The 72,089-nt window shown below is 40.6% G+C and overlaps 1 protein-coding gene across 2 annotated transcripts; it reads left to right on the top strand.

Moving 5' to 3' along the window:
- Window positions 1-20,139: 20,139 nt before the first annotated feature.
- EFCAB1 (EF-hand calcium binding domain 1) lies at window positions 20,140-30,188 on the top strand. Of its 2 annotated transcripts, XM_002930184.4 has the most exons (6): window positions 20,140-20,308; window positions 24,425-24,583; window positions 24,865-24,969; window positions 26,027-26,178; window positions 26,458-26,562; window positions 28,908-30,188. In XM_002930184.4, exons 1-6 carry the CDS (start codon window positions 20,251-20,253, stop codon window positions 28,965-28,967), a joined length of 639 nt encoding a protein of 212 aa, XP_002930230.1. In that variant the 5' UTR covers window positions 20,140-20,250; the 3' UTR covers window positions 28,968-30,188. The 2 variants fall into 2 exon arrangements, with proteins under 2 accessions (XP_002930230.1, XP_002930231.1); XM_002930185.4 differs by lacking the exon at window positions 24,425-24,583.
- The last annotated feature ends 41,901 nt before the right edge of the window (window positions 30,189-72,089 follow it).

Below are 72,089 nucleotides of genomic sequence, written 5' to 3'. Positions count from 1 at the left end.
AGTCACAGATACTCAGATCTGCTGAAAACACTCAGCAAAGAGGAGTGTGGAAACAACATTCTCTTTATCCAAAAAGCAGCATCCACATCCATCTTCCAAGGGAAATAACTTTCCAGGGACTGTGGGCTGATAAGAAATGGCAAGTGATAAATGAAGCACTAACGTCAAAGGACAAATGGCCCCTCAAGGATGGGAAAACCAGTTAAATTTTGACAGGAGTTATGCAGGCGAATGCATGCCTGCCAAAAACATCACACACACATGTGCACGCAAGTACACACATATGCATAGGCACGCGTACACACACATGCACATACATGAAGCATATAAACAATCAGTCCATTTGGAAAGGAAACTGAAACTCCTCTGAAATGGGACTCCACCCTTTGTCTTGCAAAATAAGCCACTTATTTAACCACTCTGAACCTCAGTTTCCTCAAGTGTAGACAGAGAAAATAATATTGCCTACTTCATAGGGTTCACACGAGGTTGGATGCTTTAATACATATAAAATACTAAGAACAATAGCATATAGTAAGCATTTAATAACTTAAACTCATTTTTATTTATTTATTTTTAAAGATTTTATTTATTTATTTGACAGAGATAGAGACAGCCAGCGAGAGAGGGAACACAAGCAGGGGGAGTGGGAGAGGAAGAAGCAGTCTCCCAGCAGAGGAGCCTGATGTGGGGCTCGATCCCAGAGACGGGGATCACACCCTGAGCCGAAGGCAGACGCTTAACGACTGCGCCACCCAGGCGCCCCCCTCAACTCATTTTTAAAAACAAGACATAGTTTTATTATTATTATTATTACGTTCAGTTAGCCAGCGTAGACTGCATCATTAGTTTTTGATGTAGTGTTCAATGATTCATCAGTTGCATATAACACCCAGTGCTCATCACCACACGTGCCCTCCTTAATGCCCATCACCGGGCTACCCCATCCCTCTAACCCCCCTCCCTTCCATAACGCTCAGTTTGGTTTCTGGAGTCCAGAGTCTCTCATGGTTTGTCTCTCTCTCTGATTTCTTCCCATTCAGTTTTCCCTCCCTTGCCCTGTGGTTCTCCATGCTAGTCCTTATGTTCCACGTATGAGTGAAACCATATGATAATTGTCTTTCCTTGCTTATTTTTTCATTGCAATTTTTCTGGTGTCCATCCTCTACCTCCAACTTTTTACCTGTTAAAACAAGAGTCCCTGATTATAAATGCTAATAAATTCCATCTAACCAAGCTTAAAATTTGTTCTTAGGATGAATCTTTATCCTTAACCAACTTGTCCAGTCATCTTGGCTGTGTTTTCAGATGCTTGCTCAACACTAACATTTCCAACTTAAGGAAATGAAGAGGGGGAAACCCTCCCTTCCTCTGGGCTCTTTGCCCCCCAGCCCCCTGGCATAAATATCTGGGCACCAGCAGGAATGAGGAAACCCAGTCCTGGCAATTCCGGAGGCCAGCAGGCCTCCTGCCTCCTGCAGGCTCTGGGACGGTGGCCTGCCACCCTCCCCGCCTTCAGGAGCAATGCTTCTTATGCATGAGGTGAATGGCTAAAAGCTCCAAGTCTCTTCTTGGAAAAGCACCAGCTATTTTTGAAACAAAGTACTTCCTCAAGACGAAGAAAGTCCATATTAGTAAAAACACTGGGGAGCTGCCTCTCTGGGTCTTCCTTTAGAATCTCTCTCTGGTTATTTTAAGTAGTTCCTTTCTCCCCAACCAAAAGTGAGGAAGTGGAGAGTATTCCCAGGGTGAAACCTCTGACTTCACATCTCCTGGTAGCTCTGGGCATGGCCAGGATCTCAGTGGCCACAAAGGGTCATAGGCAAAGTCTCAGTCTGAAAGGCATGGGTAGAAACCCCAGCTCTGGCACTTGTGCCATCTTGGGAAAGCCACTTAACCTCTCTGGGAATGGATGTCCTCACCTTGCAGTGCTGCTCTGAATTAAGTGATACATGGACCCCACCCAATGCTAGTAAGTGCGGGTTTTATATAGTAGTACTTAGTAGTAGTATTCTGCCTTGCTACTAGTTAGCTACATAATAATCACCCAGGCAATCTATTTCCAATAATTTTTGAAGATTTTCTAATATAGCTGGCCAAAACCTGAAGAAGTGTATCTTAACAAAGTCACTAGAACCTGCAAGAGCTGCATAATAGTACTTCTAACCTTGTCATCCTCATTTACTCTCAAAGTGGACAGTCTATAAAGATGTGAATCCTGTGATTCCTCCCACTCTACCAAAATGACCCTTGCAGTGTGACTTGGCCACTCCTCCCAATAAAAGGTGCAACCTACCTCTCCACCCCTTTGTCTGTGTTGACCTATAAGTTGTTTGGACACACAAAGTGGCAAACAGAGTCTGGGGACTTTGGAGGCATGCTCTCAGGGTGCTGGCAGCACCCATGCTAGCTCCTTCTGTCGCTGGTGATGTCTGTGTGAAGAAGTCTGAGCTAGCTTCCCCAAAGGTGTGAGATCATCTGGTGAAAGAGACACAGCCAACAGCCAACATCAGTACCAGAGCACCAATCCATTTCAGACCATCCCATTCTTGTTGAGCCATCACTTTCCATGAGACCAGCTGAGCTGAGCCCAGGTTGCCAACCCACAGAATTGAGAGCTAATAACCAATTGCGGTTTTGAGCCACTAAGATTTGGGGTGACTGGTTTCATGGAAACAAACAGCTGATACAACTCTGCTTTGGGCACAATGGCCTCCTTGCAGGTTTGCAAGCATGTCAGGCTTTGTTCTAACTCAGGGCCTTTGCACTGGCTGCTCCCTCCCTCTGGGGTGCTTTCCCCCAATGAGTCTTCTGTGTTGCTAGCTCTCTCATGTTTTTCAGTGGTCTACTCAAGTCTTTTTCCCAGTGAGACTTCCCCTGACCCCCTGTCCAGAATTACAACCCTTTCCCAGTGACACCTTTGTCTTCCTTCCTGGCCCCCATGACCCCTGTGGCACCTACCTTATCCAACACTGCAACATGTATTTAACTACTTCGGTTGTTTTCTCTCTGTCTCCTGCAGTAGGATGGGAGCCCCATGAGAGCAGTTCTCATTGGTTTGGTCCTAGAACACTGTCTAGCAGGGTGAACTATGTTAGCTTGGCCAAGCTTGCTTGTTGTAACAAAGAGATCCAATAACAATCTACTGGCTTAAAACAGATAAGTGATGGATTTTCTCAGATTGGAGGTGAGCTTTCCAGGCTGGCAGGTGGATCTGTTTCACCAGACCCTTCAGAGACTTGGGTTCCTCCACCTGAATGCTCTTCCATGTCCCCTGCATAGTTCAGGTTGGGTAGCAGAGATCCTCTCTGGGGGTGCCTGGGTGGCTCAGCCGTCAGGCATCTGCCTTCAGCTCAGGTCATGATCCCTGGGCCCTAGGATCGAGCCCCACATCGGGGTCCCTGCTCTGTGGGAGGCCTGCTTCTCCCTCTCACACTCCCCTTGCTTGTGTTCCCTCTCTCGCTGTCTCTGTCAAATAAATAAATAAATCTAAAAATTAAAAAAAAAAAAAGAAAGAAAAGAAATCTTCTCTGTCCCAACTCACAGGAAGCATAAAGTGAACCTGCTTGGATATCTTAAGTCACAGACCCCAAGGCAGTACAAATTTCATCTTCTCACAAGGTCATTCTTGTCACATGAAAGGCTGAGGCCAGGGTCTTTCTGGGCAGGCTTGTACCCAAGTACAAGCCCATTACATGGGGAGGTAAGGAAGAAACGTAGTACCAGCAATAGGTTTGGCCACCATTCGATCAGAGGTAGACAGTTTTCCCCAGAATTGTTCTTAAGAAACTTGCACCAAAATAACTAAAGTTGAAATTAACAGTTCAAAAGAAGAGATAAATTACATGCATGCACCAATTTTTTCTGAGGCTCCTCAGGCTGAGCTGAGAGACATAATAGAGGAGCTGGTGGGATCCACGGCCGTACACTGAACGCCAGACCAAAGTCAGCGGACAGAAAGCAAGCATCCCATCTCACACTGGTCAGGAAAGCAGAATGACAGAAAGCTATGATGCTGGGGAGCATGCAGTGGCTGTGGAGCCACCATTCCCGGTTCAAATCCAACCCTGCCTCTAATTGACTGGTCTGTTCACTAATCAGTGAACCATTCTGATATCGGCTTCTTCCCCTAGAAAATCAGGAAATGCTTTCCGAGGGTACTGTTGAGGATGAAAGCAGGCTAGAGACTAGAAGGCCATAGAAGCAGACCAGACAAAGCAACCAGCTTGGGGCAAGTTTGGTCTTTGGGAAATCCATGCTTCTCTGAATCTGATATGGCAGGTGTACGTCTTGCTACCTTGTGGTAAGGAGAAATATAAATGCGGGGCATTTCATGACTACCTTAAAGGCAAAATTTGCATTATTTTACAGAGTATTTTTTTTCTAATGCTGTTCTAAATGCAAACACAGACACTCCATTTTTTGTGATACACTCAAATAGGCCAGACATTCTTAGAAGTCTGTGAACCTCAGGGGAAAAAGGAACAGGAAATACCTGCAAGCAGTTTTGTTCAAAAGATGGCCCAATACACCAGAGGTGGCACAGGAAGGGGGCATACCAGCTATGCTCAACACATTGTCTACCTTGAACTAAACTTCACAGTCCTGGGATGCCTGGGTGGCACAGCGGTTAAGCGTCTGCCTTCGGCTCAGGGCGTGATCCCGGCGTTATGGGATCGAGCCCTGCATCAGGCTCCTCTGCTACGAGCCTGCTTCTTCCTCTCCCACTCCCCCTGCTTGTGTTCCCTCTCTCGCTGGCTGTCTCTATCTCTGTCAAATAAATAAATAAAATCTTTAAAAAAAAAAAAAAACTTCACAGTCCTGTTGTAAAAGAGAAATGTTGAAGGCCTCCCCAGAGCCAGCTAGAGTGGAGCCTCCCTTCGTAGAAGGTTAGATTGCCCTTTGAGGTTCTTATTTTTTTTAAAAGATTTTATTTATTTATTCGATAGAGATAGAGACAGCCAGTGAGAGAGGGAACACAAGCAGGGGGAGTGGGAGAGGAAGAAGCAGGCTCATAGCGGAGGAGCCTGATGTGGGGCTCGATCCCATAACCCTGGGATTGCTCTGAGCCAAAGGCAGACGCTTAACCGCTGTGCCACCCAGGTGCCCCCACCCTTTGAGGTTCTTATTAAATGATTATTTTTCAGCAACTGTTAAGAGAATAATCCCAACATATATTTGTTTACATGAAACACAATTCTACTACCAGAGCTGGCGTTTTTAAAGCAAAGCCTTACAGATGATGTTATGCAAAGCCCAAAGAATGGAATGGGAATACTTTTAACTGTATTGCCATTCCTGAAATCATAAAGAGCTTTTACAAGTTAGTTATTCTTTGTGTTGCATTTGTTCATTATCCAGAGCTTTGTTAGTAAAAGGGAAACATTGAAATGAACCACTTTTTAATCCAAATAAGAATGACTTGTTTATCTAGCTCCTGGTTATATTGGCATATATGCACACGCACAACGATAAAGTAAGTTTTAATAAGAGAGCAATAGACAACAACAATTCAAACAAAAGACTTTGAAACAGAGGCATTAAAAACTTGAAATCCAGAACAAGAAGAAACACTTTAGAATTTAATTATAAAAAAGGCTTTACTTATGATGAGCACTGGGTATTGTATGTAAGTGATGAATCATTGAATTCTACTCCAGAAACCAATATTGTATGTTAACTACCTAAAATTCAAATTTAAAAAATAATAACGATTTTTTAAAAAGTCTTTACAACGCTGGCCGAGTTTTTGCTTAAATGCAAGGTTCTCTGACCACTAAAAACTGACAATGTTTAAGTTCTTAGACTGAATTTGAAATTACAAGATTCCCAATGAATTTACTGCAGTACAGGCCAATCCCAGAGACCCTCTTAGACCTTGAATTGAATCACTGTCCTCCCACTGAGATCTACTGGTCTCCTCTAATACCCCAAGTACCTGCTGGTCCTATAAGACTTACAAAGCCGACCAACACCCACATTCCCAGCCACAATAGCCAGATTCTCAAACACATCGTTGCTACCTGCAGAAAACCCATCAGTTAATGCTGTGTGTGATTATAAAACAATGCTTAACCAGTGATTTGGCCCTTCTCTCCTAAGTCATCCATAGCAGTTGTCTTGTTAACCATGTCTTCTAAAAGCAGTGTTAGTTACACTTTGTTTCATCGATCTCCAGGTCTGAATTGAATGCTTCTGCTCCAGCAGAATCCAAAAGATGTTCATCATAACTGTGAAGTTTCACTGACACAGAGTCAGTTGATACAGTTTCCCACATGCTGGATACTTTGGGGAAAAACAGCAAAAACATCAGCCTTTGTACCTTGACCTCTTGCCTACTGTGACTCTTGAACAGTCATATGTACGCAATCAAAACTTGAATAAGAGACTCTTAGATTTGCCAAAGGAAAAATTTGACATCAGTCAGGAACTGATTTCACCAGGGATGAACAAAGAAGAAAAATGTACTTGATTCCTCCTAAACTCTCCCTTAAACAAAGTAAGGTCAAATGTGTAAAGCTGATTATTTTATTAAAGAATCTCTCAGCTCTAACTCTGGAAGTGTAGCTAAACTGCATTTATGGCTTAAGGAAAACAGAAGATTAGCAATGCTATTTCTCTTCATTGTTGAGCTTAGTGTGGAGTGTAAAAGAGAAAGTGAAGGTCTAGCTGATCTTCAGGCCTACGTGCCACCAAGACATGAGGAATAGAAGACAAACAGCCAGAAAATTGTAGGAAACTAACCATCTACAAATTCAAACCAAACTTTGACATGTCAAATGATGTCATTATAACTAAAGCTCTGTTTGGAATGTTTTATTGTTTAGCATGCTATCTCTTTAACACAGGACATGATATCACCTAACAGAATACAATACAGTTCAAGGTAGACAGATGCTCAAAGACAATAGAAATAAAAAAAAAAAGAAGAAGAAGAAGAAGAAAAGAAAACTAATTTTCAAAGTTTCAAGGACATCATTGAAAAGTATGCTTGAATGTAAGCTAAAAAACTAAAGGGCATTTGATGTGATTTTTGGAAAAATTATTAAGATTACTCTTCTTGTGGAGGAGAAAACACTTCTTCCCTAAGACAGGAAGGAAGGGTAGATGGAATTTTCCAGGGTAGGAGGAAAAGAGGTAACAATTTAGAAGCTTCTCATAGGATGCCCTCAATTCTCTGTTTGAAATAGGAAACAAGGATACATGCATAGCGGTGTGATACCTACAGAGTGTCGTGAACAAAGAAATGCAACAAAAAAGCTCAAAAATTACCAAGAAGACTTCCCCAGGATGAGTTATGAAATTAGAATTGGCTTTGTTGTAGTTGCTGTTGTTGTTATGAAGTATATCCTAAGGCAAGCTCTCAAAATAATATGTTCTCCCGATTGTAGGATAGTCATGTGAATATCCTAGAACAGGTATTCTGAGAAAGTAGGGGTGGTGATGATGGCCCCTTCAGTTCTTTATTTGCTTTCACAATGTCATGGGTATTGCAGTTCACATGTGCCTGGTTAAATAGGTTTATGGATTAAATTATCTGGTTTTACTAAACTAGCCCTGAAAAAAAAAAAAAGGCAAGTTAGGTTAAAATCATTCCTTCATGGAAACTCTGTGTTGAAGGTAATAGGGCGATGAGGAAGGCACACCTGTAACGAGGGAAAGGCGGAGCAGCTCCTGCCCCTTTAGCTAGTCAACAATATGATGAAGCACAGCCTGCAGTGATCTAGTCAGACCTGCAAGAAGCTGGCCAGGAAAAAAAATTGTTAGTTAGAAAGCTATTTGAATTATGAGATTACAAATGAATCATTGCAGAGAAAACTTGAATTTAGTGTGCACTGTGACTTAAAACATGAACTAAGAAAGGGGGGTAAACAGAAGGGGGAATGAACCATGAGAGACTATGGACTCTGGGAAACAAACTGAGGGCTTGGGGGGGGGATGGGATAGACTGGTGATGAGTATTAAGGAGGGCACGTATTGCATGGAGCACTGGGTGTTATACGCAAGTAATGAATCATGGAACTTTACTTCAAAAACTAGGGATGTACTGTATGGTGACTAAAATAATATAATAAAAAATATTATTATTAAAAAATAAATAAATAAAATATAAACTAATGATAGCATGATGAGTAAGATAATTAGAAATAAATATGTAAAATATGGAGAAAATATTTATGATTTTTAAAAGATGCTTAAATCTGTGAATATTCGACAAAGTCCTTTATAAATTTTTAAATGAACTTAGTGATAAATATTGTAGGTCTTTCTTGGTCTCTTGCTTACCAGTGAAAGGAAAAAAAAAGCCAAATGTCTTTGGGAAACACTTGTTTTTCCTTCTGCTGTAAAATATATTGAAATAATACATGGAAAAAAATAGGTCAACAATATAGAAATCTTCAGCAAAACTACTAGAAGATGCTTATAAAATAGTTATGTTTATTTAAAACGTTAAGAAAGAGTGAATCCTTGGGGCGCCTGGGTGACACAGCGGTTAAGAGCGTGATCCCGGCGTTACGGGATCGAGCCCCACATCAGGCTCTTCTGCTATGAGCCTGCTTCTTCCTCTCCCACTCCCCCTGCTTGTGTTCCCTCTCTCGCTGGCTGTCTCTATCTCTGTCAAATAAATAAATAAAATCTTTAAAAAAAAAAAAAAAGAAAGAGTGAATCCTTTTACTGAATTGGGAGATTTGTTACACTATTTTGCTATATACATTTATATTAGTCAGAATAGGTGATCTGTAGCATACAGTCCCCAAATTTCAACATTGTGGAGTGATGAGGATTGATTTCTTATTCATTCAATGTCCACTGAAGGTCTTCTTGACCAAGGATTAACTGTGGAGACCCAGACTGCTAACATCATGTGCCTCCCACCATGCAGTGAGTGCCCTTTGTTTCCAGCTGTACAGAGCAGGAACCAAGCAGATGAAGGGAGATGTTGTGTGGCCAGGCCTGAATGCAGCTCCTTCCAATTCTGTCTAAATTCCATTGACTAGGACCCAGCTATATTGTCCCACCTTGATGCAAAGGAGCTGAGAAGTAAGTTTACCCATGTGACTAATAGGAATATTAAAGGTATGTTTCAAATGATTATACTTCTAAAATGTCTAAGATTATATATTTCGCCAATTCTGCTTCCAGAAGGAAATTTAATGAGCTTCTAAAAAACAAATATAGGGGCGCCTGGGTGGCACAGCAGTTAAGCGTCTGCCTTCGGCTCAGGGCATGATCCTGGCATTATGGGATTGAGCCCCACATCAGGCTCTTCCTCTATGAGCCTGCTTCTTCCTCTCCCACTCCCCCTGCTTGTGTTCCCTAGCTCGCTGACTGTCTCTATATCTGTCGAATAAATAAAATCTTTTAAAAAATTTAAAAAAAAACAAATATGCCCCAGAACATGTATTCTAACACAGAAGGAAGTAGTAAATAAAAAAAATGTATTTTATTGGAAAACTGTGAAACTGACCAGAATGAAAAAAAAAAAAAAACCCACCAAGTAAAGCTATAGAGATGGCACCAGACATAAAATGGATCGATTGCATGGTTCATAGGCAAAGTACTTCAGTCAGGAAGTCAAATTCAAATTGAACAAGATCAGCAATATAGTCAATTCTATTAAAAAAACAAACAGAGCTTTAAAATATTATGAAATGCTGACAATAATTCACAATGAGAGAGGGAGTGGTTACAAACCCTTTTGTGCCACACTGATGTTTATTGATCAGAGTATGACAGTGTATACAAAAACTGTCAAATTTCAGAATGAGTTATGAATCATTTATTTTACTAAAAGACAAGCATTCCAGATTTGTTGTTTTCTGTGATATGTAGCTCTCACCTAATAGACACTACCAGCAGTGGTGGATGAGCAATAAAAAATTCAATAACCCACTGATGATAAAAACTGTCAAGAAATTTGGAATGGAAGACAACTTCCTAATCTGATATAGGGTATCTGTAAAAAATCTACAGCTAACATCATACTTAATGGTGAAATATTGAGTACATTCCCTCTAACACAAGGAACAATGCAAGGATTTCTACTTCTACTACTTCAACATTACAGTAAAAGGGGTAAAAGTAGAAATCCTTACTGTGTTTCTTGTGTTGGAGGAAATGTGCCTGATATTTCACCATAAAAAGGAAGATTAAGAAAGAAAAAGTCATAGAGATTGGAAAAAAAGAAGTAAAACTTCCTTTATTCATACGCAACATGACCATCAATGTAGAAAATTTTAAGTAATCTACAAAAAAATCTCATAGAAGTAATATATAAGTTTAGCATTATAAACATATTAAGCATTGCATTTATATTAACATCAAAAATACTTATGAATATATGTAACAGAAATGGTCAGATGTGTACACTTAAAACCCCAAAATAATGCTGAGAGAAATTAATGAGGACCTAAATAAATGGAGAGGTATACCATGTTCATGGATCAGAAAAATCAATATTGTTAAGATGTCAATTTTACCCAAATTTCTATATAGATATGATGCAATACCAATCAAAATCTCAGCAGGATTGTTTTTTTGTTTTTTTTTAATTGACAAGCTGATTCTAAAATTAGTATGAAATGAAAAGGATCTTAATTAATCAGAAGAATTTTGAAAAAGAACAACATTAAAAAACTTGCACTACCTGATTTCAAGATTCACTATAAAACTATAGAAATCAACACAGTATGATACTGGCATAAGGATAGACATAGTGATCAATGGAACAGAATAGACAGTTCAAAAGTAAGCCCACACTTACATAACCATTTGAAAAAAGAATGCCAAGGTAATTCAATAGAAAAGGTCTTTTATATAAATTGGATATTCACATGAAAAATAATGAACATTAGCCCTTAGCTCACACATATGCAAAAATTAACTGAAGTGACCAGAGAGCTAAGTGTAAGAAACAAACCATAAACCAATGTAAAAAATACGAGGAAAAAAAGAATCCTTGTGGCATTATATTTGGTAAAAACTTTTTAGATAGGACAAAAAACACCATAAATGATAAAATTAAAATTTGATGAATTGGATTTCATCAAACTTTAAAACTTTTGCTTCTCAAAAGCCACCAATAAGAGAGTAAAAGAAAACTAATGGACTGGTATCTGATAAATGTATCCCATCCATAATGTATAAAGAACACTCAACTACACTCAAAAAAAAAAAAAAAGAACACTTACAACCCAATATTAAAAACAACAACAACAACATACAATGCACTAGCTAATATGGAAATGAGGTGATACCATACCCCCAGTAGAATGACTAAAATTAAGAAGACTGGCAATATGAAGTGCTGGTGAGGATTGGGAGCAAATGGAACTCTTATACATTGCTGGTTTTAATGTAAAATGGTATGGCCACCATGGAAAACAGTTTAATAGCTCCTTAAAAAGGTAATAAGCATATATTTATCATACGACACAGCAGCAATCCCTTTCCCGGGCATTTACCCAAGAGAAATAAGTACATATGATCTCACAGACTTGTGCTTTGAATGTACGTAATAGCTTTATTAGTAATAGCCAAAAATAAGGTGTACATGTCCAAGGACTGGTGAAGGGATATGGTACGTCCATATAATGAAACAATGTTCAGCAATAAAATAAACAACTGATATATGAAACAGCATGAATGAATCTCAAAGGCATTTACACTAAGTGAAGGGAGCCAGATACAAAACCATATGCTGCCATTTATATGACACCCTAAGGAAAACAAAGGGACAATATGCAGATCAGTGTTTGCCAGGGTAGTAGGGAAGTAGTTCGCTGCCAAGGGGCAGAGAGGACTCTGTGGGTTGACAGAACATTTTATACCATGGTTATTGTAGATGGTCCTATAAATATATCCATTTCAAAACTCATCAAATTATATACTTAGAATTAGTGATCTTTATTTTGTGTAAATTATATCTCCATAAAGCTTTTTAATAGTTCTTTGGGATTTGAATGTTTATTATTATTACAATGCCTGCTGAACTTTTTAAAATACTTGAAAATGATGGTGTATTTATTTTCTATTGCTGTGTTATAAATTACCACAAACTTAGTAGCTTTAGACAAAAACACAAAGTTCTGGCAGGCTCAACTGGGTTCTCAATTCCGGGTCTCACAGGTCAGAATGAAAGTAGTCAGCCATCTAGAGCCTCTGGGGGTGGGGAATCTACTTCCATGCTCATTCAGGCTGTTGGCAGCATTAATTTCCTTGTGGTGTAGGACATGGGTTCTCATTTCCCTGACATGTAGCCCCCTGCATCTTGAAGCCAACAGTGGCTCGTGCAGTCCTTCCTGTGCTTTGAACCTCTCTGCCTTCTCCTTCAATTTCCTCTTCTCCTTTTGAGGGCTTATTTGATTATATTGGACCTACCCAGAAATCCAAGATAACCTCCCTACTTTAAGGTCAGCAGGTTAGTAACCTTCATGATATTTCCAATATCCCCTTTGCCATCTAAGGTAACATATTCTCAGTCCTGGGATTGAGATGTAAATCTTGGGTACCATGACACTGCCCCCACAGACTACCACTGATAATGACAGCAGCTAACTGGGGAGCACTGAGCGCAGCCTACTATGTGCAGACAGCAGGCTGATTGCTCCAAAGTCATCACTGCAGTTTATCTTCCCAGCCGCCTTACAAGATGGGCACTATTCCTTTGGTCATTGTCCAGTGTAGTAAATGGGCATGAGAAAGTTTGAACCAGGATCACTCACTAGTTAATAACAGGGCAGACCTTAGATTCAGATCTGTCTGAGTCCCAAAGCACTAGGCTGATGGTGGTTGTGTTTCGGTCACTGTTATTCTTGTCAGCTGATTCTATTTTAATACAGAGTAGCTGTAGCCTCTGATCAGCCCCTCATCAGGCATTGCTCGCATGTTCACTTCACAATATGTTGCTAAGCTTGTAGTTATCTACCATTTCTAGTATTCGAACCAGCAGCTCCCTTTTCACTAAGTGAACAGTGCCTTCATGCTGTAGCTCCATATCCCAGCTGATGCTTGGTTCATGATAAGGGCTCAATATGTGGCTGCTGACTAACTGAGCAAGTGAATAGCATAGAAGTACACACCCCTCTCCTGTCATCTTCTCCAAATGCTGACAATTACTCTCTGCCTTTATGATGATGAGAGAGAAGAATGAGAGTATGTACAAGCTAAAGGCATGCATTTGTAGCCCAGGCCTACCCCTTGACAGATGAACTGTGACATCTTGCCAGTGCATCTCTGGAAAGGGTTGCTAGGGTCTGCTCTCTCTCTGTGCTACTCACTTTTTTCTTTTTCTTTTTCTTTTTCTTTTTCTTTTTCTTTTTCTTTTTCTTTTCCTTTTTCTTTTTCTTTTCCTTTTCCTTTTCCTTTTTCCGTTATACTTCTTTCTTTCTTTCTTTCTTTCTTTCTTTCTTTCTTTCTTTCTTTCTTTCTTTCTTTCTTTCTTTCTTTCTTTCTTTTGAGAGAAAGAGAGAGAGCACCAGAAAGGGATAGAGGGAGAGAGAGAATCTTACACAGGTTTCATGGCCAGCATAGAGCCTGACACAGGGCTTGATCTCACAACCCCGAGACCATCACCTGAGCTGAAATCAAGAGTTGGAGGCTTAAACAACTGAGCCATCCAGACAAATCCCCCTCCTTTTTTTTTTTTTAATCTGTGCCACTCACTTCTGAAAACAGCCCATGCTTTTAAAATAATACAGGTCATATCTCAACATCATATTTGAATGAATAAACAAATTGAGCCCTCCCCAACTTTAAATTTTTAGGAAACACTGTCTGGACTAGCATGTCCCAGAGAATGAATTTCTTTATGGAGCCACACAGCTGAGTATAGTCTTCCTGGACTAGGACATACCCCACTTTACCAAGCGACTTTACACCAGGGATGGTCAGAGCCCAGCAGGCAGGAACTGGGCATAATTCATGAGTACCTAATGTGATGCACTTGACACATAGTGGGCATCCAAAATATTGATTAAATGAATGAATAAATGCAACACGTGTGCCACATGGAAATGGACCCCAATGACTTTCCTAGAATTTGTATCTTAAAAAAAACAAAAAACAAAAAATGAAGTCCTCCTCCTTGAAACAGAATGAGGCAATATATACAAATATAAGAATAATAATGTTGGCTAAATCCTTTCTACAATTTTGAGTGTCAAATTGCCTTTCTTGATTTGCCTATGCTTCTAATACTGCAAAGACAATGCCTTTTTGATGTTTCCAAATGCAACCCCATATTAAAGATTAGATCAGAGCAGGAAGAGTTTTCTTTAAACATAGTTGCAATTCTCAAGTGTTAAACAAAGTGTGTCAAGAGTGGCTTAATTGCCCATTAAAATATTAATTTTAATGAAAAAGCAGAAAATCCATCAACACAGTTTTCTCTGTCATCCCCAAGCACTGAGAACATAGCAGTGTCTGCTTGAGGTACAACCTGTACCAGGTCACCATTTGGTATGTTCCCCTCCAACATGGGAGACAAGCAAAAGAAAAATACCCCAAATTCCTTCCAATAGCAAACCACAAATCTAGTATGGGAATCACAGGGAATTTGAATGAATAAAGAATAATGTGTCTACTTTGAATTTGCAGCTGAAATCTTAGTTAATTTGAAATATTAAGCAAACACAAAAAGACATCATTACACATTAGACTGATATGGGATCACAGATATCTGTAGGTCAAAAAGGAACAATTGCTGAAATTTTCATAATGTTCAGCCTTGTGAAGAGGCTGTGAGAATAGATGGAAATAAAATTTTATTTTTGTTTCCAGAATCACAAAGCCAAGAGAATCCTTAGAGAAAATGAAGTCCAACTTTCTTATTTTAAAGCTTATGTTTATAGGATTAGGTATGACTGAAAGTAATTGATAACTCCCAAATATCAATGGGATAAATAAGATAGAGGCTTATTTTATTTTATTTTACTTTATTTTATGATTTTATTTATTTTGAGAGACAGAGAGAGACAAGCAGAGGGGAGTGGCAGAGGGAGAAGGAGAGGCAGACTCCCCACTGAGCAGGTAGCCCAACATGAGGCTCCATTCCAGGACCCCGAGATCATGATCTGAGCTGAAGTCAGATGCTTAACCAACTGAGCCACCCAAGTGCCCCGATAGAGGATTATTTTTACATGCCTGTCCAGCAGTGCCTATAACGTAAGAGAAACAGCCCCTTCTAGTTTGCCCCTCCACTCTCAGTGGCCCCAAGTTCCCAGTGAACCCCATGGTCTGAGAGGGCTGCTGAAGCTCCTGACATCAAATATACAGGGCCTGGTCAGAGAAGAGGCTTATACAACAGGCAGAGACCAGATCTTGAACCGTGGAAACTGTGCGATATGGGTAGGGACATTGTCTTACAGACACTGAGAAGGCATTTCAATATTGAGCAGAAGGCAGACATGGTTGGATTTGTATAAATCCTTCTGACAGCCCTGTGGATGGCTTGGAGAAGCTCAGGATGGAAGATAGTGGGCTAATTCAGGAGCTAGGTGAGAGAAGAGCAGATGGATGAGGCAGGAGGGGTGCGGCGAGGCAGTGAGGATAACCTGCACTTTCTGAGAAGGCCAATAAAAAAGAAAGGAAGAAAGAGATGAGGCAGGTCAACAGGTTTGACTTCCTTCCAGCTGCAAACAAGTGGGTATGAGAACATGGGCAGCCTGTTCTGTGGGGTTTCTACAGAAGAAGCAGGCTTCAGAGAAGAAAGGGGAAGAGAAGGCCCTGTGCACAGATGATGGATTGTGTAAGGTAAATGTTCATAATCGAGAAGAGATTTGTTAAGTATTGTTCAAAAGGGTGAGAGAGGGGGTGCCTGGGTGACACAGCGGTTAAGCATCTGCCTTCGGCTCAGGGCGTGATCCCGTCATTCTGGGATCGAGCCCCACATCAGGCTCTTCTGCTATGAGCCTGCTTCTTCCTCTCCCACTCCCCCTGCTTGTGTTCCCTCTCTAGCTCGCTGTCTCTATCTCTGTCAAATAAATAAAAAATCTTAAAAAAAAAAAAACCAAAATAACAAAAGGGTCAGAGAGATCTAGGCTAAGAAAGAGAGTCTGATGGAGATAAAATTATTTGGAGATAGAGAGTTCTGAGGACTTCCTTTTCTCTGAGTGATCAAGAACAATGGTGGAGAACGTGGGGGTGAAGAATGTGGTTCTCGGGCCTGGTCTCAAATATTTGAACTGGTCCAGATCGTTTCCTGGTCAGCATCGGCTAACAGGGCCAAGCAGTGCCAGGCTGATCTGAGAGGATAAGCTTGCCATGAGCTGAAGAGGGCCATGATTTGTTCCAGAATGCTACTTGGCGCTCTAGGTTCCCTTGGAACCTACCCAACCCTGTGGTGGTTATGCAAATAACACCACTGCCATTACTTAGCCTTGGGTACCCCATGACCCAGCAATCAGTAAGAAGGAACATGACAGGTGCCATGGGATTTCTTGTTTGGGTCTAAAAGTCCTAGAGAAACAGCTTCCTTATTCTACCCGCTGACATTATTGCTGTTGCAGTGATTACTTATCATGTACCACATCTTAATTTACAACTTCATAAGTTACATGTAAGATGTAAGAATCCTGGGATGCCTGGGTGGCTCAGTTGGTTAAATGTCTGCCTTTGGCTTGGGTCATGATCCCAGGGTCCTGGGATCAAGTCCTGCATTGGGATCCTTTCTCATTAGGGAGCCCGCTTCTCCCTCTGCCTGCAGCTCCCTCTCTTTCTCTCTCTCTCTGACAAATAAATAAATAAAATATTTTAAAAATTTTAAGAAGCCCATCCTTAGTTCAACTTAGGCCAAGGTAGTAGGAACACAAGGTAGCAGCAAAGACAAGTGGCAAGAGAGAGCAGTGGGGATTCAACCACCCAAACAGCTGGCTAAGATCACCTCTGAATTTCTTATCATTCTCTCTACATAATAAAATTGATAAAATTTAATTTGAATTATGTAGATAACTAAACTTTATATTTTCCTTGTATTTAAATAATTTCATAATAGATTTGTAATTTACTTGGAAATCAATTCTATGATGTCATTTCCTAAACAGCTTCCAAATGCCTTCATCATAAAAGATCCACATGAAGTCAAAGACCTTCAGCAATTCAAGGTTCAAGCTATTTATCATGGCAAAATTCCAGTTAATTGTGAGTCAAAGGGAATACTGTTTTGCACGCAAAATTAAAGGAAACATTTATAGCACTGATAGTCACTTTAGTGTACTTTTTTATTTATAAAAGCATCCATCACAAAGTTGAATTTTGGAAAGTTCCATGATCACGTTATCACAGTAAAATTTGTGTACAGTACAGATTAAACACAATTTTTTTATTATTCTGTTATTGATTGATTTGATATGAGGTAACTGTTCAGGTTCAATTGCCTTACTCTGAAAACACCCATGAGGAAGGGAAGTGATCCTGTGTCTACTCAACACAAGCAACTAAAAACTACAAATAGGAATGTCAATTTGCTTTGAAATGTGATTAACTGACCCTATCATGCCCACAGCTTTTTGCTAAAGTCTAAAAATATTAAGTTCAGAAACTTCACAAGAATGTGATGAATGCACTGAAGTTTTCCAATATGTTGACAAAACACTCCCCTAACAAATACCTTGTCTGCTGTCTTAGAGAAATAAGTTTCTTCTTCTTCGGAATGCACGGAAATTTTTCACTAGAAGAACAGCATGGAAGAAAGAACTTGGGGAAGGGGAGAAATGAGAGAAGAGTACTTCACAAAGTGTTCTTAGCAGGTTAAAGAATTTTTGCCTAGTAAAACAGATTCAACTCTTTTAACCTCAACCTTTTGTGGTATTGTCCTTATATCATTTTTTTTTTTTTTTACTTTAAGGGAAGATGGCTGATGGGTCCTAAGTCTAAGCTTATGAAGTAAGAACTGATTAACTCACCCATCCATGCTCACCAACAAGCTCCCAGTGTATGATGTCTGTAAAAACACCTGGACACGCCCATCAGAGTGCTCCCCATTAGTGGAGACCTGCTCTCTAAGACATGCCAGCAGGGCATCTATCAGAACACTTAATACATGGGTTTTTTTTTGTTTGTTTCCTTGTTTGTTTTTTCAATTTTTAGCAGCTTTATTGAGATATAGGTACTATATCGTGTAACTCACCCATTTAAAGTGTACAATTAAATGGTTTTGAGTATATTCACAGATATGTGCAACCATCACGACAGTCAAATTTATATTTTCATTACCTCAAAAAGAAATGCCATACAGTTTAGCTATTACCCTGCTATGCATCCTCCCCACCTCACCTCAGCCCTGAGAAACAAATAATCAATTTTCTCTATATGTTGATTTCCTTATTCTAGACTTTCATATGAATAGAATACGAGTATGTGGTCTTTTGTGACTGGTTCCTTTGACTTACCATAATGTTTTCAAGTTTCATCCATGTTGTAATACATGGTTTTCAACAGACCAACTAGCACAAGACAGGTGGGGCCCATGGCTTCTCTTACTTACTGCTGACAGCCTCTCTTCTGGCTTCTTGTCTTTTAAAATGGGTCCTGCAATGATCTCTATAAATGAAGTATTTGCTACATTGAACAAAAGCCACTAGAGGTTCACAGTTGAGTGTAATTAGAATGTCTAGTTCTTTCCATTTTTTCTCTACAATCTGATTAGAAGTGTCACAGCTGTTGGACAAGAAGACATACAGGAATACTATGTAACCAGAGAACAGTTGCAAACTCATAATCACTATCATTTCATATTATTGGTTAACTGTTCTCAGAGAATTTGCTTTAGGATAACACAGTCCCTGTCTTCACCAAGCATTCTTGACTCTGGTTTCAAACAGCATCCCAAACCTTCATTTAACAAACAAATGAAACAAGGAGAGAAAATCGGAGACCGCAACATTGGAACTATTTCATTCTGGATTGTAGAATGATTGGCAGAATTTTTCTGCTTTCAGCCTAACAATGACAGTATGTATACTATGAAATAATTTGTTTATTTATTTATTTATGAGAGAGAGAGCATGAGTGGGGGCACAGGCAGAGGGAGAAGGATAAGCAGACTCCCCACTGAGCCTGGAGCCAATGCAGGCCCCCATCCCAAGACCCTGAAATCACAACTTGACCTGAAACCAAGAGTCGGCCCTCAACTGACTGAGCCGTCCAAGTGTCCCTGAAATAATTTGCTTTCAAAGGTATTTCCCCCACTTACGTAAAACAAATAGGTAGACACACTGGAGAATACTGTAGGTTTTGTGCTTCTGGCTAAGCTGACCCATTTTATTGCTATCTTAATTCAAAGAGGGTGTCCCATCTGTGGTTAAGAGAAGAAAGTCCTCCTACATTAAAAGACACAAAACCTGTCTTTCAAATAAGTAAAAGACCAATTTTACTGGGATATTTTTCAGAAAAGTAAGGTTGGTTTGTACCCCACAGACAAGTGGCAGCTGTCAACCTGTCTTCTTGGGAGGCTGCCTCTTTAACTGGCTTAACATTGCCGATGGCTTTTCCCAGATTCACCAACAACCTCCACTTCCATTCCAAGAATGAAGGAAGGTGAGGAGAAGAACTATTCCAAGTTACTTTCGCTTCCAGTAAGATCACTAAAATTTGAAGATATCTTGTTTCAGGCTACCTCCAGGCATCATAGCAAAAACACTGACAACCAAAATTGTGGCTCAGCTTTACGGGCAAGCTCCTCACCCTCTTACACCCCACAAAACAACGTTGGGATAACACAGCTGCTAATTCCTGAAGCTCCTCCAAGTTCCCTCAGGTCTCCCTAAAGACCTTAAGCCTCGCTTGATGCGAGGCTCACCATCCAAAATATCTCTCACGCAGCGTGCACAACATATTTTTAGATCTCAATTCACAGTGCAATCCATCAAAGGGGCTGTGAACCCAAAAGACAGCAACAAAACTAAAACTCCAACCTCAGCAATCAGAGCACAGTCCGCAACTACCTGACCGCAACTACCTGACGGGGATCCTCCAAGAGGGACAGCGCGCCCAGACCCAGGAGCCAATAGGTGGCTGGCCTAGGCGTTGCCATGGCCACGTTGTGTGTTAGGGCCGCGCACACAGCCCGCGCACGCCCGGAAGCCAATCGGCAGCCGGCTGAGGCGTTGCCATGGCCACTCTGTGAGTTAGGGCCGCGCGCGCTCCGGGTTGGGGAGAGTTGGCCCAGCTGCCCCAGGCCCAGGACAAGCACGGGTCCCGTTAGCCGCGCGCCCCTAGACACCTGCCGCGGCCCAATTCCAGACCGCCGGCATGAACCGCAAGAAGCTGCAGAAGTTGACAGACACCTTAACTAAAAACTGCAAGCACTGTAAGTAAGAACCAAGGGCTTGAGGAGCAGAAGTTCCTGGAAGGGCTTGTATTCTGCCTGATACTAACTAGGTCCGCTGCTCAGCCTGCTTCCCACCTCCGCTCTGAGTGCCCGTGGAGCCGCCTTTACGTCCCCTAAAGAGAAGTCTGGAAGGGAATTCCTTGATGGTAGTTCCTTGGGCCAGGTACCCATGCTTGCCCGTGATCTTAAGGACCAGTGTAGGTGCCCAGGCATAATACCACACTCCCACACATGCACACTTTATTCTCAAACTCTCTTCTTAACTCACCTTTCCATTGTAGAAACGTTATTTATATACTGACACGACATGTGTGCTTTTAGCCTCAGACACAGGTGTCAAATATGTATTGAAAACCACCAGACTCAAGAAAACTAGCATAAGCAACATACATCTGCTTCCTAGCTCTCTGTAGTGCCAATAAACTGGTAGGGTTGAAGTTCTGAAAACTTACCAGGAGACCCATAAGGGAAAAAATGGTTATCAATAGCTGAACATCCTTAGAAAAGATGAGTTGAAAAGGCACAAACACCTGTATCTCAGAGCAAGAAAATGCGTCTGGAGACTAAAGAGATCCACAAAGCTAAACACACAGCAAAGAATCTGCTCCCAACTCCAGACTTGGACTTTGCAGTTGCTGGTGGGGTTTCGAGGAAAAGGAGACTTTGCAGGTGTGACAAAATGAGCACTTACTAAAGATATCTGCTCCAGTCTCACATTCTAGAACATGGTCTTAGAATTTCATAGGTAACTTTGGAATTGTATTCAGACTGAAAAACAGAACTGTACTTGGGGAAGGACGCTATGAATGTGGTTTAGAATGAGAAAGATACTGTCTGATGAGCAAGCTTATAAATTGTTGCTGATTGCAAAACTAAAGGCCACTTGAGAAAATAGGAAGAGCCATAATCCCAGTACCACCCCCATTGTGCAAAGGAGGAATAGGTTTATTGTAGTTCTAGAGCTTATAGGATCTAGTGCCTTCTAGTTGTATTTAGTATCTAATATACTAAGTGGTGAGATGTGCTCCCTCAGTGAAGTGGCACTGTAAATAAGTTATGGTGTGCATAAACATCTGAAACTTCTTAGAGAAAAAAGCCACCCTATAATTTAAGGTATTATTATGGTTATTATAATGTGGTGCGAGTTTGTTCTGTTGTTGTTTTTCTCAAAATAATTCTATTTCAGGGCGCTGGGTGGCTCAGCCATTAAGCGTCTGCCTTCGGCTCAGGGCGCAATCCCAGAGTCCTGGGATCGAGCCCCATGTCAGGCTCCTCTGCTGGGAGCCTGCTTCTTCCTCTCCCACTCTCCCTGCTTGTGTTCCCTCTCTTGCTGGCTGTCTCTCTGTTTGTCAAATAAATAAATAAAATATTTTTTAAAAATTTAAAAAATTAAAAAAATAATTCTATTTCAAGGAAAAGACCAGATCTTCTTAAAACACCTACTGAACATTTTTAAAAGCAATGCAATAATGATATACACAATGCTGAATTTGATTTAGTTCCTGTTCAGTAAGTATGCAATGTATTGCAAACACTCATTCTGTGAACAATCAAAAGGTGAATGTATTAAAAGGTAAATGAAAACCTGGCAGGAAAAATACTTAATTCTTTTGATTTTTGTCCTTACATCAAGTTTTTAAAGTGGGCCTTAAAAACCTTGAAAATTATTAGTTAAATTCTTTAGAAATATTTATAAGTCATGGACATTATAATTAAAAACTTATTTAAACAGAGAACCTTTCCCCTAAAGTCAAATTTCCTTTTAGTTGCTATATGATAATCCCACCAGGATGAAATGGATAAATTCTGTAGAATCAGAGAAAAAAAAAATCTTAAGTGATTGCCCAGCTAATCTACCATTCTACAGATATGATATGCAGAACACATTTAGACCAATCCAAAAAGATGAAAATCTGTTCTTGAATTTCCCTTAATTTCATTTAGTATTTTATTCTGGAATTTAAGAAACATTTCAACAAGAAAAATTTTCTTATAGCTAATCTTGGATCCTTTGGGTAATAAATTAAGGTAATATTCTTTACTTTTTATTTTAGCCAAGATGGAAAAATGGCTAATCAACATCCCCTCTGCAAACATTTCATATACATGAACATTATTCTTCATGCAGGCTTTTCTTCTCCAACCAGTAGTAGCTCTTTTGTTTTTTGTATGTGTGGTTAAATATATATAACATAAAATTTACCATTTTAAGTGTACAACTCTATGGCATTAAATACATTCACATTATTGTGCAGCCATTACCACCATCCATCTCCAGAACTTTTTCATCTTTCCCAACTGAAACTACCTATTTAACTATGACTCATTTCCCCCTTCGCCAGACCCTGACAACCACCATTCTACTTTCTGTGTCTGTGAACTGGACCACTCTAGGTACATCATATAAGTGAAATCATACAATATTTGTCCTTTTATATCTGACTTATTTCACTCAGCAGAATGTCTTCAAGGTTTATCCACCTTGTAGCGTGGTTCAAAATTTCCTTCCTTTTCAAGGCTGAATCATATTCCATTGTATGTATACATTGCATGTTATTTATCCATTCATCCACTGATGGACACTTAGTTTGCTTTCACATCTAAGGCTATTGTGAATAACATTGCTATGAACATCTGAGTCCCTGCTTTCAATTCTTTCAAGTATATACCCAGAAGTGGAATCACTGGATTACATATTATTTCTATGTTTAATTTTTTTTTGAAGAACTGACATGCTATTTTCCACAGCAACTAAGAGGTTTTTTTTAAATTATAACCATTATATTCTTTTCTACTATTTAACCAGTTTTTTAACCAAATCATTTATTTCCTCAAATTTTCAGTGTTCCTCCTAAATTGTGTCACCCCAAACCAGATCTCCCACTCAAACCTGTGCTGACTTGTAGATGAGGCATGATTTCTCCATTCCTATCTGGTGTCTTCCTTTATTTTATTTTTTTCTGCAATATAATCATTTTCTTTTTTCCCCCAATTTTTAAAATTCATTTATTTAAACCAAAAAGCAAAACAAAACAATTCACCCTTTAAATGCACATGTTTCATCCTTGTTTTTAGAAGTACTGAACTGTAATTTTGTTTTGTTTTGAAATAAAACCTTTCTCATCCTCCACCTATGCTTCATATTTAAACTCACTTTTATGGCAGGCAATAATGCTTCCACCTACATACCTCAAATGGGAATTGGAACACAAATAATTAGCTTAGGGTTTATAAACTCTCTTTTTTTTTCTTTTTTTAAAACACTTTTTATGCATTTATGTGTATGGACGAGCATACATGTCTGTGTATCTATTTTAAATAAACATTCCCTTTCTCCAAAATTCTACTGAATACTTGTGTGTTTTTTTAATAATTTTGTATTATGTTATGTTAGTCACCATACAGTACATCCCTAGTTTTTGATGTAAAGTTCCATGATTCATTACTTGCGTATAACACCCAGTGCACCATGCAATATGTGCCCTCCTTGCGTGTTAATTTTCACATCATGTACAACAAGAACCATAATGGGTGCTATAATATGGTTAAATGCTTCTTTATTGGAAAAAAGTCACCTTTTTTTTCTGATATCCAGCTTACTGATTTGACTAAGGCTGATGATGTGAAGTGAAATTTTTTGCCTAATGTTCAGGAGTCTGGTATCTATTTCCAGGCGAAAGTTAAGTTGTAAATCTCATAAATGTCTATAATCAAAATGCTGGGGGAAATTTACCATTATTAAGTATTACCTTGCTTACTTTGAATTGCACCTCTATTGCCTTAAAGTTTAGCATCTGACCCCATAATCATTATTCAGGTAACTTGGCTAATATTCTTTTCTTCCTAAATGTGACTGAATTTAATATTCAACTCCTGTTTGGAAGGAAAGCTGTTTCTCTTATTTTAGTGGAGAATCCTCTGTGTAGTGGTCATCCTCTATTATGGGTTGTGAATCTTAAAACAAGATAGTCTTTTGTTGAAAACTAAATATTTGATGGCCTTGATGCTGTCCATAAACTCATTAACACAAATTTTAAGTTAGAAATTAAAGAGTAAAATGCATTTTTGTTATATCTTAATTTTATTTTTTCACAGTTAATAAATTTGAAGTGAACTGTCTTATAAATCTTTTTTATAATTTGGTGGGAGAAGTAACAGAGTGGCAAGGTATCACTATTGGACTAGATCGTAATGCATTTCGAAACATCCTGCACATGACATTTGGAATGACAGATGACATGATTATGGACAGAGGTAAGAAGACATACAATATTCAGATGGGCTAGATCCAGCCATAACTGGAAAAAAATGTTTGGAGTTTGAATATATTCTTGGTAGGAAGCTTAATGTTCTGAATTCCCAATTTCACTTGAATATAAAAAATTAACTTCTGTGTTCATTGGGAAGGGTCATAGGGAAGGTGATTCTACTCACTCTAATCTGTGTATTTAAGAAAAGGACAAAGTCCAGCTTGAATAATTAGGTTTTCCTTACTTTATATCCAAAAACCTAAAATATTTCTATTTCTCTCTTAGTATTCCGAGGTTTTGATAAGGACAACGATGGCTGTGTAAACGTATCAGAGTGGATTTATGGATTATCAATATTTCTTCGAGGAACTTTGGAAGAAAAAATGAAATGTAAGTGAAATAAGTCAAGCAGAGAAAGACAATTATCATATGGTTTCACTCATTTATGGAAAATAAGAAATAGGAAGATTGGTAGGAGAAGAAAGGGATAAAGAAAGGGAGGGTAATCAGAAGGGGGAATGAAGCATGAGAGACTATGGACTCGGGAAACAAACTGAGGGCTTCAGAGGGGAGGAGGGTGAGGGATTGGGATAGGCTGGTGATGGGTATTAAGGAGGGCACGTATTGCATGGTGCACTGGGTGTTATACACAAATAATGAATCATGGAACTTTACATCAAAAACTAAGAATATACTGTATGGTGACTAACATAACATAATAAAAAATTATTTAAAAAAATGAAATGTAAGATTTCAGGTTACCCTATTGCTTTTACATTAGGATTAATGTATCTAAAGAACTTACGTCCATGTCTTCCAACCCAGCCAGTAAAATAGGTTTGTCTTTTGGTTGGTTGGTTTGAATCCCCATTAACCTCTTTTATGGAGCAAATTCAAGTCAATAATAAATATTGAAAAAAGTTAATACCAAAGAAAATCAAGAGACTGAGGAGTAATTCATTCCAACCAAGATTGTGTAAGCAGGTACTATACATGCTAACTATGTACATATGCATTTATGTATTAAAGTATTAAATATTTTACATATTTCATTACCTGAATTGTTAACCATCAAAGTAGAGAACATTAATTAGAGTGTTCTGATTCTTAATTCTTAATTCATTCTGATGAACTCTGTTTAAGGATCATATTTCAGTCAGTTTTCCAAGAATTTCAAGATGAAACAGTCAAATCATTGTATGCTTTATATGCATTGTATGGTTGGCATGCTTATTCATAGCTGAGTGAGTGTAAGAAGTCATTTTCTAAGGGTTGTTGACTATATTCAACAAGTGTACATTGAGCATTTACTATAGAAATTAGATTGCACTAAGTCCTGCAGGCTTGACATGAACATCCACAATGCAGACCTTGGCCTTGAACATTTTATCAGAGCAAATATTCCTAGTCATAGTATCAAATTCATAATTGGTTATTTTTTTAAAAGATTGCTTTGAAGTGTTTGATTTGAATGGTGATGGATTCATCTCAAAGGAGGAAATGTTCCATATGTTGAAGAACAGCCTTCTCAAACAGCCATCTGAAGAAGACCCTGATGAAGGAATTAAAGATTTGGTTGAAATAACACTTAAAAAAATGGTAAATATGGGAAATTCAGAGTTTTATATTGAAATTTATAGGCCAGAATGGGATAGAAATAAGAATTCAAATATTGGTTAACTATCAGTTTACTGCTTGGTGAAACAAAACACTATATTGTGCTTTTTAATTATAATATTAAAAGCTCTTTTCAATTGTATTATTTAGTCTCTCATTTTTCCAACACCTTTCTTCTATCAACACTTGACAATGAAAAGATGGTTTGTGTTTGCATAAGCATTATACACGTTGACTTATGCATGGCTGGTCACCCCCTAGGACCATGACCATGATGGGAAGCTGTCTTTCACAGACTATGAACAGGCTGTGAGAGAAGAGACCCTTCTACTGGAAGCTTTTGGACCATGTCTACCGGATCCAAAGGTAACGATATTACTTTCACTGAACAGTGACCAATATATAATCTAGGATCAACAACCCAGGACTTCTTGGTTTAGTGAGTGAAGGATCAGATGAATTACATTCACCTACAGAGAATAACTTCTAAGTAGAGAAAGCCAGCTGAAGAACTGCTGGTTCATTTCATAATACTGCTGTAGCCTAATGGTATTTTTTCCCCGTTCATTAACTCATTCATTCCTGTAAGAAAAAAATACTAAAGCATAATGTGTTCTAGAAACACAGATGAAAGGTTCTATGTCTGCATTCAAGGGCTAATATATTCCTGGGAAAAGCCAATGTGAAAATAATTACACAACAGTGTGATAAGTATTACTATAATAATAATAATGACTTGTTCAGTGCTTCATCTATGACAGGCAATGTCTTTCTTAAGCACTGCCCCCATATTACTTCATTTAATCCCCCTAACAATCTTATGGAGGACGTAGTACTATTAATCCTCATTTTATAGATGAGGAAACTGAGGCTCAGAGTGCTTAGATAAGTTGTCCAAGTTCAGTCACCAATTATGGAGTACCCTGCATTTCCTGGTGCTCAAGACCATAGAGATATGTGTAGTAGAGTGTTGCAATTGTTGAGGGCATCTTATCCAGCTGTATGGAATCACAGGTGACGGCTGATGGGACAAGGAAGGCTTACCTGGGTTGTTAGGCTACAATAGTTAGCCAGGTCAAAATGGAGAAGAGCAATCTAAGCAAGGGAATGGCCTATTCATGAGGATTGGGAGGCAAAAGAGAAATAAATACTGTGTTAGAAGAGCATTCAGTGTGATATGAGATGGATGTTGAGGCTGGACATGCATAGAAGACCCAAGTCCAACGGAGTTTGAGCTTAGATTTTGTCTTAAAGATCATGAGGATTAATTGGAAGATTTTAAGCCAGGGGAGTGACGTGATGTATAGATACTGCCTTATCCACCTTCCCAATCTCTAGTCGATATCTCCAGCTGATATCTCCAACATGCCAGTAGATAATCTCAGTAAACTCTTGGTTTTCCCCTAAAAATCGCTCCCCGCCATCTTCCCTGCCTCAATAAATGACACCCCTGTACACTCAGTTTTAGTCAGAAACCTAAGTCATTCTTAATTTCCTTCTTAGAGCGCTATCAACTACTTCTTCAAAATATATCCTTGAATATAGCCTCTTTTCCACACATCTGTGATGGTCAACCTAAATCAAGCTGCCACCCAGTCACCCAGTCTTGGTCATTAGCTTTCTTGCTTCTACTGTTGTCCCCTACTGACTAACCTCCACAACAGCCAGTATATTTGGAAACACAGATGTTGTCATGCCCCCCCCCTTGCCTGAAACCCCCAGTGTGTCTGAAGTCTATTCAGTGGCCTCCTTTTCTCTCTCCAACCATGGTCTCCTACTGTCTTCCCAATGGAAGGTTTCTGCCCTGGAGCCATTCCAGCCACCTTGCTGTTCTCCCTAGGTGCCTTTGCACTTAGGGTAGCCTCTGTCTAGCATCCTGTCCCCAGACCCTCACATGCCTCAGATCCTCCCTCCATTCAGTCTCTGTGCAGATGCCATCCACCGTCTTAACTACTCCTCGCCCTTCACTCCTCACCACTGCCTTTTTCTTCTTCATAGTTCTTATCATTGCATAGAATATATTTACTCATTTACATATTGTCTGTCTCAACACATGGATGGGAAAGAATGGAAAGGAAAGGGAAAGGGAAGAAAGGGAAGAAAGAAAGACGAGAATTTTCCTTAATCCCACACCCAGTCACAAATAGAAGTAAGAAATTACTTCTATTTCCTGTCCAATGGTTTTTTTTTTCACAGTCAAATGTCATGAGAGAATTGTCTATATTTGTGACTTGCACTACCATGACTTCTTCAGCATACCCCGAAACTGCTCTTGCTGTGGTCACCACACCCTACTTGTTAATAAATCCCAAGCGTAGGCTTCTTGTCTTGTTGGGCTACATCCCTTCCCCACCCCAGCTCTCAGTGCAGCTTCTCAGCTCCAGGAAGTATCTCCATTCCTGCTTTAGCCTGGCTGTGACACCACGTGGCCTCCTGGACTCCAGAGCCCTGCTGTGCTTACCTTCCCTATAGTGAATTAAGCCCAGTTTCCGGCCATCCAGCCACCAGGCTGGAGGCTCCTAGAGAGCTATGTCATGTGCTGTTGCTCATCTTTGTGGTCCCAGAGTGGAAAATGCATGAGTGTCACAAGTTCTTGGTCCCCACTCCTCTTTAGTTATCCTGTGGCTCTTCAAACATAAAGGAGACATACAGAGCATTTTGTTTTTCTTACCTTTGGAAGTCTGTACTAATTTGAGCACATTTTTTTACAGACTCATATGGAATTTGAAGCCCAAGTATTCAAAGATCCAAATGAATTCAATGATATATGAATACCTAAATGTCTGTGTTGTCTCAAGCGAGTAAAAAAGAGGCTCATATGTATTGCTTATTTTTTCTACTTAGCTCAGAAATATAATGTTGAATTGTGTGTTTGGGGTAGGGAATGGGGCTCACCAACATGTATCAATCAACAAGATGCAAGTGAAATAAATGGAAGACAGGAAGTCCCTTATTAAATGTTGGGTTTGGCAAGACAAGATCGCATTGCCAGATATTTTACCACATAGACTATCTGTTATAAGCATCTAACTATCATAAAACGTGTATTAATGAAATGAATAGAGAGATTACATAATCATGAATTACTGAGGCAAAATTCTTCGTGTCAGAAAAATACTGGGTATACATTTAAAAATCATTGAAATTACTGAATTTCCTTTGAGCAGTAAATAATGAAGATAGCATCTAAAAAAGAAGAACAACAGCATTTAGCAACACCTCTCTGCTAGGCATTGAGGGACTTTCTGAGAGCTGAAATCATCACGTACCTACTTCAGTATAATGCATATTACTGTTTGAGGCTTTGTCAGAATAATCTGCATAGACACTAGGCATCTGAGGGCAGGGGTCCCCGCACCCACCTTTATGCCTATCAGAGCAGTTAGCACAGTCCTGTGCACAGAATGGGCCCCGAGTAAACACTGTGGATGGAAAAGTACAAAGTGCTACAAAATAAATCCAAATTCTTGGTGAGCAGAGGGGAAAGAAAGTGCTGTTTTTGTACATAATGGATGATGTGGCCGCAGCTTTCAGTCTATCCCTGGAGTCACTCTGATGCTCTCCACCCCATTGCAGTTTGCTACAAAGGCCCCTGTCTTCCTTGACTCCCTCCGCCTCTCCACCTCAGCCCCACCACTTGTCCCCATCCCCCTGACTGGGTACACCTCAGTGTCATCCCCCACCTCTTGGAATCCCCTCATGCACTACTTAACAGGAAGCACATCACATCATGTCCCACCAGCACTGAAGTCCTGAAGACAGAAGTGCTTCATCTCTGCCTCCTACCATCCAGCAGGTGCCTGTAGGCATTGGATGCAGCATGAGAAAGATGGGACCTACTTGGGTTCCTATAGCTACTGTTTACCTTTCTTAAATGCATGCAAGCAGCTGAGAGAAGTTTTATGCACATATCCCCTCTGTCCACATATAAACATTCAGAGGCTACTTGGGACATTAAATTCCTTTTGCCACTACATATGTGTCAAGTTTAAGCAAAAGAGTACCTTGTGTGAAAAAAAAAAAAAAGAACTGTTACAAATAAATGTAATAAATGATTCCATGAAATAAAAAGTATTTTACTGTCTATTTCTTAAAATTTTAAGTTCTTATGTAGATGGACTTTGACACAATTTTTCTGTCTTGAGTAGGTATAAATAGTGAAACACAATGCTTTTCATTTTTAAAATTTATATTTTTCTGATTACAAAGTAATAGAGGTTCACTGAAGACTCGGAAGTTTAGCAAATTAAAAACTAAAATTTAAATGTTCATTGATTTCTGATATAGATACTTTCAGGCTTTCTTAAGGCATTTGTAAGTATAGCTATAACTTTTTTTAGATGATCGCATTGAAAATGCTCTTTTGTGAGCTGCTTTTTTTATGGACCACTATCTCACGGTACTTTTTCAGACCATATTTGTCTACAGCCTGACTTGCAATGGCTACCTGGCGTTCCACCACAGCAGACATTTTTAAAACATTTCCCTGTCATTGACATTTCAGTTGTTACCACATTTCTTTTACAAATAATTTCCAAATTTACAAATGAGTGAACTGTCCTTGTAGATAAATCTTCTCATTTTCATCATTGCTTGCTTAATCAGGGTAAGTTTTTATAAAAGTGAATGTTTGGTTAGAGGCCCAGCTTTGAGGTTTCTAGCACATGTTGCCAGATTACCCTCCAGGACTGCTTGCTGTGCCTGGTGCATGGGATGCTGATTCCCCCTTCCCTGTGGTGCACATTCTTTTCACCTCTTTGCTGATGTTGTGGACTATAATTGACCATGGTTTTAAGTTATCATTTAAAGAACTAATCTTATACATCTGTACCTAAACTTTTTATTGTAGATTGTGTAAAAATGGACTTCCATGTGAATAACCTTATTTTATTACTTGGCATTGTTAAAACTAAAAAGCCTTTTTAGGAAAGTCTAAATAATTTTAATGAAACTTAAGATAACGTTTGTACAGACTCATGAGCTCTGTTCGAGAGCTTCCCCATATATTATAGAACACGCCTCTTCCGCTGTTCCTCATCATATCTGCCCAAATCATTTCCTTCTGTGACTATATCTGGATTTCCGGGTTCTCTTAATTTTACTACCGTAGCAACTCATAAATGATTTTAACAATGAAAATTCTGTCGACTAAATACTCTCCAAGAGCATGGAGAACCTTTGAGGAAAGCCCTCTTTCCTCTCACTCTGAGCTCCGTGGCCTGCTCTGGGCCTTGCCTGCCTGCTGCTAGACCGACCTGACTCCAGCCTCCAGGTACAGCCAGCTTTGCTCAGCCAGGCTTTGGGTGGCTGGGTTAAGACTATGAATGAGCCGTTATAATTGGGAGGGCTGACTATAGCCTTCTTCTCAACTGGGTCCTCAAAACGTTGGTTCCCCTTCTCCCAGTGCCCTGGGAGGACCAGCAGAAAGGCAACCGGGCCCCTCTGGGAGAGGTACACATTGCTTTGCTCACAGTATGGAGAGAGTCTGTCTGGGAAACAAGTATATGTTTTAAACTACAGGATTTAAAAACTACCACTGAAAACTGGTAGTCCTACATTCTTAACCTCAAATATCTTTGTGTACAAGATTGCACTTGTTAAGAAGCCAAGCCTGCAATTGCTTGCATCATAAAATCATCCAAAACATTCACCAAGTTCCCAGTTTGTGCTAACCCACGAAGGTGAATGGTCTAAGTCACTGCTCTCAGCTCACTTGTGTTGTAAAATGAAGACTCTATGCCATGCAACAGCTCTGTCATCACCTTTACTATTTGGATGCAGCTCCTGCCCTTCTCCACCCCCCCAAAAAAAGTTATATTATCTTTAATTCAAGGGGATTGTTAAAGGGAATTAAGATCAAATATACTTTGAAACTGTGGAGATAGCCATGTCTGGGGAAGGCTGCTCTGAGCTGCTCCCTGGATTGTGCATTTTCACTGACTGCATTTTATCTGTGTCCATTTTCTCCCAGAATCACCCCCAGCTCTTCCAGAGCTGATGGTAATTCTCACCTAATGTGGCCAAGAAAGGATGGCAATTGCATTTGACACGGAGAGATTATTATAAATGATCCATAATAAAATAGAAATTTAACTTATACGTATGTTAATTGCAATTTTGCAAATCTTGAGGATTGGCTGTTAATATTTCAAAAAGAGGGAGAAGTGATAGATTTATCTTTTCTGATTCAGTGACTGTCTACTCTGTTAGAATGGGGTAGATGATCTCTTCAAATGTTGTCCAGTCTCAGTTACCATTGAAGGAGGAGCCAACCTAAATACATACCAAGCAAATCAAAGTCCCCTTCTCATGAGATGTCCCTCAAGGAAACTTGCTCAGTCTTGAAGGGGAACAAAAAAAGAAGGAAGCCTAACAGTAAACTATCTTGCATGAAACAAAGCATGTTTCCACATTTGAAATGTCTTTATCAGAGTGCCATTAACCTGAGCAGTGGTTAACTCCTCAGAGTTCCATTGTTGGTCATTTGTGGCTTTCTGTGTACCTCCTGCCTCCTACCTAATTGGTCAAGAAAATATTCCTCCCCCTACGACACACATCCTCTTGTTTATTTTCACCTCCCTCCTGCCTGTTGAGCTCTACACTACCCCTATTATGTGGCCCCAGCCAGACTCACAGAGAGTTCCCTGGGTGAGAAGCTTGTCAAAGGCATTTGAATAAATTGGGTGAAGTAGAGGCTGTCCTCCCCTTAACCTGAGGTGCACCTTCCCGTCTCCTGTCTCCATCTCCAAAGTCAGCCCAGAGCTGGGAAACAGTGAGCCTGAAGATGGAGAATGGCACGGAAGGAAGCAGAGGAATTTACAAGTTCTCCTGCAAGAGGTAGTTAGAGCTTGTGTCACTACCTCCCAGTGGGAGTGATTAGCTCCAAAGCCCAGGGCAGTCCAGGACAGTAATTAAAACCATTTGGTCAAGTCCTCCTTAATGACTCCATCAGAAATACAAGAGAATCAGAAAGTGGGATAAAAACCATCCCCACAACCTCAATAAGATATTATACAAAAATCCAGTGAGCACTTTGGTTCCGGGTATTATGCTAAGTACTGCACATTCGTTATCCTACTCATTTCTCACAATTATTCTAAGAGGAAAACATAAACATTACTTACTGTCTTCATCCTACAGATTGAGAAAATTGGAGTTTAAGAAAATCAAGAAACTCCTTCAATATCCAAACCTGCTCAAGAACAAAGCCAAGATTCAGACCTCATCTAGTTCTAATATTGAAGACCTTTCTCTAAAGCAATATGTGTTCTTCTTGCCATACATACTCCTGAGGTTTGAAATTACTGAGCACCCCCACTTTCTGAATAATCTTCAAATTGCCCCTTCAAGTTTCCCTGGAGGTGCTAGGTACTTGGCATGCTGGTGAGTGAGACTGTTGACAAGTCTCTCCAAGAGCGCTGTTCTCATCTGAAACAACTTGGACATTTCTTTCTTTAGTTGAAGTTTCCAATTAGGATGTAAAGGTACCCACATTTGGAACCAATAAGAATCTAGACATTGGGCTGGGACCTTGCCTTTTCAAGGGTCCACGTGTGGTGAATGGGGTTCATGAATGGTGGCCAAGCTATTAGACTTTGTGGCTCCATGGTCAGCACAAGGTTAGAAGTGAGATGAGGGTCAACCAACCATGGAAGGAGAAAACAGAGGCTGAGTCCGTTGCTGGTTTGTGAGGAGAAGGACAGAAGTCCTTTAGGAAGGAGAAGAAAGGGCTGGATTCCTCAAATGGAGAATGTTTCTTGGGCCATCTTGGGTGGTGTCAAAGAAAGATGTCTATCTGAAGAAGATGTCAATGATGAGAGGCCATGATTTAGTGGCGAACACCAGCAATGATACTATGGCCCTTCCTGGGTGCCATTAACTGACCCAAGGATGCTAGTCGAGGTATAGCTGGATTTGGAGCCCAGCCCAGACCCTGCTCTAGCTCTGACTGCCTCTAATTGTCACAAGGTATCATATGGCCTCACACAAACTTAAAAAATCTGATAAAAGTGAAAAATGGCGTGTATTTTGATTGGGACATTTTACTGTCATCCAAACTGAAGATAATGAGAGAGAAAGGAAATGATAATAATTATACTGGGACAATGTAATCCCAGGCAAAGTGGAATATATGGCCACCCATGTATAGGCTATAGACTACTCAAATTACATTTGATGTAAAATGGAAATTCCTCTTCTCTGGTCTCAGTCACACTGGGGTTCTGTAAGAATTGAATGAGATAATGTCTATGACATCATTTTGTAAACTGTGAAGTATGATAAAAATACATTGATATAGGTATGCACTAGGCAGTGGAATCCGTGCCCTGTCTTGGAGCATGCTTGCATTCTCAGCAGGAGCTCATAAGAAAAGCAACAACCTGGAAATGAGATACATTTGAGTAAATGTGTGACATTGCTTAAGCTATTTAGCCAGTGAAAGAAAGTTGAAGGATATCTCTAAAAACATCTTTAGTAATCTAATGTACTTAACAGAAATGAATCTCATGAAACTAGGATAAAGCTTCAGTATAAACAACACTAGAATTTTAATGATTGGAATTAGTATTAGTGAAATTATGTCTCCTATTAACACACACACACACACACACACCCCTCACACATAACAAACTCAGAGACATACACATTGTAGTTTATTCCATTTAACAGACACATTAGAGTGTCTTGAATTTCTCTCTCATCCTGTCAAGATACCACCAATTCTAAAGCAATTGGGACTATACTGTTAATGACTACGGTCCTGATTAACTACATTCAAAACTTGATGTGTTTGTTATGCTGGCTTTAAGGTACTGAAATATTAAAGAGAAATTAATAAGACGTATGATTTGTATGAAAGCATAGAAGCCAGAAATCCATTGAGTAAACATGAACTTACATCCAAGTTATGTGAGATTCAACTAGCCAAATTCACACCTTGGTCTACTTGCTGTGTTCTTTTTTTTTTTTTTTAAAGATTTTATTTATTTGACAGAGATAGAGACAGCCAGTGAGAGAGGGAACACAAGCAGGGGGAGTGGGAGAGGAAGAAGCAGGCTCACAGCGGAGGAGCCTGATGTGGGGCTCGATCCCACAACGCCGGGATCACGCCCTGAGCCGAAGGCAGACGCTTAACCGCTGTGCCATCCAGGCGCCCCTACTTGCTGTGTTCTTAAATTACATAGTGTAAATTTGACTGAGGGCAAAACAGACTGCTGGCCTGCTTGAATTTCTAAATATTACTTGGTACTGTATTTTGATTCATGCATGTGCAGAAAAGAATATAGCAGCCCTAGGAATTATAGTCAAAGTATTAACTAGGATGTGGGTACACCCTCCTTATTTCCAAGGACCCTGGAAATCATCATGTTTGGATTTATGCATCATCTATGCATGGCACTAAATCCGACATCTGCAGACTATATACGAGGCAACAAAAGGAAGATGGAAAAAAAGATATTGTCCCTGTCTGCAAGTAGCAAACCATCTAGGAAATCAGACTTGCTGTTGTCTTGAAAGAGGAGAAGGAAGAGAAAAAAAACAAGTAGAGAGGAGGAGGGGATGGAAAAATAAAATGAATTGAGTAAGAGCAAAAGTTTTTATGGCATGAGTTTCTTTAAAGAGAACAGAGAGGCAAGCAGGAGAGTTAAGGGGGTTGGTGCTTGTCTCTCTTTTTAATAGCCATGTTATTACAGACAATCAAAAGTCGGAGAGAAGAGGGACAACCTCCCTTGCAGAGCGTGTTGCGAAGTCAGTGGAGTGGAGGAGCGATCATCAGGGGCAGAGCAGGATGTGGAGCAGGCCAGGGCCTGCACGCCCAGCACGAGGTATGTGACTGAAAGGCAGGGAGCTGGCCCGCGGCAGGTGCAGCGCAGCCAGTGCCCGTCGGCCCCAGGAAAGGAAAACCTGCAGGTGCAGTTGGGACATGTCCTGAGCCTCCAAAGCCACGCGTTTTTCTGAATAGCTGTCCTATCTTCATTGTCTGCCTGCAAGATTATGGTTTGCAGTGGGAGGGGACGGGAGGGAGGGAGTGGTTTGGTGGAGTCTCCAGCTTTGGCGGCTTTGATGACACACAGGCTGCTCCAGAAGTGAGGTGCAGTTGGAAAAGGCTGAGACTGTGCGAGGGGAGTGTTGATGGTGGAGACTTGTCCTGCCAGCCCCATGCAGACCCTGGTCCCCCTGAGAGGGCTCTCCTTTCTCCAGAGGCTGTGATGGACACAGAGTTTGCTGGCTCCCGCTCAGCGCCGGCCTCCTGTCCTCCACACAGAGCATCTTCTTACCTTCCTCCCAGCCATCCTTGGGCTGGTTGACTACCTTAGCACCCCAGAACTGGGTGCTCGAAAGCCCCAGAACTTCCAAATGCCACCCAGATTCTCTCTGTACACCCCAGGAACCCACACAGTGTCATATTTACTGTTGGGACTGGTGTCCCTTGTTCAAGGACCTATTAGCCACCCTGATGGCCTGTAATCAGAGGCAGTTTTGCAAATAAGCAACTTCATATATAGTTGGAAACAGGAGAAAGAAATGGAACCATGTGTCTTTGGCAAACTCCCAATACTTGGTCAAGGTGAAACTCCCACCTGGTTCAGAAAGGTCTATTAGAGATGGGGATGTGCTAAATTTGAGAGTATTTTATATTTTTAGAAATTTAACTCAAGTGTATAGTAGGTGCTATAGCAATGCCTGTGACCAAAAGAATGAGGAGGAATGGATGGTAGGGTGAAGAACTGCTCTGCAGCCAGGGAAAAGATCTAGTGATCCAGAAAAAGCAGTGCTGGGATCTGAAGAAGCCTCAGAACAAAAATTAGGAAAAACAGTAAGGAACAACCTGTTCCCTTCAAAACAGTACCCCAAAGAGCCACGCAAGCCATGGCATAGCCCAGCACACTGGAGAGAAGCCAGAGGGAAGAGAGGGTGAGCAGTGTGAAGGGACTCCTGGAGGAGGACAGAGGAGGCCAGCAGGACAAGGAGGTGCTGGTAGGTGTTCTGAGAAGGCATGTACCAAGGAGGCTCTGCACATTGGCTTGCATCCTTCCTCCACATCCTGGCCTATAGAGCTCCAGGAAGGCAGACAGCACCTGGGTGGGTTGGGAGAGGTGCACCCATGGAAGAGGGTGAGGGATTACTCTGGGTTGAATTCCTCCTTTCTCAGGTGACTGCATTCTGGCTGCCCCACACCTCCCCCTTTCATTCTTGGCCTGCCTCAGTCCACCTGGGGCACGCAGGCGGCTGCTCCAACCACATGCCCTGTCAGGACCTGTTGCTTCCAGGGGAAGAATGCAGGAATATCAAATCCTTTCAAATGCTGAAAGGGGAGAGCCCTGTTTTAGGAGGTGTGGAGGTATGAATAGTTAAAGTACAAAATCAGAATATAGAATAATATAAGACTGGACCTCAGGATGCAGGGAGCGGGGAGGGGGGGTTGTTGAATTGAGTCTCTTTGGTCCTTGAGCTTAAAGAACCAGAGGTGGTGGAACTCCTTTGTCTCCCAGCCCCAGGGGACTAGGTGCAGCACAGCACCCTTCTTCAACAAGGCCTCTGCTCCTGTCTCAGCTGGAGGGGCCCTGGGACTTGTGCTTTGTCCAACCCCAACACTCACAGCAACACCCCTGGGGACTGAGCAAACATACCTTCTGGTAGGGCTACTGAGCACCATGCCAGCAAATGGGGTACCTTCCTTCAGAGCCTATGCACACACACACCACCACCCAGCACTGCCCACCCCCCACCTCCCTGAGCAGCCTTTGCATATACCTGGAGAGGTCACACAGCCAGGTTAGGGGTCACTCCAGCCAGGCAGGACTGAGCACTGCTCTCGCCATCTGCTCATATGGCCCAGGACAGATGCCTTGACCACTCTGTGCCTTGCTTTACACAACTGCACTTTGGGTGTCAGCAGAACATCTGCCACATAGCACTGTGAAGGTTTAAGTACATGAATAGATTAAGAGCTCTTAGAATGGTGCCTGGCACATAATAGATGTTCAATAAATGTTAGCTCTTATAATTATTAGCAATAGATGACTTATTAGTAAAGATTGTGTGCTTTGGCTATATTTCAGGAATCTGGGACCTGTCTTATTATTCAGTGTCATGTTTTCAAGAATAGCTGTAATATTGGTTGCTCCCTTGGTTACCCCTACAGCATTCAGACAGCATTCAGTAAGTACCACTGGCTGCCAGCCTGCTGCAATTCCTTAGCAGGACTGGAATTCCTCCAGGGGTCTGCGTCCTGAGTGGGCATGCCTGGAAGGAGCAAAGGCAGGTGCAGTTCAGCAGCCATGGAGAGGTGATTAAGAGTCCTCAGTCTATGTGGCAAAAATACCTTCGTTGCAAAAATTCTCGGCTAAGGATGGAATGGTTTACTTTCATAAGATGCTAACTCTTGGCCATAATCAGAATCTCTATTGGTTGAACATCCAAGGGTATGTTACAAACATAACATCCTAGAGCACACAGCCTACTTCTAAGGACTCCTTCCTCCTATCTATTATTAACCACCCAATCACAATCCACTACTATGTATGCTTCAGTGTGCTGTTACCTAGCCTTAATGTAAGCTCCGGCTGTGTGTGGTGTATGTGCGTGCCCACACATGGGCTCATGCACACACACCTGAACTCACCTGTCCATGCAGTGAGACTTTCTCCTTTCCAGATCTTTTAGGTCTTCACTACCCAGCTTATTTTTGCACTGACTTGTGTGTCTTCTTATGCAGCCTCCAGATTATCATTTGTTTTTTTTTCTTCCTGCCTGAAGTAGATGATCTCTCCCCTTGTTGACCACTTCTAGTTACTTCATAGAAGATGATGGGAAAATAGGCCCCATGTGGGACTCAGAAAAAAATGGTGAGCTGGACACAGTCTTGGGATCATAGGCCACAGATAGGTCTCCAGGACTTTGACCATAACCTTCAGGCTAAAGGCTAGTCCTGGACATTGTCTCCTTAAGGCCCACACACAAAAGCAGCACTCTTCCCATTTACAATGGCAGCAGTTGCAGGAGTGAGCTGGCTGGCTAGTGCCCTGTGCCAAGAGGATGGGGAAGGAAAACCTGAGTTAGCCAGGCCACACAAACTCTACATGGTTAGGCAAATGGGTTCTTTAAATCCTTCTGCTTAGAATAAACCCATAACCTTGAAAAATAGAAGCTGTTAACAAAAGAGTGCCAATATGAGACTATAACAAGCATCACTGTAGGAGTCCACATAGAAGCACAGACATCTGTCCTTCCATGTGTAATGCCAAGCTAGATGCACACAAGGAGAAGAGGGAGGGAGATAGGCAAAGTAAAGAGAAGAAAGGGGGAGGCAAGAGGGGAAAAAAGTAAATGAAAAGAAAAGGAAAAGACCAGCATGAGCCTCAGCCTTATCTAGGGATTACCAGGTGTGTGGTATAGGAAAACAGAGATGTGTTTTACCTTCTCTAGGAAAAGCCACTTCTGATGGACATGAGGGGGAAATAGCTAAGCACAGGCTCCAGGAATAATAAACAAACCAGACTTCAGGCTCTGTAGGGAGCAGGAAGGAGCTGCCTTGCTCACAGTGGTGTCCCCGTGCATCCCATGCTTGTGGCACATGGCCCAGCTTGATAAACAGAGGGAGTAGGATGATAAAGAGCTCTCAGGAATAGACTACCTGCTTTAGGGTCACCCTTTCCCCTGGTCGTAGCAGGAATGACACGGGGTGGTGGAGATGAGCAGAGGGATGGGAGGGCACAGAGTGAGCACCTTGATCTCAGGATGAAGCACCCCTGTATTGGGCCCATGCTTCAGCACAGGTACAAATATGTGCTCATCTCAGGGAGCTCCCTTCTCTCTGGAAGGTAAATCTGGACATACTGAGTGCCCATTTGGCTACAGAGCATCTGCAGTCCAGTGTCTATAGAGAGGCAACAGCTCATGGGGAGCTGGCTAGAATACAGAGTCTTGGGCCCCACCAGCCCTGCTGAGTAGCAACTCTTTCCTAGGTTCCCGTGGTGATGCATAGGCATGTGTGAGAAACTTGGCTCTGGATGACCTGGAGATTGACTGAGCATGATCCTCAGTACTAGCAAAGACTTTACAAACACCTCACACATTGCAAAAGAAATCACTTATCTGACCTAGAGAAATGAAAACTAAGGTTTGATTTAATTGCGCTGAGTCCTAAAAGAAGAACAGAAATGGGGAGTTCATTTAATCCAAATGCCAATCTAATTTTACTCATACCCAAAGAAATTTAGAAAGAGAGAAGGGGGAGAGAGAAGAAAGGAAGAAAGAAAGAAAAGGAAGGAAGGAAGGAGAGGAAAGAAAGAAAGAAAGAAAGAAAGAAAGAAAGAAAGAAAGAAAAGAAAAAAGAAAAAAGAAAAGAAAAGAAAAGAAAAGAAAAGAAAAGAAAAGAAAAGAAAAGAAAAGAAAAGAAAAGAAAAGAAAATGGTCTTTTTTGCAGCCAGAAATAATTTGGTAAGGGGCGCCTGGGTGGCACAGCGGTTAAGCATCTGCCTTCGGCTCAGGGCGTGATCCCAGCGTTATGGGATCAAGCCCCACATCAGGCTCCTCTGCTAGGAGCCTGCTTCTTCCTCTCCCACTCCCCCTGCCTGTGTTCCCTCTCTCGCTGGCTGTCTCTATCTCTGTCAAATAAATAAATAAAATCTTTAAAAAAAAAAAAAGAAAGAAAGAAATAATTTGGTAAGACATGAGGAAGAATGCCTTGACAGAACATCAGTCCAACAGTAGCACACATGTTTTCCCTCATTGGAATGTTTGAAGCCAGCCTAAGGACAGCAGTCTAGGTAGTTGAGAAGATCACGGGCTTATAAGTGAGGAAGGAATGGAGCTGATACGATTTTGAAGGTCTGGCAGTCAATCTAGTATTTAAAAGAGATTTTACCTCAATGTATACATCAAATGGAAGGAGTGTCCCTACTTGCCTTTCACCCACATACATGGACACTCACATGGAAAGGTCAGGAACAACATGGGGGTGCTGAAGATGTGCCAGAAATCCCCTTGGTATGTCCTATCATCACGCAATCGCCAGCATCCTTTGGTGTGTTGAACAGCATGGCCCTCATCCTCAGTAATTTGTGGCTTGCTGTGTACTCACGTCATGATTTAATCCCTCAAAAAAATATTCCTCATCCTAAGACACACATCTTCCTGTTTATTTTCACCTCCTCCCGCCTATCCGGCCTACACTGCCCCTATTATGTGGCTCAGCCCCACACACAGTTCCCTGCATGAGGGGTTGTTGGAAGAAAGAACATCGGAACGAACGGGTAAAACCTGCACTCCTCCTCCCCTTTGCCTGAAACTCACTCCATGATCTACCAGCCTGGGCCACCAGCACCCAGGCAGTGTCCCTGGCCAGTCACACGTGTGCAGAGCATTCTCCTAGCCCTACACAAAATGGAGTTTGAAGGAAACACAAGTGTCTAAGTAAAAAATTCCAATCAGCAGGAAACAAGACTTTAAACTGCTGTCATTGGAGAATATTTTGAATACTTTAATCATTGTTTTGGCCAGAAAAGTTATGGCATGTGCTAAATCATTAATAGCAAAATCTTTGCATTGTTCTGGTACTGAGTAACAAATCACAGAAGCAATATTATTAAAAACCATCCAGTCAAATCCTCGCTAATGAGTCAGACAGGTAGTTAATAGAGCTCAGAGTGGGGCCATTCTGTGAGTGAGCAGAGAAATTCACTGCCCTTCTCTCATGCATGCTTGCACGCTGCTTATAAATATTACACTGCTGGTTCTTTCTTGGTGTCTCCCTCCTCATCTTTCTGTACGATCTCACTCCTGCAGATATGTCTTAGAGTTCAAAACAAATTATTAAAATTTGCAAGGAAGGTAGGATAGCAAATAGCATTTGGTTTTACAAAGAACTGATGTGTGGGTTCTGATAGAAAAGCACAACCAGCCCCCTCCTCAAAAGAACCTTCTAATCCTACCAAAGTCTTGTTTCCCTGATTGATTTTATCTCCTTCCCAAGATCACCCAGTGGTATATACATACACAGCTTAAACCCATGTATGTCATGTTGGTTCGCTTCTTGGAAAACCACAATAAGGATAGGAACTAATAAGCAACAGATTGGATGAAGGCAAGTGAGGGCCCACCATGAACTGTGGCAGGAAGAGGGACCAAGAGGGTGGTGCTTTCCTGTTTGTAATACCCATGTTATTACAGACAATCAAAAGTCGGAGAGAAGAGGGACAACCTCCCTTGCAGAGCGTGTTGCGAAGTCAGTGGAGTGGAGGAGCGATCATCAGGGGCAGAGCAGGATGTGGAGCAGGCCAGGGCCTGCACGCCCAGCACGAGGTATGTGACTGAAAGGCAGGGAGCTGGCCCGCGGCAGGTGCAGCGCAGCCAGTGCCCGTCGGCCCCAGGAAAGGAAAACCTGCAGGTGCAGTTGGGACATGTCCTGAGCCTCCAAAGCCACGCGTTTTTCTGAATAGCTGTCCTATCTTCATTGTCTGCCTGCAAGATTATGGTTTGCAGTGGGAGGGGACGGGAGGGAGGGAGTGGTTTGGTGGAGTCTCCAGCTTTGGCGGCTTTGATGACACACAGGCTGCTCCAGAAGTGAGGTGCAGTTGGAAGAGGCTGAGACTGTGCGAGGGGAGTGTTGATGGTGGAGACTTGTCCTGCCAGCCCCATGCAGGCCCTGGTCCCCCTGAGAGGGCTCTCCTTTCTCCAGAGGCTGTGATGGACACAGAGTTTGCTGGCTCCCGCTCAGCGCCGGCCTCCTGTCCTCCACACAGAGCATCTTCTTACCTTCCTCCTCCAGCCATCCTTGGGCTGGTTGACTACCTTAGCACCCCAGAACTGGGTGCTCGAAAGCCCCAGAACTTCCAAATGCCACCCAGATTCTCTCTGCACACCCCAGGAACCCACACAGTGTCATATTTACTGTTGGGACTGGTGTCCCTTGTTCACGGACCTCAGTCTCTCTGGGAGGGCTCTCTTCTATCCTGATGTCTACATGACACAGCACACTTAGACTGGGACCCCTGTTCCTAACACACAGTCTCATACAACCCTCTGCTTTTCCAAAAATCTTTGATCCTTAGACAGAGACTCTGTTTAATATTTCTATCAGTAATTTTGTAAGTAAAGGGGAGATACTGAATTAAGTTAAGCTACCTAAGCCTTAGAAGGTAAATGTAAATTTTGACAGCATCATCACCATTTATTCTCTTAAACTACATCAGTATTATGAAAGGGAAGACCAGGGTCATGACCTCAGTCCTCAGAGGGGAGGCCCAGCACGGCCCCCACATGGTGTGGTTGCATGGAAGGCCTCAAGTCACCCTGCTGTCATTCTCTGCTCTTTTTTTTTTTCTGTTTATTTGTTTCATTGGGTTTTTCCTTCTACCAGAATGTAAATCCATGAATGCATAGACCTTGCCAGTCTTACAGTTGTCTTCCCTGACCCCACACATAGATAGTAGGCACTCAATAAATATTTCCTGTATGACTGAATCTGAAAGCAGGTGCTATTGGAAAACCTTTTTTTGTATTGGATCTCCACAGATTTTGTGTGCTTAGGGTAGCATTGTCTTTTGAGGAAGTTGTATGACACTGTTACGTGCTCCACAATACAAAGTGAGGGGCTGAACTGTCATTCTTTAGTACAAAGAAGCCCTGAGGGCCTATGATTTCCTGCATGGAATCACGAGCGGGACGCAGTGTTTCATGCTGCCCTCATTGCATGGGCTCTAGTACCATCCTGATCATTTGGTCAGTAAACAAAATTGAAAATGGACCCTTACAGAAAAAAATGAGTTGACCAGGGACACACATACCTGGGAAAGTTACTGGGATAAGTATTTCTTTGCCTGGAGAAGAGTAAGACCTGAGTCGAAGCCTTTACTGGAACTCTACACATGGAAGTTTATTAAATGGAATATATCTTTCAAATAGTAGAATGAAAGTAAATAGACTCCATCAGATGTATATAGTAAATTTGATTCGGCATAAATAAATGTTATTCTATTGACATGGCTACAACAACCTGTGACAATCTGCCAAGGAACAAACATCATTGTGACACTTAAAAGTTGGATTGTCAGGTATTATATGATGGTTAGGACGAGCCCCTGTGGGGAGCTAACAGATTGCTCCCAGGGGGTAATGACTGTACTGATGTTCCAAGCCCCACGTAAAGGTATAATGTTGCAGGCTTCAAATCTTGCAGTCTAGTGCATGGCTAGCCACAAAATCTTATATTTTATTTTATTTTCTTATAATTTTTATTTTGTTATGTTAGTCACCATACAGTACATCCTCAGTTTCTGATGTAAAGTTCCATGATTCATTAGTTGCGTATAACACCCAGTGCACCATGCAATACTTGCCCTCCTTACTACCCATCACCAGTCTATCCCTATCACCCCCCCAAGCCCTCAGTTTGTTTCCCAGAGTCCACAGTCTCTCATGGTTCGTTCCCCCTTCTGTTTACCCCCCTCTTCATTCTCCCCTTCCTTCTCCTACCAATCTTCCTATTTCTTATGTTCCATAAATGAGTGAAACCATATAAAAGAAGGAAATGTGTAGGTCGACAGGATTTGTAATTTTACGGTAAAAGTTACATCTAGTGAGAAAAATCTTCCTTTCTTAGCAGGTATCTGTTGCATTTCAGCAGTAGACGATGTCTGAGCCAGCTAGGAGAAGGTGTGAGGGTAGTTTGGCGCTTCGGAAAGGTTGCCTGATTCTCTGTGTGTCCTGGAGTGCTTTAGTAAGATAGCAGACTTTGGGAGTTCCTTCGGCTGTATTTGCCATGATGCTCATGTAGCTGGCCCACCAGAGTCCTGTCACCTCCACCCCTTCTTCAAAAATGGCCTTCCTTCCACCTCCTCCTGCCTGACAATCTCCACTTACCCTACACGTCAAATTTCACCTCTACTGAGAACTGCCCTGGTCTCTGCCAAGAAGTCTGCACCCCGCCCCCACCACAGAGCCTGTGGTAAGACCTCTCTTACAGCACCATATAGCATTGCACTCATTAACCAACTTTGATTTCAAAGAGGCCAGGGACCATAATTCACTTCAGTTACTTCATGTGATATATGATAATTCTCCATTAAAGTGGCAGATATGTGAAGTGTGTTTGTCAGACCAAATTCATCAACTCTAGAGAGCTCTGAAATTTCTCCAAACATACTCAGAATTCTGATCTTCTACCCCCGTGAATGACAAAGGTCTGTGTGACTATCCATCCTATACTAGCCTCAGGGTACATGACCCTCTCAGTAAGCTAGCCACAGAACAGACCTGACCATCACTGGACTGCACTCTTCTCTAAAAACGCCATCTCGATTGTTCTGAACTTTGAACACACTATCTGCTAAATCCCTGCCTCTCAAACTCTAAGATCATTTCACCCTAACACTCATATCAGAGGGGAGGGGGGTGGGTGATTGGGATAGGCCGGTGATGGCTATTGAGGAGGGCACATATTACACGGAGCACTGGGTGTTATACACAAACAATGAATCATGGAACACTACATCAAAAATTAAGGATGCACTGTATGGTGACTAACATAATATAATAAAAAATTAAAAAGAAACCACACCCATATCATAGATACCTCCATCATTTCATCCCTATACCTTCTCCCAAATCACCAACTTGCACTGACCTTACTTTATTTTCTCTTCCTGACATCCCTTGTCCCTTTTCTCCATCTGAAGAACTCCTTCACATGCAACAGACTTCCTTCTGACCTTGTGTCTGTCAAACTGGCCCAGGTGGCCCTTGGTGAAATTTTACCACACCCTGCTGACACCCCGTACTGTAGTCAGACGCCACTTATCATACAACTTCCTGCTAGTGTACTTTCATATTCTACAAAAGATAAGCTCCTCAAGGGATAAAATGTGCCTCATTTATCTGCAATTCTATGTCAGCATATGACTCATTAGTATCTCACCTGTGTGAGGACTCTATTTGCAGCCTGGGTAGCATCCATAAAGCTGAAGGATTTGCAGAGGATAGAAAAGTGCCTGGATCCTCTTAGAGCACTCCAGAAGTACTGCTAAGATCGAAGGAAAACAAAACCTATTCATGTCCTTCTCTAAGGGCTTAAAATTCCAAATGGGGAACAAAACACTTCTTCATTCAGGAGCTGACATATGTAAAGAATTTTACCTCCTGTTTCCCCTTTCACCCACAATGCAATGCAGCTGCGAGATCCTTGAAGATTTCTCTCTGTCTCAGGTTAATCTTGGGTTTTCCTACAACTGACAGTCATAATGAGTGCTTATCACACGTACTGTGAGTATAAACCTCATATGAAAGCCATGGGTGGCTGGATATCTTGGGGCAAATTCCAAAATATGATTAGTATCGGTACATCAATGACTTATCTTGTGAGCCTATCTTTCCTCTGTCGACTAAGAGGCGATTCACCCTTGATGGTGTAGGTCAAATTCTACTTCCATGGCACATCTCCAACCCTAGCTTCATCAACAAAGAGCAAAAATTGAAAATGAGAGAGGTGTGCAGGAATTTCCTTCTCTGTCCTATGAATTCCTGACACCACCTACGCCTTTACCACCAAATGGCAGAGTTTGGTAGATTTAAGGATCTTGAGAGATATCCACCACTGCCTCCATACATTTTCATATTTCAGCATCAACTGGCACATTGCCTTCCATGTTACAGGTGTTCCATAAATGTTATCAGTTGATTACTGAAAAGAATAGACTGATCACTGATCTGAAGGGAACATCTCCCAGGAAACTGAAGACCAGAGTTTCTCATAAACAGGACTGTCATTCTTTAGAGTTATCTTGGCCACGACAAAAACAAGACCTATTTCCCAAACGTATTCATTGAAGAGCCACATCCTGAGTCAAATGGTTGGCAGGGCTGGTTAAATAGTATCTATGCCCTAACCCAGATAGCTGCAGGATTTTTATTATTTGTGTGGTATTTTTATACTTTGCAAATCACTTTTATATCTATGGCTGCATTTGATCTTTACAATGTCCTGGAAGTGGCTGGGGCAGATGTGATGATTAATGCATGAATAAACTGAGGCACAGAGAGGTCAGCAGACTTCAGCTCCAAAATCTGCATAAGAGAAATGACTATGGACATGATAGCAAGGGCTGGTGCCAAGAACCCCAGCAGCTTAGTAGGACAAAGTCCATATGCAATTGAGTCCAGGAAGGAATGAATATAAAAGCAGAGGTCTGACTAAAGTATAATGGAACACAGAGGAAGACCCAAAGAACACACTCCCAGACATGCACTCTCTACCCTAAGAGAGGTCCTCACCCAGTGGGGGTCTGCATCTATGGGACCTAAGCAAGTACTCCGGCACATAGACCTTCCCAAATGCTGCAGGTTCTGAAGGGATGAAAGGGGCTTTGAATATGTGCACCACAATAATTATGTTTGTTTTAATGAAGCAATGCATGCTTCTGTTGTGCTATGGTGCAAACGCCTGATTATTCAAACGCGGTCATTAGTTCCCACACAGCACAGATGACAGCAGATGTTATAAAGATAGAATCTTTTGGCCATTTGCCCACAAAGCCTGGCCACGAGGACACTTCAAAAGCAACAGCAGCTGCTGCCAGGAGTATCCCACCACATGTCCTAAAACATCAGAGCCCAAAGTTGACTTGAGACCCCTTGTAGGGAGATAGGGGTCAACATGGCAGTAACAGCCCTTCCTCCCCCAGCTTTCAGGTAGACAAGGTGCTGTCTGGGCCTGGTTAGCACAGAGTGATTTGGGATGCCTGGAGCCGTCTGTCCTACCGGCTATTTTCACGCAGGCAAGCAGCTCCCATCAGGACACGGAGCCTGTGTCAGGAACTCATTTCAAACCTACAAGGCTGAAAGGAAATCATTCATTTGACTGGAGAACAAGATGTGCCCAGAAAACCATCCAACTTCTTGCTGCCACCACCAGGAAAAAAATATGTATATAACTAGCTGAATTTGTGTGGTATACTATTGCTTAAACTTAAGTACTCAGATGCAGGCACCAGCCTGCCTGCATTTTTCCTATCCCGGCCCTATGAGTAACAGTTAGGAAAACACAAAGGGCTTTAAAAAGTTCAAAGAATTAAAAAAAAAAAAAAAAGCTGACTGCATCATTATCGTCACCGAACTGCTGAATATTTAGACTTCTATAAACTTTAAAAAAATTGTTTTTAAGTGGAGATACTATGAGGGATTTTTTTTCTTTGCATCAACCATAGCAAGATTTCCTGGAAGTGGAGTCCCTCAAGGTCTCAGTTTCTTTGTTTCTACACATGCGTGTGTGTGCACACAGGCACGCACACATGCACACGCACCTGTCTCTCCAAAAAGCAACCTGCCTGGAGACACGAGGCCTTGAGAGAGGAGAGAGACAGCTCTGAGGAAATCATTCTTCTTGACAAAGATTTCTGCCACCTTGCGTTTGAATCACATTTCCCTCTGGCTTCACTTCTCACTTGCAGGAAACTATAGAAAGGATACTGCCCATAAAAATTGCAGTGCAAAGGGTTTCTGGTTAGAAAAAAAGAAAGAAAGAAAAAGAAAAAAGGAAAGAAGGAAAAAGAAAGAAAGAAAAAGAAAGAAAGAAAAAGGAAAAATCGGGAAAAAAATTCTGCCATAATAATGAGGGAAACTGCTCTGGGTTCCTGCTAGCAGGGACAACAAAGCCAAGATCTGCCCTCATACGGACACTTCCCCCTCGGAAGTGGAAGGAGGGGGTGAAAAGTGCTAAGGTCCTACAGGATGTCCCCTCCACAGCAACATGTTGTGAAAAACTCCTATTGGTGAGGGATTTCCCAGTTTTAATGCATTGTGGGGGTTTTTCCCTGAGGGGAAATGTAAAAGAAAATCTAGGTAGGAATGAATTGCTTCTTAGTGCAACAGGAGGAACATGAACTTTAGAAAAACCTACAAACTCAAGGGACTCTGGAAGTTTATCAATTAAAAAAAAATAAGCACACACAGTAAAAAAAAATTAAATAACAGTCAAAATATTAATAATGCAAAGTAGCGTGAGCCCACTGGCATGGCTGGCATTGTACCAGCTGAAACAAAACGTCAGTCACTGGGACAGAAAGAATTTTACACATCTGGAAACGATATTGAAATAACATTCCAATAGGTATTTTAATCACTAGGAAATCACTAGGTTCCACCCTGAGGGGTGGGGATGTGTGGAGACAGTGAAGTCCAGGTAGATTATGGGCCCATCCTGTAGGTGGGAGAGTGTGGTCCGGGTGGTGCCCAGCCACAGGTGTAGGGCTGAGGTTGAAATGATGGAAGGTTCTGTTTTACCCCATTTTACAAATAAGGAAACTGGAACCAAATAATGGGTCTAGGGTAATTCAGCGAATAAACAGCACAGAAGAGCTCTGATCTACATATCTTAGAATTTTTGGACCCAGTACCCTCAACTTCTACATAAAACAGCTCCATGAAACAGTGGCCTCAGGTCTGGATGCATAAATGGAAGATGCGCTAAAGGGACAAGGTGAGTCTTGGGTCCACATTTGCAAACCCTTCCCAACAAAGCAGCCTTCTCCCCGCCCCCCACCTCAGTCACAGGTATGCCCTGAAGCACAGCCAGGAACCCAGGTGCAGGGTCATGGTGGGATAACACCACTGTTTTTATTGGGGTTCATGTCTTATTTGCAAACAAAACTCAAATCCCTAATGCCACCCTACAATCAATACATGATTTCCCTGGCATGTTTCTTCTGAACAAATATTGTATTCTACATTTTGTCACTTTACTTTCCACACAAAAAACACTAAAGCAAAAACACGGCAGCTGTATCTTCTCAAGAAAGTGCTATAGCAATGGGCAAGATGAACAGACTTTAAGACCTCGATGAAGAGAGCAAAAAAGATGTTGCACCACATGACACAGATCACCTGGGCTCAGTATGTGGGCCCGACAGGCACTACTCTTGGAGGCTAGAGTGTTCATGCTCCAAGAACCATGACCCAGGTAATCGTACAACTGCTCTTTAGGACCAAAGGCCGACCCACATTCCTGTGAGGGACATGGGATTCCTTTGACAGGGAGGATGATTTTCCACAGTCAGTCTTCATGGGAAGAGGCCAGTCTTGGAGTGGGTTGAAGTAAGGGAGTATGTTCTCCTTTGTGGGGCCAGGTGTCAGGCCTGAGGCTTCCTGGGGTAGAGAAAAGGTGGAGGCTGAGGGGTGACAATAAAGTAAGGGATGTGGGACTTCCTGTCAATTCTGGAGTGCACCTTGGCAAGGAGTTCTTAGCCTCTTTGCGTGTGGACCACTTTGGCTTCTGTGAGGCCTATAAACTTCCTTCTCAATATAACAAATGAACAAAATAACATAAATATGATTAAAGGAAAACAATTATATTGAAATAGGTTGTATCCATGTACCCTTTGGTTAAGAAGTCATTAGGGAGCTAAAAAGTACATGTGGGAAAAAGAGGCATTATGAAATCCAATTTTGTAGTTTCAGACTGTCATAGGCCATTTGGCTTCCTCCTTCTGATAAAGGACACCTGGTTCCTACAGGATTCAGGGGTCAGAGCATCCAATTCAAAGTTGCAAAGTCCTCTGAGTATTTGCTGTGAGCCACTTAGACTCTATATTATACAGGAATGCCAAAGGAAAAGCTCAAAGTTAACTAAAGGTGACTTCCAAGTACAAAGATATTTGTGTGGAATCATAATTCTAATAAATTGTATTGAATTGGTTTGTTTTTATAAGACATTAACACATTATTTTTTGTATTATACTGCTTTTCTTATAAGGTACTCAAATCATAAATAAACCCAAGGATATTCTCTTAGGAACAGATAAATATAGGGGATCCAGGACTTAGGTTTAATTTTGTTTTATACATATTCGGAGTAGTATTGTAATGGCAAACACTTGCTGTTCCTTAGAAGTTTTCAATAGAGTCTGAGAGCAGCCATATGCATCCTGGGCCCCTGAGGTCATGAAGAAGCACATTTTCTAGGCCCACGCACCTGCTCACCTGCTTCCGGGGAGCTCTGCATTCTGAGAAGGGCATCTGCACGTTCAGAGGAGCTAAGTACACGAACGAGTCTGGACCTGTAACTGGTTGCCTCCAGTAATCACAGACCCAGACACATGGCTCTGTGGAGGAGCCAGAAGGCAACCGCCACCCACACTTGGCCCCCACAACTACCATTAGGACCCTGGCATGCCGTGGCCCACCCCACCACACTACCACCCTTGCCATGAGTCACAGGGGCCAATCCCAGTGACAGCCACAAGATGCAACATCCCCTTCCCACCCCAGCCCTGCTCATCACCCCACACTCTGTGGATCACAGACCCCTCTGCCAGCACCACCCCCAGTACAAGGCGACAAGAAAGAGGAGGCTGTGGTGGAGTCTCTGACCTAAAGTGCAAGCCCCTCCCAGCTCCCAGCCAAATGTGAGGCTAAGATCTCATACAATGACTTCTCTGCAGCAGCTCTTTCAAAGGAATATTTTTCAGTTTGTGGTAGTATTTTTCATTTTTGTATTAAGTCAGTTCTTCCCAGCTCTGATTGTCATGAAGCCTAAGGTCCAATTGGAAGTCACAAAGCAAACTCACTTTCTGGTGACACCTAAAGAAGACCTGTAGCCTTTCTGAGGTTCTGCTGTGGCCTGGAAGAGCACCACCCCACTCCCTACCCTGGGCCAAGCACTTGCTGGCCCGAACTCTTCTTTACAATGTCTAATTTTTGGAGCAGGCATGAGCCCAATTTTCTCTTCATGATGACATCCCACAGATGTGGTTTCTTCTCATGGAGGATTAAAACATGAGGATTTATCTGCTCCTCTCATGAGACCCAGTGATTCCTACATCCAAGCAAACCCTTTATAAGGTCTCCCCCAGTTCTTAGTCAAAGCACTGGGAGTTCATATACTGAAGAACTTAGGAAGAAGTTCTAAAAGGAAGAAACTCCAGATAAAGTCTGAACAATGTTTAAATATCAAGTGTTTCATTCCTTTTCTTTTGGAGCTGTTAAATGGAAGTAATATTCCATCTGACAGACCCAAAGGCAAGAGAACAAAATGTCTCCTCTCCATGAAAATCAGGTTTCCAAGAGAAAGAAAACAAATTCTGAAGGAAAGGATTATAAGACCAGGTAATCTCAGGGAGGTATTTGGCTGAATGTACTTTACTCTGCAGAATGCAGTCACATCATTTACCTCTTCAGGGGAAGAGAGAGACTTACAAAGAATGTTGACATCTCACTTTCCTAATCCTCAATTTTACAATGCAGGCAGTCCTAACTCAGAGTGGGAGTAAACATTTGCCTCTGGCTCTCTTGACCCTATCCTGTGGAGCTCCTGGCCCCTGGTGAGGCCCAGATACCTGCAGTAACTTTGAGTACTGTAATAGGTAATCCTTGCCTAAAACCTCAGCTCTAAAGCCTTGGCAATGCCCACTTGGCTTTCAAATGTTTTTTGTCTGTTGATGCTCAGACCTGATGCTTCAATAGGACACACACTCTAAGCTATTTGTGGCAGCTCTGTGGCTGAATACTTGGCAAGACATGGAAGAATCTAATCTCCTCCCATCCCAAAATACACATGCAAAAGTGTGGATACACATGCTGCAATGAACATGGAAATGAGAACATCTCTTTGAGATCCTGATACTACTTCTTTTGTATAAATACCCCAAAGAGGGATTTCTGGATCATATAGTAATTCTACTTTTAATTGTGGAACAACCTAATATCTATCAACAGAGCAGTTGTGGTTTATGTATGCAGTGGAATATCATTCAGCTTGAAAAAAGAAGATCCTGCCACATGGGACAACATGGATGAAACTGGAAGACATTGTGCTCAGTGACATAAGCCAGTCACAGAAGGATAGATACTGCATAAGTCCCCTTATACGCGGTGTCTAAAGTAGTCAAACGCACGAAAGTAGAATGATGACTACTGGGGCTGGGGAAGGGGCAATGGGGCATTGTTTAGTGGGTATAAAGCTTCAGTTAGCAAGATGAATACATTCTAGAGTGTACCACGTTGTGCTTGCAGTTAACAATATGGTACTATACACTTAAAAATTTTTTAAGAGGGTAGATCTTATGTTATCTGTTTTTGTCACACACATACACACAAAACTCAAGGGACACACAAAATGGAGGGACAGCTCCTGACATGCCCTCTGCAAACTTGCAGAATTTGAAGTCTTCACTCACACTGCTCTCTCTGTCTGGAAGACACTTTCCTCTTGCTCTTCTTCCTACACTTGTGAGGTGCATGGGCCCTGTCAGTCTGTTTTAAATAGGAGGCAGCTGACAGTGTCAGGTGCTATGTCTCCAAGACCCTGTCTGTCTCATGGTGCTGGAGCACAGCAGGCGTCCCATCCCCCTGTAGTTAGCCACCTTCAGGTCTCTCTGACTTGGGGAAGATGGTATTGGCATTTGAGGGTTCTTTTTAGGAGAAAATAAGTAAATGATTTCTTAAAAACATTTTCTCTATATATTTTGGTTCCCTTAGACACTATTTCTGTTTGTTTATGTTATTTTGTTATACTATTTTCCATAGGAAGGCTTAGTTTAGTCTTTGTTTAACCTGAATTTAAATAATCAAACTTTCTTTTCGTTAGCACCACGTAAAAACCACAGTCATTGAATGAAATTTGGTGAAATGTGGCAACTGCCCTGTGAAATGGACACCGTAAGGTGACCTTGCATGTGTCCCCAGTGCAGATATTTGTATATGCTTATTTAGTTTTTGTGGTGTGTTTTGTTTCAGACTGGTGGATAGGGAAGTGTGAAGAGGTTAGCAATCAGGATCATTTTCTGGGGTCACTTGTTCTGCACTTGAACCCTTTCCTACAAAAAGTTCCAAGTTTTATCCCCCGTTTCAATAACTGGAATATATATTCTCTGTACGCAGACCAATTAAAGGCAACTGCAAAATTCACTATGGTGGAGCAAATCTGGGAACCCTGCTTGTAGCATGGGAACTGAGCAATCAAGCTTTTCACAGTGATTGAAGCTGCAGGTTTAACAATGCCAAGGAGGGATGGGCCCAGCCTCCCTGTGAATTCATTAATTGTGTTTATTGTACATATTGTCTACCTGTGTCTTTGAGGTATGGGATCATAAAGTATGAGTGACAGCACCTCAGCTGCAGAGCTGTCATTCCTGCTCAGGTCAGGTTCAAAGGAAATCCTGTTAGTGGCCCGGCTGCTGGGCTCTTCCTAACAGGCCAACCAGCCCAGAGAAAGCACAAGAAGTGCATTCCACCTGACTGGTAAAGGTTATTTCCAATTTTATAAATATAAGTAGATCACCTAGGGAAAAACATGAATTAAGGGAGAAAATTATGTATCTTTACTAAGAAAAGTCAGGTAGACATTTAAATCTGAGAGTGGAGGACACTTACACAGATGACCAGAGGAGGCCATGACACAGAACAGTAGTACCTCCTGGTCCTTACTCAAGATACTGGCCACAGGGCTGCTCCCCAATGCAATGATGGCTCTCATGGCCCTCACACCTGGCCTGGTCCCAGAATAGTTTGCGAAAGGCCTGACCAGGTTTGTGAGAAAGTCTCTGCCCTCCAGCAACTGCCATCAGGGTACTCCCCTTCATACACTATTTATTTATTCATTCTTCACTTCCTGTCTTCTGCAAAGTTACACATGTGTGCAAACCAGCAGTACCAGACACTGAGGCTTCCACACACAAGACACATCATTATTCATAATTAAGTAAGTCTTATCAGGAAACAGAAGAAACAGAAGTGGATATTGAAAGAAGTATTTCATAATAATTTCATTTGAGTAACTAGAGAATCCCTCTCAAAATTTTAAAAGTAACCTATAGACACAAAGTTTTCACACCAAGATAACATATTCAGTACTGTCCTTCTATCTATATTTACTCAATAATCACTACTTGGGTCCAAGTTATAATTTATGTATTAAACTTATGAATGGTTTTACCTGTGTTAAGTGGTTTAAATATGGATGACACATTATCATAATGATAGACTGTAATAATTAGATGCAAATTATCAAGAATAACTTATCCAAGCTATTTTATAAGAATTTAGAGGGGCCCAGTCCCCACACCCATGGAACTTACAATCTGCGTTCTGTGAGATTCCATGTTCACTGTCAATATGCAATCCACCATATCTACTATAAATAATTAAGTCAATTAATTGGCTCACTATTACAATATGTATACTTATTCTGATATATATCAATTAAAGTTACCACATACATTATGAGTTTCAAAGGTAACACCATGAAAGAAATGCAAAGAACTGTTGTTGTTGGGAACCAGTGTTAAATATTCTGTAAATAAAGTACAACTTCTTAAAAGGCTTTTCTAAAACTATACTTATATTTAACGTTAATGACTGAGCCATTCACTGAACTCAACTAAGTAATCAACAGTTTCAGTGGGAAATATGTTTTGCCAAGAGCAGCAAGCAGTGTGGCGAAACAAGCTCATCATGGCACATGAGAAACACCTGTTAAATTTTCAATACTTTTTGGCTGTTTCTTAAACTTTACCATTATTTAGTATTAAATTATATAAACCTGTATCTTATTATATTAAATGCAAAAGTAATAAGAACTGAAAAATCATCACTTCCCAAACATTTTACTCCATTTTACTGTGTCTTATGTTCTTGAGGGGTTTTGCATCTGTTACTTCAATGTGGTGGAAACTAATGCACACCTAGTCCTGGCTCCATGTTTAGTCACCCATCATTGGTAGCGTGAGATGGGTTGTGGGTGGGTCTTTATGCTACAGAAATCAGCAAATGACACAAATCGGGCTTGATTCATTACCTTGTCTGCAAGGCTTAAGGAAATGATGAAGAAAATGGTTATAATGCAGATTAAATCTAAAAGTGTGTTGTGTGTGTGTGTGTGTGTGTGTATATATATATATATATACTGTTACCCTATGAAGTCGCACAAGAAATTGAAAGAATGCTACTTCAGTGTTCAAAACCTACTATCCAATTTAGCAAAGAGATCACTCATGTCCTGAAGAGCCCGTGAAGCCCTGGCATACATCTTCATGCTTTCACTTTCTCTTTCCTCGCTGGCTTAACTATGAAAAATGCCAACCCATGGTCATGTCAGAATCACATTTGTACATCTGCTGCAATGCTAGGTTGGCTACAGACCTAAGATTTCGGCAAAAGTGAACAAAAGTATTCTTTGAGAATCAAACGGAATTTATGATAAAGAATAATGTGTATTTTATTATTGTTTGTAAGATGTATGTAAAATATTTTTATGTCAGGATTGTTGATAATAAAATTATGTATGTATTTTTGCACACATTTTTTTTCTCTCTGGAAAGCTGGTTGTTAAACATTTACTAGCACAACATTGGCTAAGTGTCTTTATTATTTTTTCTCATGTGTATGAGAATTCTAGCCAATTTCAAAGAGATCTACTTGCCTAAATGTTTTTCTAAGGAAACAGTAGGGATATTTTGTTTTTAGAGAAAGAAAGAAATTCTGATTAAATAAATTTCTTTGGCGATAATTACCAAAAGATAATTTACCAAAATGCTAATACTCAAAAATGGTTTAGATACCCTCATGCCAGTATCATTGTGAATTAAGAAATATTGTCCATGTTTGTCCGTTGAAACTATATTCTTGTTTAAACATATAATAATGATATATACCTTGTGACTTTAATTATTTTTTAAAGATTGCTCTCCTAAGATTTTAGTTACATTAAAAAAAAATTACACACACACACACACACACACACTTCGGTTTTTCAGAAGAGACATCAGGGATACAACAACACCCTTAGTGTCCAGCTTCTTCCCAGGAGCCCAGGCTGGAAGGTCAGCCCAAACAGGCAGTAAAAGGGTACCAGATCCCATTCTTGGCTCTAGCACCAATCCCACAGGGTCTTTGCCCAAGAAATCCCACAGCATGTCCAAAAAACAAAGAGACAAAGCTGCAGAGAGAGCAATCATTCAGGTCATGCAAAATTGAGATGAGATATAGATTATGCCAAGTAGAGTACAGCTTAAGAGACATTCAAGAATCTCCAGAAGCCGGAGGAGACAACTGAAGTGAAATAATAAGCAACATACTTCTGGGGGCAAGTATCTCAGGACAGATTTTTTAAAATAAAGTTTTATGTCTGGGATCATTCTTTTTTGCACCTAGAGAAATGCTTCACCACAATTGGGTCCAATATCATGGAATGAATAAATGAATGAATGAATGAATGAATGGTATGCTGAGCCTGCTACCAGGATAGGCATAGTTGCTTCGAGGCTTTATGTTTGGAAAACACGAAGTATGAAAATTTGCTTATGGCATTGAATTTAAAACTCAAGAGCTGTGCCAACCCTTAAAGCAGGAGCAGGAAACTCCAGTGTCTGCACCAAATCTGGCCCAGCACCCGTTTTGTAAATTAAGTTTTACTGGAACACAGCCATGCTCGTGCGTTTATGTGTGTCTGCAGCTGCTTTTGCACAACAATGGGCAGAGCTGAGTAGTTGTGACAGAGACAGCATAGCCTGCAAAGCCTAAATATTTATTGTGTGGCCCTTTAGAGGAAAAGTTTGCCAATCCCTCCTGTAGAAGAATTAATGCAATAGGTAGAATTCTTCCACATTTTCTTTCTTTCATATGATTCTACAGGACCAAAGAATGTTTACATGATAATTCATTTGTCAAACTAACATTTATTGAATGCCTACTCTGTCATTAGAAATAAATAAGTCACCTCCCCTCCACAACCTGGCCGGCCAGAAGTTGTAGGTGGAAAAACAGAAATATAGATATTCAGTGTCAGGTCCAGAACTTGGCCATAAACTTGAAGGAGATGCTCCCTCTCAGGATATTGCAAGTAAGTTCTCAGGTTTCACAAGACAACCATCTCTCTGCTTCTTTGATGCCACTGGAGTCCCACTGCCTAGGAACAGGGGTGAGACTAAGGATGACCCCAATGGGCCTCTGTAGTGGGAAAAGTTAAGGTTCCAGCTCAGACTACAGAGTGCCTTGTTTCTCATTTGAAAAGTGGCTCTTGTCCGTACCAGCTCCAGGTGCGGGGAGGGGTAAAGGATGCCAGGTGCTGCAGTGTGTACCAGGCACTGGGCTAAGACCTTCAGCAGCATCATTTCATGCAATCCTTGCAGCAAACCTGTGCTGTTCCTGCTGATATTTCACACTGCAGTGGGGAGACTGAGGTTCAGGGTAGGAAACTTTCCCATCATGCCAGTGGTAACAGGTGGTAGAGTGGGGACTGAGTCACCCTGACTTCAAAGCCAAGCTGTTAGGCATTCTGCAGGAGTCTAAAGCCTGAGGGAGGAGGGAGTTTCCAGAAGTATGGATCAGGGAATGGTAGAAGCAGTGGAATGTAGCAGAAAAGTGAAGACAACTACAATCCCCTCCCAATATTACACCTTTGGTATCACTGATGAACTTAAGTGTGGGAAGAGACCCTCAACTTTTGTCTGGTATCTGCCCTCAGTGCTGCCCCAGCCAGGTGATTTTGGAGAATCAGGTATTCTGGACTCTGTCTTACTCTTTGTGTCAAAAATTACCCTTAAAGGGAAAGAATCATAAATGAGCAGGCTGCAAAGATGAAGTTTTACACTGAGATAATAACTGAGAAAAGAAGAATTACTCAAAGATACCATAAAATGTACTTGCAGGGCAGAACTATGCATCTGTTTGGAATTCTCATTCTCTAATTAGGGAATCAGGTAGACCTGGGTGGAGACTCGACTACCTCAATTAGTAATTGCTCAATCTTGAGCAAGTGTCGTATCCTCTTAGAACCTCTGTTTCCTAATCTACACACCAGGGATAACAAGGTCTAATTCCCAGGGTGGTTGTGACAATAAAATGAGGTCATCCTTGTTAGACAACTTAGTATGGCTCTTGGCATATAAAAGGCTATCAATAATGCTGCTTTTCCTGAGCTAATCTTATTAAGATGGATAATATTATTATTGGTATCACAGTGGGTCAAGTTCTATGCTAAGAAATCAAGATATAAAGGTAAATAAGGTGCAGCCTCTGCACACAGGAAGTTCATGGAGGTTGGCAGAACAACAGGTAGCAGGAAAGATGCAGCCTATAGAATCTCTCCTTCGGTTCAGCTGCCTATAGTGTTAATAAAATAAAATAAAATAAAATAAAATAAAATAAAATAAAATAAAATAAAATAAAATAAAATAAAATAAGTGTTAAATATTAAAGAACTCAACACATTTTGCTGTTTCAGTTTGATTATCATTCATAAAAAGGAAAAGCTAGTAGTGCTTATCACAATTCTTTCTCAATCCTCATCTCCTGGCCCCTTGTGTTTCTGGGACTACAGACTGTGCCCACTGGGCTGCCACACACAGCTCCCCATCCAGGCAACCCCCCCCCCAACTCTCCCTCACCAAAATTTACCTCCCTTGAGCATTTGCACAGACATTCTAATGCATGGCGCTGGATGGACACGTAGCCACTTCCAAAGCACATGTTTTAACAGACTATTGATGCCATAACTATGTAACTGACACATACGTGCATTTCCAGTAAGGCTAGTGGGGGCACACGGCAGATTCAGTGGTCATCTACTTTGTGTTAGCCATCCCACATATTCAGAGGAAGCCTCCACTCTGATACAGAGACTCAGATTGTAAATCCAGAGAGCTTCCATTCATTCCAACCAAATTAACATCTAGCTCCGCATGGACCATCAGACCACTTTTTCCTTTTGTTCACTGGCCTGTAAAATATTAATGATTAAAGAACTCAATACATTGTGTTACTTCAGTTTATTTTTTATAAAAAGGAAAGGAAAGGAATACTTATCACAAGAGTAAATTCCAAGGGCTGTTCGAAGCTGCTCAGAAGAAACATGCTCTTTAAATAAAACATATGATTATACTACCTACAGATGAAGATGAATGTTTTGTGCACATCTTATGTGCCCATTTGTGGATATTGCAAACACAACTTCCAGGAGAGGTAAATTCAAAATATTGGGAATTTATTTCTGTACACATACAAAGTCCACCTGGCAAAACAATATGCATTAGTAAAGAGGAAATTGATTACTTAGGTCCAACTAGCTGCACCAACAAATACACACACACACACACACACACACACACGCACACACACACACACACACACAGAGTTTTAACCTGTGGTGTGCCGGTATCTTTTAACAATACATTTTTGAGGGGCAAATGAGAGGTGAATCCCCCTGGTCTGGTGCATTTGCCCAGGTTGGTAGTATAAATACTTCCACCAGGGCTGAAGTCCCCGATCAAGGAGCTAGGCGAGAGGCCTAGTCAAGCTCTGTAGAGTTGGTTTCAAACAGGTCCAGCAACTACTGAACCGTAAGCTCAGCCCACTAGGTTCAGCCACATGGTGGAACGGAAAAACTCTGGATGAGGTGCTGGAAGATGTGGGCTCATGTTTCAGTTCCAGAACACTCCATGTAAGTTACTCATCCTTGGGACCTGAGTTTCTTCACCTGTAAAAAGGGCAATAACAGCTGTCCTAGAGGCTCCATGAGATTGTCATGAGGACGAAAGTTTATAAAGATACTTGAAACTCTAAAGTTCCATGCCGTTTTAAGTTTTTGTTATTATTACCATGGCATTCAGCACATAGCATGGCAACTATACATCTCTATTGACTATATGTATCTTAATTAGAGTGCTGGAAATCTCTACCTTCTATCTGACCCCTCAGTGGTGTTCACTGAGTGTGCAGAGCAGTGATCTAGCCTTGTGTGTAGTAGTGTTTTTTCACGAGTAAAATTTGANCTAGCCTTGTGTGTAGTAGTGTTTTTTCATGAGTAAAATTTGAAATCACTCATTAATCTAATTATTATAGCAACTTTGTATTATTCTAGAGTTACTCTAACAGCCTCCTAGTCATGAGTGTGGAAGCTCCTAAGATAAAAAATATTGCTCCATAAGAAGATGGAACTACAGCTCCCTCCACACTTAACTGACTGATAAAGCAGATTATTGTAACCTTTCTCCTGGAATTCAACTTGAAGACAGCATATTATATGAAAAACTTGAATGCCAGATCTCATTAACTCAAAAGGCCTTCAAAATACCTGGACACTGAATCTGGGTTCCTACTGGTCATGTGACCTTAAGACTTTAAGGGAAGGATGAGAAATAAACCTAGTTCTTAGGGCACTCATGAACTGTTGAATCAACCAAACTGAAACCTGTATTATTTCTGGACTTCTTTTTCGGAGATCACAAATGTCTTTGTTGTTAGAAGTTTTCTCTTATTTGCAGCTCATTGAATCTTTACTAATTCTCATCCTAATGTCAAAGATCTTAGAGATATTAAAAGAGAAGTCCAGGGGCACCTGGGTGACTGAGTAATTTAAGTGTGTGACTCTTGGTTTCAGCTCAGGGTCCTGAGATTGAGCCCTGCATCAGGCTCCCTGCTCAACGGGGAGTCTGCTTCCCCTCTCTGTCTCTCTCTCCCTCTGTCCCTCCTCCTTCTAAAATAAATATTTAAAAAATTAAAAATAAATAAAAGCAGTCGTCCAAGCTCATCTAAGAACCTATGTTACACCTGAATAGTTTATTGTGAAACAAAGTGCTGTCCTCATGTGCAGCACAAAAGTTAAATAAGTAGGATCTCTTACACACTGCAAATGATGTCACCTATAATTCTGGGGGCAACATAGCTGGTGACTGGAGTGCCTATGGACATTTGAATATGCTGAAAGGCCGTCTAATCTCTTATCTGTAATTACTTGAGAAAAGTTGTAAGCAGAATGTGTTTCCATCTCCTTGCTTTATCTTTAATTCCATCTGAGTGTATTTTTCTAAATGAATAAAACTCTCAATAGGAATGAGAAAATGAGGTCAAGAAAATGATATCACTTGCAATGATTGCCCAGTACAGATGTAGACCAACCCACCAGGATGACCTCCCCCAAAAAGAATCCACCAATAAAATGGCATTGAGGGTATTTCGTTATGTTTAATAGTGATATTTGATAAGGATGATTTCATGTGTCTCATAAACTCAGTTAATTGTGTATTTCTACTTCTAAAATATGACAGGGTTGGGGAATGTGTCAGGAAAGCATCAGTATCATATCAGAGGCCAGAATTTCAAAAAGTCAGGCAAAACAAAAAACGTATTTTTCTTTAATTATGAAAAATATAATGTCAAGAGGAATTCAAATAAGCACACCAAGAAACATCTATTAATATAATAAAACTTTGAGGAATAAAAAGAATGTAGTGATAAAGCATTGAGGAAAAACATTCGTATGTTCCAGAGATGCAGGAGAAATTGAAGACAGTTCATCTATATAAAATATGACCCTTTGAGTATTGCCAAGGTCAATGAGACCCAGAACAATCAGCTTGGTTTAAAACTGGGTTTGTTTATTTTCTTATTTGTGCTAGCTCCTCCCTTTCTTGTGTATCTGCCACTTTCTTTTACTTCCCTACCATCCTTCCAGGTTTACCTCCCCCAGAACATATTTTATAACTGTCCCAGAAGAGATACACCACATATGCTGAAAAACAGAGGGAAAATAGCATAATCAACCCCTGTTTTCAGGGACTGATTCTTCTTCTGAGTGCCTGTTTCTTAATTAGACCCCACTGCCTTTGTTTCTTCGGGGCCTGACTCTCAGCGGCAGTGGGCAGGACAGATGTACACTCTCGAATTATCTGAACCAGTTTCTTACAAATTAGTCAAGTGCTCTCTCGCCATAATTTGTCTTTCCATATTCCTATTTCCCTTGGGATTTTTTACAAGCTGTCATCCTTCCACAGGTGAGATGCTTACACAGAAGAAAGTTCATTGGCAGGTTATAGAGTGTACAGTTTTGACTAAAGTTTAAGATTATATATTTACTATTGAGGAAGTAAAATCTGTTTTTCTTTTTTTAAAGATTTTTTATTTATTTATTCGACAGAGATAGAGACAGCCAGCGAGAGAGGGAACATAAGCAGGGGGAGTGGGAGAGGAAGAAGCAGGCTCATAGCAGAGGAGCCTGATGTGGGGCTATCCCATAATGCCGGGATCACGCCCTGAGCCGAAGGCAGACGCTTAACCGCTGTGCCACCCAGGTGCCCCGTAAAATCTGTTTTTTAGTGAATAGATTTTAATTTTAATTAAAATAGAATTTAATTTTAATAGACTTTAAAATCTACTGGCAAATATTAAGGTAGTTTAAGCTTGAAATCACCTCTTGAAACAATAATCATAATTGTTCCCCAGATGTACAACTGACAACACAATCTGACTTTCAGAAACACTGATACTTTTTATTTCTTTTTTAAGTTTTTATTTAAATTTCAGTTAACATAGAGTGCAATATTAGTTTCAGGTGTACAATATAGCGATTCAACATTTCCACACAACACCCACTGCTAATCGCAAGCACACTCCTTAATCCCCATCACCTATTTCACCCATCCACCCACCTCTGGTAACCATCAGTTTATTCTCTATAGTTGTCTGTTTATTCTCTATAGTTGTCTGTTTCTCAGTTTGCTTCCTTCTCTCTTTTTCTTCCCTTTGTTCATTGTTTTGTTTCTTGAATTCCACAGATGAGTGAAATCATATGGTATTTGTCTTTCTCTGACTAACTTATTTCGCTTAGCAGTATATTCTCTACCTCCGTCCACGTAATTGCAAATGGCAAAGTTTCATTCTTTTTTATGGCTAAGTAATACCCCAGTATATATATGTATCAGTCAATGGACATGGGCTATTTGCATAGTTTGGCTATTGTAGATAATGCTGCTATAAACATCGGGTGCATGTGTCCCTTTGAATCAGTATTTTTTTATTCTTTGGGTAAATAACTAGTAGTGCAATTACTGGACCATAAAGTAGTTCTATTTGTAACTTTTTGAGGAACTTCCATACTGTTTTCCAGAGTGACTGCACCAGTTTGCATTCCTACCAACGGGACAAGAGGGTTCCCCTTTTTCCACATCCTCGCCAACACCTGTTGTTTCGTGTACTGTTGATTTCAGCCATTCTGACAGGTGTGAGATGATATCTCATTGTACCTTTGATTTGTATTTCCCTGATGATCAGTGATACCGAAGATCTTTTCATGTCTGTTGGCTTTACGTACGTCTTCCTTGGAGAAATGTCTATTCATGTCTTCTGCCCATTTTTAATTGGGATATTTGTTTTTTTGGGTGTTGAATTTTATAAGTTCTTTATATATTTTTGATACTAACCCTTTATTATATATATTATTTGCCAATATCTTCTTCCATTCCATAGGTTGCCTTTCAATTTTTTTGATAATTTCCTTCACTGTGCAGAAGCTTTATATTTTGATGAAGTCCCAGTAGTTTATTATCATCTCCCCTTGCCTCAGGAGACAAATCTAGAAAGAAGTTACTATAGCCCATGTCAAAGAACATGGACACTTTTTTAAAAACATCTTATGTAGTCATGGAAACAGGAATAGGGTGATAATAAAGAGATTTTTAAAAATATTTTAATACAAAGTAAAACAGAGTTTCAAGTCAAAAACAATGAGCACATACCATACTTTCTGATGACAAAAAATTATAAAAGCAATATTTGCAAAAATACAAAGCAGCATTATTACAGTCATACTGGGAAGAGAATGTTATAGTTGAAGCTGCATAAATATTTTCATCAGAACTCCCATTTATATCTCATCTTCCTTCATATGTGATTTTCTGGAAAACAAAGTATTTTTTCCTGAAAACTTTCCATGCTATGATTTTCTCTTTCTCCAGGGGTCACTTATTTACATTTTGGAAAAATCTGAAGAACATCTGTTCAAGGATGTTTGCTTTTAGGGAAGAATGAAGTGAAAGAAGCACAAAATGACATACTTGTCCCTAAGAACTACCCATTCATTTTAACTTTGGATCACTAATTAACAAAGAAAATTATAATTAATAAAAAATAGCTGGACTTCTTTATAGACCTCAATAAGAAAAATAATTATGAAAAATAATTGAGCCTAAATGAAAAAATCGTATTAGACAGTTTTTTTTCCCAAATACACTGTATTCTTTATAAATCACCCCCAGGAACATGTGCTAGGTGCTCTATCTTTATCCCATTTATTTAGTTTGAGAGGGCACTTTGATTCCCTGAGAATAAATATCGAGAGCTGTATAGTCTCAATTCGGCATTAGGCCATGTAATTATAGCAATACTTGAGTTTATATGGCTTTTTGCCCTCTGAGGACTCAAAGTCCATTCACATTATACTACCACACTGACCCTTAAGTAATGCGCATGAAGCAAGTGCCATAGTTGAAGTGGCTGTGCCACCAACTCAGGGAGCCTGGTAAACAGCAACAACAGCCCCTGAGCCTCAGAATGGAGCCCTGAGTCTCTTGCCAGTTGCTCTGATCCTATACTCACCGGGCTCAACCTAACTCATGTTTCCTTCTAGAACCAGAAGACTCAGGGGCGGCAGTAGATACAATTTACTGACCTTACATAAAGGTTACCTGCATTTTTAAAGTCTTAGAATTGGGGAATGACTCTCCCCAGTGGCTTGATACCAAAGGTCACTGCCAGGCCTATTAAAAAGAGTCCAATTTTATTCCTTCCTTGCAGTATCCACCTCCTTGAGAACAATACACAGTTTTTTTCCTCCACAATTTACAACAAATTTAAATATTAGTTCTAAGTTCTAAACTATTTATACACTGGTGATTGTAACCCACCATATGCTCCTATATAGACTGCCAATCCATTACCATCAAATGGTTTGTACATAGCTGGCAGAAAAGCATTCCTATGAGTGCTGGAGGTGTGTGTAAGAATGGCCCTCAGGCATAACACAGTGGAATAACTAATCCAGGTTGTAAAGCAAGAGCTGTCACAGCCATAGTGGGGGACTTTGTAGATGGTCTACGTCCTTGGAGCTGCCATCCGTGTTTTAGGGGTTAACACAAGGTGTCATGGGAACTCATGGAAAGGGGAAACTGACCCAGGGCTGAAAAGTCAGGAAAGACCCAAAGGAAGTAGCTTCCAGGTTTAGAGGTGATGGATGGACTGGTCTGCTGGAGAAAGATGAGGGAAAGCCTCCCAGGGAAGGAAAAGGAGAGGCATATATAACAGCTTGCATATAAGACAACCAGCACCAAGAATTGCCAGTAGCTCAGTACTCCATTAATTCTGAAGAGTGGTTCAAAAGAACAGCAAAAGTTGATATTAGAGAGTTAAACAGAGACCATCACTTGTTGAATAAAAAAATAAATTATATCTCTGGAATGTCTTTGATGTGTGATTCTTAGCAAAGACCTAAAAATCTCTTCACATAGTAACAGCAAATGCCTTACTATGAGACCAGTCATCTATTCTTACCAGGCGAAAATGTATTACCCACAGGCCCCTTCCTCTTGGGTAAGAGGCCTCACTTCCCTTCCTTAATGGGACAGATTTTCCCTTTGCACCAAAACCCATCTCCTCCTTGCCCAAGGGCCAGTGTTTACACAACCAGTATAATTTCTTTTCATTGGTGATTTTTGGCCCTGGGGTTATATTTCTTACATTCACAATGTTTTGAATGTGACATTTAAACCTAACTTAGCCCTTTTCTTCCAAAACTACGTTAATATAGTAGAAGGCTTAACAGACAATCCAGGCAGAAATGCCTGCAAAAGTTCACTCAAGTGCCACAAAACGTAAATTGTTTTCCTCTGCATGCGGGGATTTAGTGTTATTGCAGAGTTTCAGATTTTTATAAGCACTTAAAATTTTGGATCTGATTGGGATCTGAGCTCATATTAACTCATTTCAAATTATTGAAATATCCATCTTCTAGCTAAAACAAAGAGGTTACCAGATCAGAGCTATTAAGAACATGCACATAGAGGAAGAGTAAGTTTTCAGATATCTTAAGAAATAATCATGAAATTACCATGGAAAACTAAACAAAATATACACATGTATGTGGGTCCAAAATAACCTGATTGTATCAAATAATACTAATAAGGTTGCATGATTCAACTGAGGGAAGGGCATCACTTTTACAGAACATTTACACTATTACCTAAAGAATGAGTGGCTTTGGAAACCATGAAGGCCATCCTATAACGAGCTAGATAATAGTAACTCTCTGATCCTATGATATGTGAAGACACATGCATGTTGAGGTTTTGCAAGGAGCCTATATTCATTTTTCTCAGCAGGAGAGCTACACATGACAGTGGATGTAAGTGGGCCTCTCCAGCTGTCTCACTGCATGGTCTCCACAGACACCCAGGTCCCACATAAATTAGGCCCTCACCCTTATACTTTTAGACATTATTTTATTCCTACATATTTAAAAGAAGAGTTAGATAACACTAAATTCAAATTCCCTGTAGCATGGAAAATACATAGTAAGGTATCAGAAAATTTGTTTTAAAAAAAACCAGAATTTTCAGCTTTCTTGGCATAAAGACTATCTGATGTTCCATTAACTAATAGATTTGACAGTATAAGATGTCATACAAATCAAATGTAATTTTTAAGCCAATACCTTGTTTTAATTCTGGGCTGTAAAGAATTTTTTTCTTTCTCTTATCTGCTTCTTCTCAATCCATTCAGTGTCTTCCCTTTTAACCCACTCCCTAGCTCTCACATCAAAGACTTCTCACTCCTCCCGTGAAATAACTAGCACCAACCTCACACTCCAAACCATAAATCTGTTTCCGTATTCAAATCCTCTGCCCGATCTACAGTAACATTTGCAAGATAAATCCAGTCTAACTTGACCATACTTTCTAAACATTCTAGAAGAAAAGCAAGTACTCTTCCTAAAACTGGGAACCCTGTGTCTTCTTCAGTCCTAACAGTGAAGGAGCTGAGATGCCAGGACTCTGTAGGGTAGGAAATGGGAACAGCCTCATGACAGGTCCAGACGCAGAAGCTGCAACTCCTTCCAGCCCGAGGGGGAGTCTGAAGAGGAAAGTGGCTCGGTGGGTTATTCTTCTATGTGGAAGTTTAAGGCAGTTGAAAGATTTCCTAAAAACTTTAAAGAATAAAGGACATCTGACTCCAGCAACTCAGCCACTTTTAACAAATTGATAAATAATTTTCATAGATTTTATACTAGCTTTCTAGTTATGCAGATTAAGTCACAGGGTTATTTCCTTCAGAATTTCAGAAAAGCAGCTAAGAGCACAGGCAATCAGCCTGCAAGAATAAGAGCTAATTAATTTGTTTTCACTTCTTCACTTTTACTATTCACAGATCTAGAAAATGTAGGAGGCTGAGAGTCAGAAAATGTACTCTGTTGCTCTGAAAAACCTCAAGAAATGCTTGCTTTACACAGTATATTAATAGCCAAGATATTAATTATTTTCCCATTATATATTTGATGGTAGTTAATAATTAGTACTGTGCAAATTTTTTAAACGTTAAGTAGATTTCAACCCCTGTAAGTAGGAAACAGTATCTATGTACCCACTATAAGAAGTTATTTTACATATATATGTATACATATATATTTGAATATATCAGATATATTTAATATCTCTGATATATTTAAGAAGGTGAAGAGGTCTTCAACTCAGAAAAAATAAGTCATACAGAAAAGAAGTACCCAGTTAATGAATATTACTCCAGGGTATAATATGTCGGATAAACAAAAGCATGCAAAACATGTGGCAGTATTTAACATACACCTAAAAATATGAAGACTCCGAGCTTGAGTAAGTGCATTTAATAATTAAATCATTTAATAAACAATCATCAACACCACAATGAAAGAAAGTTTGGGATGGACAGATGCTTAATGATAATATTATACAATTTTACTAATCTTATGTGATTTTAGTACTGACCCTTCTCACAGACTCCAAGGAGTACCACCCTAGGATTGCAACCATGTAACGGTAAGTTGATATTGACACAAGACACCACTCTATCTTTTCCTAAACCTTCCATATCCATTATATATTGGATGACACTTGTTTATGCAATCTTTCTCCAATACTAAGTTATTTTATTATTTTTTTGTCTTCAGAACTTAATATCTGACAGAGAAAGTTTTTCAAAATTTATAAGATGTTGAGATTGTACATAATTTTGTCATTTTAAGGTAATTATCATGTTTTAAATTTTGTTGCCAATTTTTTCCAGTTTAAGTGAGAAATAATTAACATACATCACTGCAGAAGTTTAAGGCATATAGCACTATGGTTTCATTTACATATATGGTGAAATGATTACAGCTAACATCTATCTTCTCTTTAGATAACAATAAAAAAAAAAAAAGAAGAAAAGAAAAGAGGAAAAAAAATTCTCCTTGTGATGTGAACTCTTAGGATTTACCCTCTTAACTTTTTAAAAATAGAGCAGTGTTAACTTTAGCCAGCATGTTGTGGGTTACATCCCTAATACTTGTTTATCTTATAACTGGAAGTTTGTACCTTTTGACCACCTTCCTCCAGTTCCCTATCACCTTCCTCTTACTACCATCCCCCAATTCTGGTAAAACACAATTCTGATCTCTTTTTCTATAAGTTTGGTCTTTTGTTTTATTTTGTTTTTATTTTTTTATACTTTTTTCTATTTAACTATGATTTTAATTATGATTTTGTTTTAATATCTTTATTAATGACTTGGATGATTTTTTAGTATAGTTAACACACGATGTTACATTAGTTTCAGATGATTTGACAAGTTTATACATTATGCTATGTTCACCACAAGTGTAGCTACCCTCTGTCCCATTACATCATTATTATATCATTGACTATATTTTTTATGCTCTGCTTTTTATTCCCATGAGTTACTCATTCCATAACTGGAGACCCGTATTTCCCTCTCCCCTTCACCCATTTTGCCCAACCCCCCCTTCCCTCCTCGTTCTGGCAACCATCAGTTTGTTCTCTGTATTTATAGTGCTGATTCTGTTTTGTGTTTGTTTATTCATTTTCTTAGATACCATTTATGAGTGGAATCATATGGTATTTGTCTTTCTCAGTCCAACTTATTTCGCTTATAATGCCCTCTAGGTCCACCCATGTTATCTTAAATAGCAAGATCTCATCCTTTTTTTATGGCTGTGTAATATTCCTGTGCGTGTATATACCACATTTTCCTTATCCATTCATCTATTGATGGACATTTAGGTTTCTTCCATGTCTTGGCTATTGTAAATAGTTACAATAAACATAGGAGTATATATATCTTTTTGAATTTTTTTAAACATATTCCCACAAGTGGAGTTGCTGGACTATATGGTAATTTTATTTTTAATTTTTTGAGGGTCTTTCATAGTGTTTTCCTGAGTGCTGTACTCCTTCATGGTCCCACCAATAGTGCACAAGGGTGCCCTTTTTTCCTACACCCATGCCAGCATCTCTTGTCTTCTTGATGATGAAAATGAGTTGAAAAAATAGTTTTTGTTTTTTTTATGGCATTCCCCAGACAAACTCAAAGCATTTTAGATCACACACGTTAGTCATTTGAGTATCTCCATCTTTTCCTGACCAGTGTTGTTGTCAGAACAGGGCATTGAAGGGAATATTTACCACAGGCCATTTCCTATTTCATTGTTAGTTGCCAAGGGCTGCCTTCTGGCCACTGGCCATTCTGATGATGGGGGAGAAATCAACAAATAGTGCATCATCTTTTTTTCTGTCCTGGACTATGAACATTTCCAGCTCTGACAGCAGTGGAGTGGCACTGTGGGAAGTATTATTCTCTATTTCTGTAGAAAACAACACCAGTGAAAGGAAGTGAGCCCTGCAGATTAGCTTCCCTTCTCAGCCAACAGGTAGTTGGCAATTGTCCAACTTTTATGATTTTTGTAAGAAAAGTGTACTTTTCCATCATTACTAACGTAACAATGGTTATGTCTTCAAACCACCAAAAAATCATGATCCCCTGTGTGGCCCTAATGTAAGAAAACTGTATTTTTTCTTCTGGAGAAAACTATCTTAAAATTCTAGCATTGGAACAGACCTCAGAAAGGGCTCACTGTAAGGACAAACCATTATGTATTCTTTTGTTTTTAGTTTCTAAGTTTGAAGAACCCACCAGGTTTTTTTTAACGATCTGTTTTAATTTTGTATTAGTTCTTCTACCTCTCGCAATCTGTTTTCTGCAAAAACACAAATTATTTTTTCACCCAACCTTAGCCTTTTCTTCTTTAGGTTAAAACAACTCCAATCAACCCAACCTAGGCAGCGGGGAAGTTCCTGCCAGGCCAGAGGTCGGACTTTCATCTTACAAGCTTGGAGGTCTCTAGCAGGCAATGTACCCTTCGGGGGCTTGGTAAGGTTTGGGATAAACAAGGAATACCTTCCTGCAACAAGAGTTTTACTATACTATGGAATTATGGGTCAGTTCTCTATTAAAGTAACACAGGGATATATTGTGGAGTCGCAGTACAAATTATTGAAAGTAAAAGAAAATATTGTGGGAATCTGACACCCAAGAGCCTCTGTGGTCAAGCACAGGACACCTCCTGGCTTTTGTGTGAAAATAGTGGAATTTCATCCAATCCCCAGGTTGGGCAGTTCTACTTGGAGGCAAGAGCGCTTCCTATAATCCTGCCCAGAGAGAAATTATTCCTCATGACCATCTGCAGATGTGTACTACTAAAATTTTACCTAGTGATAAACCTACCCAACCTATCCCCAGTTTGGCTATTTACCGTGGAAAAAACAATGTACTAAAAACCAGTCTAAGTGGGTCTTCTCTACTATTGATGGCTGGAGGCCTTGAGGCACTTCAGAATTAAAGCTGGATGGAAGAAGAAACAAATAGTGACAGAGCTCAAGCAGTTTTTTTTTTTTTAAAGATTTTATTTATTTATTTGGCAGAGATAGAGACAGCCAGCGAGAGAGGGAACACAAGCAGGGGGGAGTGGGAGAGGAAGAAGCAGGCTCCCAGCAGAGCAGGGAGCCCAATGTGGGGCTCGATCCCACAACGCCGGATCATGCCCTGAG

Source organism: Ailuropoda melanoleuca, unplaced genomic scaffold, assembly GCF_002007445.2.
Source record: "Ailuropoda melanoleuca isolate Jingjing unplaced genomic scaffold, ASM200744v2 unplaced-scaffold11384, whole genome shotgun sequence".
Taxonomy (NCBI): domain Eukaryota; kingdom Metazoa; phylum Chordata; class Mammalia; order Carnivora; family Ursidae; genus Ailuropoda; species Ailuropoda melanoleuca.
Note: the sequence above shows the minus strand (reverse complement) of the source record. Positions and strands in the feature narration are given on the sequence as shown.

Bases quoted from the DNA above. Each gene is read 5' to 3' on its own strand.
- EFCAB1 (XM_002930184.4), top strand. From the start codon at position 20,251: ATGAACCGCAAGAAGCTGCAGAAGTTGACAGACACCTTAACTAAAAAC. The intron at 24,584-24,864 runs GTAAGAAGACAT...TTTCTCTCTTAG, and splicing joins TGACATGATTATGGACAGAG to TATTCCGAGGTTTTGATAAG. The intron at 26,563-28,907 runs GTAACGATATTA...ATTTTTTTACAG, and splicing joins CATGTCTACCGGATCCAAAG to ACTCATATGGAATTTGAAGC.